At 34.0% G+C, this 60948-nt stretch overlaps 2 protein-coding genes and 1 pseudogene across 4 annotated transcripts; 2 read left to right on the top strand and 1 right to left on the bottom strand.

The window, feature by feature from the left end:
* The first annotated feature begins 13568 nt into the window (after positions 1-13568).
* On the top strand, positions 13569-17665 carry LOC114190452 (putative pectate lyase 12; annotated as a pseudogene). The gene is made up of 5 exons (XR_014983932.1): positions 13569-13689; positions 13780-14165; positions 14505-14965; positions 16154-16802; positions 17411-17665. The product of XR_014983932.1 is annotated as a putative pectate lyase 12 (transcript).
* Positions 17666-21500: 3835 nt separating this feature from the next.
* LOC146884610 (uncharacterized) lies at positions 21501-25017 on the top strand. Its single transcript, XM_085675941.1, has 4 exons — positions 21501-22449; positions 23574-23942; positions 24020-24297; positions 24436-25017. Exons 1-4 carry the CDS (start codon positions 21501-21503, stop codon positions 25015-25017), a joined length of 2178 nt encoding a protein of 725 aa, XP_085532067.1.
* A 6110-nt stretch (positions 25018-31127) lies between these two features.
* On the bottom strand, positions 31128-37206 carry LOC114190646 (serine/threonine protein phosphatase 2A 57 kDa regulatory subunit B' beta isoform-like). 2 transcript variants are annotated; one of them, XM_028079606.2, is made up of 2 exons: positions 35531-37174; positions 31128-31720 (listed from the first exon to the last, which is right to left on the bottom strand). In XM_028079606.2, the coding sequence occupies exons 1-2, from the start codon at positions 36695-36697 to the stop codon at positions 31397-31399; spliced, it is 1491 nt and encodes a 496-aa protein (XP_027935407.1). In that variant the 5' UTR covers positions 36698-37174; the 3' UTR covers positions 31128-31396. The 2 variants fall into 2 exon arrangements, with proteins under 2 accessions (XP_027935407.1, XP_027935408.1); XM_028079607.2 differs by having other exon boundaries at positions 31329-31725; positions 35531-37206.
* Positions 37207-60948: the final 23742 nt, after the last annotated feature.

The raw sequence follows: 60948 nt of genomic DNA, 5'->3' as shown, positions 1-60948 counted from the left end.
CAAGTGGTGTGATGAAGAAATTATATGATGAAAGGGATGGTATTATAGCCCAACAAAGGATGAAGATTTATGAACTGGAGGCTTTAGTCAGGGTTATGAAGAAAACAATCCAATTTTTCTTAGGATTAGTTATTGTTATTGTTGTAATCTTTATAGTAATGGTGCCAGTAATGTTAAAAAATCATTGTGTTTAGGTGAGGATGTCGTTTTTTGGATGTTGATCAAGTTATGGATGTTAAAAGACCAATCATTGGTTCTGATTTGTAATTTATGAATGAAGTTATGGATTTTATTTGTGCTCTAGATGAAGCACGGTTGAGCAATCTTTATTTTTTTTTGAATGCATGAATATGAATCTTTATCTTCGTTTAAGTTGTTCAATTCGGTCCCAACTCTAGTTTAAATATGTTTAATTAAGTCACTAATTTCGTTTAAATTGTTCAATTTGGTCCCTACTTTAAGTTAAATATATTCAATGAAGTCCCTATTTTTGTGAAAATTTATGTCATGGAGTTTGTAATTTTATAAGACAACCTGCCAATCAGAAGTGCATAATATAATCCAATCCATATTTTGGTAAGACAACTTGCCAAGCACAAAAGCACAAATGTCAATCACAACTCCAATATTGGAGACCAATATTCCTTTAAGTACAATCAGAACCTGTTTACTCAAGCAATTCAGATGTTAAAAAAATAATCAAGTGTTATACAAAAGAACTAAACAAAATAGAGTACCAATTACTACAAAATTACACCAAAAGAGGCCTAAATACATTTCACACAAAATATGGTCTCCTAAGTAGGCCTAATTAAAACACACAAAAGGATCTTCAAGTTGGTCTTCGAATCTGCAATATTTGCCTTGTGCTTGGTTGCCCAGTCTGTATTGAGACTTCTTGTGGTTGTTGTGTAGGCTGTGTTGGTTGTGTGGACTGTTGATGAGGGGTGGTGGTTCTGTTGGTTGACTTGATTGTGGATTAGGTTGTTGAGGGACTTGTGGACAATTACTTTTGTTATGTCCCACTTCACGGTAAACCTTACATCTCTTATGTTGGCCACCTTTCCTCAATTTTGTATCATTTTTCTTTAACTCTCACTGTTCCAATCTCTTATTTTTCTTTGGCCTCCCAGGTAATCTCCTTTTTAGGGGGGTTGCACATCATTATAGGAAATGTGTCTGACTTCAAAAATCTTTTCTCCTCACCAACTATCAAAGTGTAAAAAGTTAGCAATAAGGCTGAAAATGATTATGTGTGTGAAAGACACTATTTACATACCTTGGAATCCAGTTCTTTGTTAAGGCTGATTCTTCTCGCAGTCTACTTTTAATCTTTGGGCAAATTGAACCTCTAAAAGCTTTCACCTTCTTTCATTTTTTTGCCCACCTCTTCATTAAATAAATTATGATGTCCTCTAGCATTGATATAAGTGGTTTAGTACTTGCATCAATAATGACACTATTGAAAGCTTCGCTCATGTTGTTTACCAGAGTGTCACAAATGGCTTGATTTGTAAACCTAGATTTGGACCAAAATCTAAAAATGAATGTGTCACACAAAGGTTAGCATCATCATAATGTATAACAGTATTGTCAATATGAAGGATAAAAAACAAACCTTGGTGGAATGACTATGAGGTATTTGTAAGCCTCAACATTGACTTCTTTAATATTTCTCATCTCTCTTTCTCAAGCTTGGGGATATGTACTCGCATTAGCCTGCCACATTAAATTCTTTAATTTCTTCCCACCAAATTTTTTTCCTAAAATTGGAGTACAAATACCGCATGTAGAATCTTTGTTCTGCTCCAGGTAACAGTTCTTGTATAGCAGGCATAAGTCCCTGTCATAAGCCAAAAATCAAATATATAAGTCCATCACCATAGTGCAAACACTTTAAAATATTTATTAAATCATTACTGATATTTACCTTTTGTTGGTCTGACATGAAGGTGATGGACTTACATACTTCTGGTCCACCTAGGTCTTCAATCAATAGCTCCATAAATCAAGTCCATGTCTCTTTGTTATCCACTTCAACAAGTGCATAACATAGTGGTAGCATTTGATCATTACCATCTCGACCAATAGTAGTTAATAACTCACCCCCATACCTTCCTTTCAAAAAGCATCCACCCAACCCAATTATTGGTCTACATGACACAAAACTATCTTTACATGCTTTTAAACAAGTGTAGAACCTTTTGAATGTTACTTGACCTTGCACGTCTTCCACTTTCAATTTTATTGTAGATCCAGGATTAGATTTCAGCAATTCATTTGCATAATCATAAATTCTCCTAAACTGCTCAATGAACCTTGAACTTGGTCTGCTGCCATTGCTCTTGCCCTACGAGCCATAGACAATGAAACTCTAGTATTCCATTTCCTAACAACCTTGTTAAGTATTTCATTTATTTTTAAACTTAGATTTTCTCTTAAGTTTGTCTCCAAAGTCCCACTCAACCACTTTGAATTGATTATATCAATGGTAAATTCCCTACTATAAGTATAAACATCAACAACTTTCCTTAATTTCTAATTATTATGGGAAGTCAACAATGCACAATAAGCTAACCAAGGACAGTTTCCTTAGGCCCCCATGCATCTCACCCTAATTCTACATTTATCATTTTTGACAAATCTTATATTTCTTCCACCATGAACTGCATACGTTTTAACAACATCTCTAAAGTGTTCCTTATCAAAGAAATATGTTCCCACATCCCACTTATAGTCTGTCATGGATTTCGGCATCACAAACATCCCAAATACATCTCGACTGTTATCACCATCCTCTGATTCACAATCTATTTCTCCACCACTCAACAATTCATCTGATTGTCACTGATCATCAGAAAGCCCCATATCAATGTGTTTTCACACACCCTCCCCTCTTTTCCTCACACTAACTTTGATTCTCTTCTTCAGTTGTACCCACTTCAACTACCACAAAACCCACATCATTATCACAATTATTAATGCCCCCCATTACACTGACAGGAATATCAAATAAATCCTCACCCTTAGTCTTCGAATCAACCCAATTGTGCACCTCAGCCTCAATATCCACCTCAGTTTCAAACACTCCCTCCTTAGCTCCTCCACCACCTAAGTCAGGCTCACCTCCACCTCCAAACTCATCCTCACCTCCACGTCCCAAGTCAGGCTCACCTCCATCTCCAAACTCACCATCAATCTGGCATCCACCTCCCAAATCAGCCTCATCCTCACCTCCACCTCCTAAGTCAGCCTCCTCCTCACCTCCATCTCCCAAGTCAACTTCATCCTCACCTCCACCTCCCAAGTCAGCCTCATCTTCACCTCCACCTCCCAAGTCAGCCTCATTCTCACCTTCACCCCTAAGTCAACCTCATTCTCACCTTCACCCCCCAACTCACCATCGATGTCACCACCAACCCCCAAGACAACATCAGTCAAACCTTCACCCCCAAGACGACCTCATTCAAACCTCCACCTCCTAACTCAGCATTAACTTCAAATATTGCATATTCCAAATTACTTTCTATAACATCCCAATCGGATATTACAAATTTAAAAATAAAATAAAATAAGAAAAATAAAAATTCATTAATTATAAACTCATTTCCCAAAACGCAAGAAATTTCAAACTTTATTCAATCATAAAATAATTGAATCTAAACTTTATAAAACTTAAATACAATATCCAAGTTTAACGATATAAAGTGTTACAACTGATTACAAAACATATTAAATAAAACTCTGTGAAATCTTTAACCCAGACTAGCCCTGCTCTGGCTCTATGCCTCACCAGATCCACCTGCAACATCATCTACTCACGTATACCACGTATACGATCACAACCATGTCAACCGTGTTCTGCATCTTCTAGTGAGTACCTTAAGATGTCTTGTTGTCACACCTATCGGCAATAACTGATAGAGCACATGTAGGAAACCATGCTACGGATCACACACCGTAACGCCAGGTGAAGTTCCCAATACGAATAACATTCGTAATGTCCCAAGACTACCAAACTCGTCAACTTATTATTGAGGAGGACAATCTACTAGACCCGACGTACGAGCCACAACCCCCACACTCACACCGGCCACATTCGCCAACCCGAGCCACAACTCAAGAGTTCCTCGTGTTCATTCGTCATCCTGATCCACAACTCGAGGGATGTCATTCTGAGCCACAACTCAAGGAATACCACGTGCTTTACCCCTATCCCGAGCCACAACTCAAGGGATATGTCCCAAGCCACAACTCAAGGAACATCAGCAAGCCAACCTTTGAGATATCATAGAAGCATTGTAGACCACGCACATCAACGTAAGCACAACCCAAATCTGTTGTAACAACATCACTTGGCACTACTCACAAGGCGCCAAGTGCTGCTCACTTCCAGACCGCCCGACGGGGAATGCGTACCTCCAAGCGCCAAGCGCCTCAGATCCTCAAAAGCTGCAGACACTGCCTGGTGGGACCCCCCTCACCGCCAGGCGCAACCGTTCCAGATCCTCTCTGATTTAGCAACTATCGCCTGGCGGTCTAAAACCACTGCCAAGCATTATATCAGTGCCTGCACAATACTGGCTCTTTTGGTAATCCCGCACAGATTTGGATCCTCAATCCAGGCATCAAGACTCACGATGTCTTTCACCAATTTAGTTGAATCGCTTTTCTAGTGGCTAACTTATTTTCAAAGTTCCTACTTCCATTTAAGTTCAACCACCCAAGTCTACAAAATTGGCTTTCTTAAAGTTAACCTTATTCATCCCTACCATACCACAATGCACTCATATTGCTTATTCCTTAACCTTGGTACTAGTCATTACAACCATTCCTAACTCATTCCAAGTCAACTCCTCCTAGATAAATCACAACTCACTCACATTCCAAATATTAGCTTTGAGTTTAATTTCCATTCACTACTATCTAAATTTTTACCAACACTTCACTCATAAATCTAAACTCAATCACGAAATAGGTCAAGTTTCTGGACCCCCTTCACATAGCTTGTCCAAATCCATAATTTATACTATGTCACAATTTATATAAGCAAGTCTTAGAATAAATAATATCATCACATTCTAAGTTAAGTCGACATCTTTAATTTATGCCTTAGGACTCTATCATCAATTACTCAAAGATATCACCAAATCCACACTTCCAGTTCCAATTAAGACTGCAATAGAGCCCAACCCAGTGCCTGCCATCACAGCCACACAGTATCACTGCCCTGCGCTGGAGCTTGGCGGTACTTACAATTCTAGCCAATTTTCCAGAATTTTAGCACCTGCAAAGACTCCCTAACAATTCCCCATTGCTCTCTTCTACTTATCTCAACTATTTCTCACATGACCATGGTAACAACGCCATAATTATTCAATTTTTTTAACAATCTCCAGTAACAGATTTTAGTGCAATCACGACTAGTACACTCAACTCACCAAAACCCCCAATTTTGTAAACCCTAATATTCTAATATAGCTATTCTCACTTAATCCTCACGTGCCACCACGAATTGTCACAACTTATCATCTCTCTTTTTATCAATTCACGATTACAACTCCATTTCCACTAATCTAAACAACACAAAACTCAGAAAAACATCGAAGTTGAGCCAATATGGCTCGCGTCGCCTAGCGGGTCAATTACCACTGCCAGGTTGTTCATAGAAAACCCAAAAACTGAGTGGCGTGGCTTGTGTCGCCTAGCGGCCAAGGATATGCCGCCAAGCGGTTCCTCTACAGGAACCCAAAATTGCATAGAAATAGGATGAGTTGCCTGGCGATGGTTCACCATCCGCCCGGCGGTTTCTGAAAAATTCCAGAAACACGAAGAATACATGAAATAAGCAGTGTATATGCATCCAAAACAATATACAATTCATGCAATTAACAACACGAAGTAAAACACAGGGTCCAGCTCCCCTAACCTGGATTCCTTAACTTAACTTTCAAATGTGTGATAGTTCTTCTTGGCCCAAAAATGGCTTCCCTTAATACTACCACAATTCAGCTCCAAACAAGCTCTCAATTATCTCAGCACACTCTCAATTTCGCTCTCCTCTCACTATGTAACAATGACAATACTACAAAACCTTTCTTCTAACCTAAAATTGGCCTTTTAATGGTGCCTTAATGCTAGGTTAATAACCAAAAACGAAAATTTGGTTTAATGATGCTTGTAATTACCATTCAAGGACCATTACGGTTGTTTTTCCAACCTCCCTTGGTTGTCCATTCAGCCAGGATTTTCTCTAATCGTTCACATTCATGCCCAATGTAAAATTTGCAAAAAGAAAGCTTAATTTAGTTCTACCAAGATTTGAACCCATAACCATGCTAATGTCATTTCAATGCACAACCAATCAACCAATTCATGTTTCATGACAATTCGTATAATTCTATAATTATGTTATCACTCAACATGATCAAGCATTTTGTTCAAAATAATAATAAATTAAATCACATAGAAATAACATACATAGGACTTGAACCCAAGTCCTCTCACACAATCAAAATACTCTCAACCACTTGACCTAATATTTTTACACATCATACAAGTTAGAATTAAATGTCATAAAGGTTTTTACTACCCGCATTTATTAATTAATTAATTATTTAATTAATTAATTTTCACGGGTTTTACACTTTCTATATCATTATCTACAACTACTACTTCTAACACAATGTGGACCACAAACAAGTGGACTTCTCCAATACGCTTAACAACGTTCACCATATTAATTAACCAATTATCATCATACAACAATTGCAATTGTCTATCTACAGCATACCACAACTCTTTAACAGCTAAATAACCCATAGACTTAAGTGTGTTTAACACCTCAAAATACCCCCATGTGTCTGGGTCACATGACCAATCATTAGTAAATCCCCACATATAAAAGCCCACCATTCTAAATAAAATGTCCACCATGGTGGACCACAATCTTGAATCTCTCGTCACACATCTAAATACAAAAATAAAATAACATGCTATCAATTAAACGGGGGACCACAACTGAAAAACGCATAAACAAAGGGGAACATAAGGGGACCACCGAACACATATCAAAAGCGACAACAAAACAACAAATCAACCAAAAAAGTGTTATTTTATAAATAATAAACAACAAAACTATAAAACCCACCGCAAACCCACCATAAACGAAAACACACTGCACAAATATTTCTGAAGCTTACTAACCTGGTTGAAGCTCTAATCGATCACACTACTTCAAGACGAACTTCACCCATGAACAAAGCACAATCTCCAATCGTTCTTGATTTCCTCCTTTCTCACGAACCCTAATTTGATGCTCATGAACCCTAATTTTCCCCTTTCTCTCGAAGTCAAATGTCCAAGTTTAACTTATTCGGTTCCACTTTCTCTCGTTGCATTTAATCTTCACTCCCAACTTTTTAATTTTTTCACTTACACATTCTTTTACGCAGTTAATTTTTTTTCCTAAATTAAACCTAAATAAATATGTGCCAACGTCAGTGCAAAAATCTGCCACGTCCCGTAAACAATTCCACGTTGTCACTGTACCGTTAATAATTTTAACACCGTTTACTAAAAGGACTTGATTGAATGCAATTTTACAAAATGAGGACCAAATTGACCACAAACAAAAATAGAGAACAAATTGAATAATTTTGATAAAAATAGGGCCCAAATATATATTTAATCCTATAAATTAATATGTGAATAGGTTTATTTAATTTTAATACATTCTCCCTCCATATATAGATATATATTTGTACGTTTATAAAAGTAAATTGAATATTTTCTTAAATGTTTTGTTTCAAAAATCTATATTTTATGTGTGTTTGTGTGTATGAAAATTAGGGTTGTTGAGTTAAAACATCTGCAACTTGAAATGTGGCAAGAAGGTGAACATGCTATGAAGTCGTTGCTGTTAAATGTTTTACTTCATGCATCCCATTTCTTCATTTTTGCACAATTTTGTGTTATGTTGCTTGATAGGCTAAACCATTTGGTTCAACTCCTACACCACTATTTTCACATTTACGTTATTTTGGGGGATTTCTCATGCACCTCCATAATTTCTTAAATTCCAAAATTATCCATTGACTACTTAATCACAGTAACGCAAATTGCATTCCCTAATTACATCCGAATGTAAACTTCAGGTAAAAATCTTCCGGATGTCTACATTTGACGAAGAATTTAAATTACCGGATGTCAAAAGAAATATATATCGAAAATCGACTTCAAATATATATATATATATATATATATATATATATATATATATATATATATAAAATAATTAAAATTAAAATTTTAAATTTTAAAAGAATTAAAAAATTCAAATAAAATAGAAAATAAAATATATTAATTATATATATAAAATAATTATAAAAATAATTACAAAATAAATAAAATTAAAAAATAATTCAAATTAAAATATTAAAACTTTAAAGTAAAAAAAATATATATATATATATATACACAGATGTATACCGACTTCGGTATATATATAAACACATCTCGACTTACTTTCGGTATATATATTTAATTTTTATTAAATTTTAATCAAATTGTATTAAAGAAAATTCAAAATAAAAAAATAAGGAAAAAATAATTTAAATTTAAATTTAAATTTTAAACAGAATTAAAAATTTAGAAAACATTAACTTTAAATAAAATTTAAAAAATTTAAAACAAAATTAATATTTTTTATGTTTTTAATTTAATTTATTTCTTAAGTATTTTAAATAAATATTTTAAAAAATGAAATTAAAAATTTATATATATATATATATATATATATATATTATTTTGTTTTAATATAATGTATTAAAAAATAAATTAAACGACAAAATATATATATATATATATATATATAAATTTGGAGGTTTAAAAATATTTGGAGGTTGAGAAGAAATTTTGGCGGTGGAGGAAGAAAGCCCCGTCATTTTGATTTGTGGGTTTGGTTGGGCCGTTCCGTTCCTTCTTTTCGTACTCCTATTTTATATTTCCACTATGATTATAGTTGTGTGGTGTGTTGTGAGCTGAACAATGATTTTTCTGACCTGTATTTGTTTGATTTTATTATTTGGGCTGAGCCATTATTATCTCGTTATTTTGGTTCTTTTTTGCACACCTCATGATTGCCTCCATTCATTGTTTTTGGTTTGCCCTTCTCCATTTTCTCAACGCTGCTTGGCACCTCCATGATTGAGAGTGGAAGAGTTCATTCAGGGATCTGTAGAAGCATAGGCGTTGGGTATGTAACGTTGTAACGTGTTGGGGGAGAAGAGGCATAGTGGTAGAAGAAGTTGGGTGTGAGTTTTTGTGTACCCTGTTGTTTCTTTTACTTATTTGGTGCAGTTTTAGACAGAAAATACCAGAATGTAGAGATTTTTAATTTATTACAATTTTTGGGGTAAGTAGTGAACCAGGCAAACAACTTCAATCTGTTCATATTCCAAAAGCATACCTTTCATATAAAATGTACTGGCTTCTAATGTTGATGTCGTCTGTACCCATAATTTGGAAGCCTAATTTATCGGCCATTATGAATTTAGTACATTGTAAGGCTATTAATTTTAATTAATTTAAAAATTATAAAGTTGCTTAAGTTTAAATCAATGAAAGATGCTCTTGTAGGGACTTTCAGACATAAAGCGTTGTTATAAGTGGCATTAATTGTTCCATGACAGAGGTCAAGTGGCGGGTCATAATCGAATCGTGGCCTTGGGAATGTTACACTTATAAATAAAAAGAGTTGCGTCCTAACTATTAGCTATAGCTTTTGATCCAGTGGTAAGTGTTTGATCGTAACAATTGGTATCAGAGTCAAGGTCACTGGTTCGATTTGCGGGTATTGATCAAAGCATTAGTTTAAAATTTATGATATTGATGTATTTTATTTTATTTTATTTGAATTTATGATTAAATATTTGTTTTTTAAATAATTTTGTAAATATCCGCAGGTACCTGTGGATATGAGAAAAATAGACGGATACCCGCATAACAAATACCCGACGGATATAAATACGGGTACGGAACGAATATTTATCCCGTGGGTACGGTACGAGGAAGCTACTACCCATACTTTACCTGTCCCGTTGACATCCCTACTTGATACAAGAGAAATAAGCTAGAAAATTGAAAGCATAGAAAATGCAAAACAAAGCTCGTTTGGTTGCTAACTAACGCAATTTTGTGATTTCATTTTTTAAAATCATTTTCATTAATTAAGAAGTTAAAATCATAAGATAAGAGTGGATTTTTTTTAATATTTATTGTGTCAATTAAAATTCGTAATTAATTAATTACATAATTGATATTACTTTGATTAGAGCTGTCAAAACGAGTAATCCGGTGCGGCCCAGCTCGACCCACCATGGGTTGATAACTTAGTGAGCCAACCCAACCCGACTCACTTATTAGCAAGCCAAACAATTTCGAACCCGACCTGGCTCATCACGAGTTTGTGGGTTAAACAGGTTGACTCACAGGCTCACTTAATTAAAAAAAATACATATTTTTTATTTTTTCAATAAAAAATAAATTCTAATTCTAATTAAAATTTAAATAAACTTTAATAGTCCAAATACAAACAAAAAAAAAATCTATGTGTTGGCTAAAAAAAACAACCTAACCTTACCCAAATACAAAACTCAACTTAACAAAAAAATACTTGTGTAACCCTTTATTTGTAAGTTGGTGAGTCAATCTTTCTCACCATGGGTTCAATCCGGGTGAGCTGGGTTCTAAGTGTGCCGGATCAAAAATCAACCTGTATCAAAAAATTTGTAAAAGAATTTCAATACAACGGATCCAAATTCGTGATGAGTCAGATTGGCTTGCAAGTTTCAATCAATTTTGACAGCTCTATCTTTGTTATTTATTATGGTGTCATAACTTTTAATTGTTAATATGTTCAAAAAAGTTAACCATATAAATTTAAACTTAAAAACAAAATTGACAAAAGTTTAGAAATAACGAGTTACAATTCTTGTCTATATATATATAACAATATATAAAAAAGATATTTTCTTGTGTTCACATTTTTAATTTAAGTTTTATCTTTAATTATTATTTTAAAAAAAAATTAATTAGTATTTTAAAATTTAATTATTTTATAAATAGTTCTAAAAATCTTTTTTATTTTTTAATATTTATTTTAAAAATATCTTTTATATATATATATTATTTTTCTAATTTTATATTTGATAATTATTTTACAAATATATTTTTTTATTAATCTTAATTAAAATTTTTGTAAAAGTTAAAAAATGTAAATACATGGAAGGGTCATACCGAACACTTTTCAAAATAATACATGTGTCACATTCTAAACACTTTTCAAAATAATTAAGAAAAATTGTGTGAACTTTGCTAAAAATAGAAAAAATATTTATGACACGTGGTTGACCCTCTATATGATGTGTGACATCCTTCTCTCACAAAAAAATAAATCTGATGTGTCCTCCCTCTCCATTTTATTTTCAACCTCGTTGACAAGGCTCTCTATTCCTTTCTAAACCGTAAATGCTATCTACGATGCACCATGCCTTCAGGGTTTTCTAAAATTGTGCTACAGTCACCATTACAATGCTTTTTCTCTCTTTAAAATCCTAATATACTTTCCACTCTCGCAAACCCTACTTTCAAATCTCTCTACACATCTTCACTATTTTGCCTTCTAATTTCGAATCTTCCTCAAAAATCATAAGTGGTAAGATTTGAACCTTTTCAGATCAAATTGATAAAAGGTCTTGTGTTTTCTTATTTCAAATTTTAGATTCAGATTATGACGTGAAACTTATTTACATTGTTTTCAATCACCAAAAGAACCATTTTTTTTGTAAGAAATATAGATTGGAGTCTTATTAATTATTACTTCAAGTAAATAGTTTTTTACTAGTAAGGGTTTGTAAATTGTTTTCATCCATGATTCATTTATTGTGGACCATCTTCTTTGTCAAGGGTTGCCAAAGTAATGCTATAATGACCTATAAAATGGCAACCTCTCTTTGAATCCTAATATTTTTTTTTCCATTTGCTTAAACCATTCTTTAAAGTGTCAGTGCACTATGCATTGTGTTGTTTTCTACAAATCCTACTTTGTCAACTGCACTTTATAACCACACATTTACGTGCAATGTGATCTTTAAACCAATGAGTAACACAAATCCTACTTTGTTGCTTTATTTATATACTCATGTTTGAACTCATTTTGCTCTTTTCTTTGCATTATATTATATTCTTCACATTTGTGTACTCTAGTGTTCGGTCAATATATTTATATTGCAAGTGCACAAGCAAATCCTCTCTAAAAATGAAGTCACTTTAGAAAAAAAAAAAAAAACTGGAATATCATTCTTAGGGTAATGCCATTGTGGTTCATCTCAGATATGACAAAACAAAAATCCTCTCTCAATGAAATTGGTTTTACAAGACAAACAAGTAATAAATTTAGTTAACCTGTCTTAAATTTCAAATTATTTTACTAAAATTTATAATGTTATCAATACAATTTTTAGGGGTTAGGATCCATGCTTTAGTTAAAAGGATCCTAATCTATAAATTTCATAATGAAGTCGTTGTTGATGGCATGTATTGTATACAATCATTCAATGTTGCTTGAAATAATGGATATTATGGAACAACTCAACATCCTTATAAAATTAATTTTTAATTTGGCACAAAAGTAGTTTCTCTAGATACAAACTTGGTACTAAGAATAAACTTACTATATACCTCTTTTTATAATTTTGTGTCCAAATTTTGACATAAATTATTTAGTTCAAATTTAAAATTCTACTTCATCTAAAGTTGGTTTCATTTTCTTACTTTAGCTTTAATAAAGTTATTGTTTGATGCTTATATGATGGAAATACTCAATAGTGTGGCAACATAAAGAGAGTTAGACAAACAATAAAAAAAATACAAAATTGAACGTTATCTACATCGAAGTTAATGAGTAATATAATTGGTCAACTTATAATTTTTTAATTAAATATATTTTTAATTTCTTAACTTTTTTACTTTTCAGTGAAGATTGAAATTAATTTTTTTTCAAAATTTTGAATCAGTCTAATTTCTTATTTTTAGAGTTGTGTGACTCGGTGTTCCCTTCATATATTTAATAGATTTTAAAATTATTATTGATCAAATATTTAAAGTTAATTGATATTATTAAAGTCAAATTTATCACAATATCATATTATTCAGTTTTATAATTCTTTTTATTGTTATTCAAATTTCAATAAATCACATAAATTCTTTATTTTTATATATAATAATAACAATAAATTTCAATTAAAATAAAAACCCGTGCATGGTAAGGTTGAAAATACTAGCATATATAAAAGAAAAACCTTAAAAATTTAAGTTAATGAAACAAAAACAGAACTAGAGAAAGCAGTGATGGTAAAGTGAAAAAGCAGTTTGAAGTTCTGCAAGAATGTTCTTGCTCCTAATTAACCACCCTTTTCTTTGTCCTTCTCTATGTCACGTTATTATTTACTCAACTTTTCAGAAATGGCAGTACTATTGGTTGAAACACACCAAGGGTCAGGTCCTCGATATCAGGGACAACTTCATTTCATTGTAACATTGCTCAATGCGCCCCTCACACCCTCCAATCCCTCTTCACTTCTTTTTATTCACACAATAATAATCAAAACACTACACAAATGCTAAAAGGTTAAACACTATGAACATTTTATATCAATCTCTTTCTGCTTTTATTATAGGTTTCTAATGATTTTTTTTTTCTTTTTCTGTTAGGAACAGATATCGAAATTCAGTTGCCTTGACTATGAAACTGGGAGATGTTATGAAAAGGCCATTCACTGTGTTCAATGTCACTGTTCACTATCCCTTTAATCACGGAATTGTTTATTAAAATCTAACACCAACAAGTACCAATCTTTCTGGGCAACCAATATTGGGAGAGTGAGTGAGTGAGTTAGTGAGTGAAGTCTTCACACTCTGTATAGTAGAGGCTACAAAACCTCCACAGAGAAGAACTTTTCTTCTTCATCAACAATGGTTCAAACCTACATTTTGCTCTTCTTCTCCGTTTTGCCCTCGTTTTTACCTCATGGAACAGCAGCACTCAACCTCACTCTCCCAGGCCAACATCCAGACCCGGAAGCTGTTGCAACAGAAGTTCATAGGTACGTCATTCCAAAACCTATGTTTTTGTCTGTCTTCTTAGTTCCTTTTTTCAGGGTTTTAACACAAAAAGCACAACAAACCCACTCACTTAACTTAACCCTTTTGTTTCACCTTATCTCCAAGACCCTACATTGCAAATTATCATCCCATCCTCATAACATAAAAGCTAAAACATAAAGATACAATCTTTACATCTGGGTCATTGCCAAATACCAGCATCTCGCATTTCAATTTTGTTGGCTCTTTTTAGTGATAAAAAAATGTTTTTTTTTTCTAGGTTTTATGCAAGGGACAATTTTTGTGAAACTACATATACTAATTTAGTTTTTTTGTTTTAGGAGGGTGAATGTTTCCATGGGAAGAAGGGAAATGCTGAGGTTGTCTGAGAAAGATGAAGCACCATGTCTCACAGGGAACCCCATTGATGATTGTTGGAAGTGTGACTCAGATTGGGCCAGCAACAGACAGAGGCTAGCTGATTGTGCAATTGGGTTTGGGCAGAACGCAAAGGGTGGAAAAGGTGGACAATTTTACATAGTCACTGATTCATCTGATGAGGATCCTGTGAACCCAAAACCAGGAACACTTAGACATGCAGTGATACAGAATGAACCACTGTGGATCGTGTTCCCCAGTAACATGATGATTAAGCTCTCTCAGGAACTCATTTTCAACAGCTTCAAAACCATTGATGGGCGTGGCGCTGATGTGCACATCGTGGGTGGAGGCTGCATCACTCTTCAGTATATTAACAATGTCATTATTCACAACATTCACATCCACCATTGCCATCCCTCTGGTAACACTTTCTTCTTTTACTTGGTTTTTTTAACAGAAACTAACAGTTTTATTCTATGAATTTTTAACATAATTTCAGCCAACTAAAAGAAAATATGTTAGTGTGAAAACTCAAAAGAGTGTTTTCACTCTGACCATACATTTATTGGACCTCTTTGCTTTTTTTGTACATGCAATAAAGTGAGATTCAAAGTTGGATTCAATGGAGAAACAGTGATGTTTTTTCCCGCTTTGCTTGCTTTTGCTTCCCTCCAATGTTGATTTTTTCACTTTCTACATTTTTTCCACATAAGTAAAGTATTACCCTCATAGAGACATTCTTTCTCATTTTAAACTTTAAAAAAATCTACCATTTTCTTAAACATTATAAAAGGTACCATTTTGTTTCCCTTTAACCATTATTATAATCTCTTCTATTGAAATTATGTAAATACGATGTCTATATTTATAAAATGCAAAACTTTATCAACACATCTTAGTTAAAAAAAAAAAGGTGCACTCTAAAGTGTAATAAGATAAAATAGGATACAAACATTAACCATATTTAATGTACACTATGATAAGGTTTAAGGTTTTAATTAGTATAAGTTGTGATGCCACTTATAATATAAAGACATAGGGATCTTTTATGAATAGACTAGTTAGATTCATTATTAACGCAGAATGTTATATATATATATATATATATATATATATATATATATATATATATATATATATATATTAAATATAAAGGCATAACATTATTTTCATCTCAAATGTTTAGGATTTATAATTTTTTTCTTATATATCATTCAATTTTTTTTAATATATTATCATTCATAATTTTCTTTATTTTAAATTATTATTATTATTATGATATATGTTATTAGAAATACTAAAATAATGTCTTTGCAAGAATGATGGAGATGCCCATTTAGAAAACAAGGTCCTCCAAGGATGTAAAGATAAATTGGTCAGTCATCCGTCGTTGCAAGACATCATTGTCCACTTCGTGGAAACGTATTAGTCTGAATTAAAATATTTAAATAAATTATATATAATTAAAAAAAAATATATATATATATATATATATATATAATATGTTTTAAATTTTAGTAAAATATTGTTATGACAATTTTAGTAAAACTTCCATAATATATATAAGAAGGAAGAAATAAGTAATGATTATTACTACCACGATTTTCAGGTAATGCTGACGTGCGGTCGAGTCCAGAGCACTACGGGTACCGAACAGAATCAGACGGCGATGGAATCTCGATCTTCTCGTCGCGCGACATCTGGATCGATCACTGCACGCTATCGCGGTGCAAGGACGGCCTGATCGACGCGGTGATGGGTTCGACGGCAATAACGATCTCGAACAACCACTTTTCGCACCACAACGACGTGATGCTCTTAGGCCACAACGACGACTACCTGCCAGACTCGGCGATGCAGGTGACGATCGCGTTCAACCACTTCGGGGAGAATCTGGTGCAGCGCATGCCGCGTTGCAGACTAGGTTACTTTCACGTGGTGAACAACGACTTCACGCGATGGGAGATGTACGCGATCGGAGGAAGTGCGAGGCCTACGATTAACAGCCAGGGAAACCGCTACACTGCGCCGGAAGATCCGGACGCGAAGCAGATTACGAAGAGGCTGGACGCCGGAGAAGGTGAGTGGAGCGGCTGGAATTGGAGGTCGGAAGGGGATGTGATGCTGAACGGCGCCTTTTTCGTGGCTTCAGGAGGTGAGGCCGGAACTGCCTACCAAAATGCGTACAGCGTTCAGCCTAAGAACGTGGAACGCATCTCGCTCCTCACAAATTCCGCTGGTGTTCTCGGCATTGCCAGGTATCTTAATTATCTTTACATCTTCATTAATTATTTTAATTATAATTAACGCAACTTTGTCCTCATTTTTCTTTAATTATAAAAATTAGTTAATAGAAGTAAATTAGTATGAAATCATTATCATAATCAGAGATAATTATCAAATCCTATAAAACAATTCTACATATACATAATAATTATCAAAGTATACAAAATATAATAAATAAAAATGTGTAAAGTTAATTGCTTCGGTATTTTAGAGGTGATGTTGATATTAATACTCAAGGAATTAAGTTTTATGTAGAACTACAATTAATTCAAATTGTGCTGAAATTTTAGAAAGAAAGAAAGAAAATTTAAAGTTGAATTGTTCTCTATTTTTATTTATTTTTTCTGACTTCCTACTGTATCAATGTTTAAAAATGAAAAATTAACTTATAAATATAAAAACAAAGTAATATGAATACTGTTAAATGTAAATTGTAACAACTCATGATATGACACCACTAAGCATCGATGGGAGAGCACATTAGTTAACGGAAAAAATAAAGTTAATTGCTTCGGTATATTTTATTTTACTATGAATAGATAAAATTGTCTTTTACATTAAAATTCAATTTGATGAACAGGGACAATAATGTGGGAAAGTGGACGGATGATAAGTCCCAGAGTACAATGGCGGTGACACCTTCACGTACTTTCACTCTTCTCTCTGCATTTCTTGCTTTCTTCTTCTGCCTCTTATTTCATACAATTACCTTAACAAAACTTCTATAGCAAATGAGTTGTAACCAATCAATCGAATACGATGATGTTTCTTGTCACTGTTGGAATGAAATCAAACCAGACACCCATTAATTGAGTTTAGACTAAATTTTTTCTTCCATCGTCATTTTATATCTTCCTTCCAACCTCATCTCCCCATTCTCTTTAATTTTTCCCTCAACAACTTTTTCTATGATAGGCATTATGTGTTCCAAACATGAACGGTTTACGGAATCTCTAAAACAAATTTAAAAATTGAATTTAAGATTTTGTTTTAAACTTGAAATAATTTTTAAGATATTTTTTTAGAAATCTAAAATAAGGATTTTACCCTTTTGGATTTTGAGTCGACTTCTTCCATAATGTCAAATAGAGAAAATTGTAAGTTTGTCAGTCCTGTAGTGAAGGAGAAGTTGGTTAATATCCAGGACAGATATAAAAAAAGAGCTTAGGGTTTAGAACATTTGTTTCTTCATTTTAATGATATGAAAAACTAAAATGCAATTTGTTTTCTTTAAGGTTTAATCACCTGAAAGATTTTCGTATTTTTTTCAAAAATTTCAATTGGGATTCAGGTATTAAGATGTTTCAATTGGATTCTATTTTTAAAATTTGTTTCAATTTAATATTTTTGTTAGAGTATGATTGATGATATTAATTGTGTGTTATATGTTAGCTTATGATTTTTTTAATTTTTTAAAATTTTTAATATTTTTTTTAAAAAATAATTGACATGTGTCAAATTAAAATTTTTGTCACATTCAACTTTTAATTTCTTTAATTTTTAATTTTTAAATTAAAAAAAAAAAGACTTTTACATGTCGAATTATGATTTTTATGTCTCGAAAAATCTTAATTTGATTCTTGAATTTATTATTTTGTCTCAATTTAGTCTTAAATTTTACATTTAGATTTTGTAATTACTATAAAATTATTTAAAAATTTTACATTTAAATTTTTGAAGTTGTCGAGCAATTATTAAAACAAATTTCAAATAAATTTCAATGTAAAATTTAAAATTTATATAAATTTGGTTTAAAATATCTATTATAATAAAAATGCTATTATAATATTCATATAAAAATTAAATTTGATCTTAATTTGGAAGGGATGAAATTATTTAGTTTATAAAAAAATTAAAGTTAGCGTGACAGAAAATAACAAACACAAAAATCAACACATCGAGATTTTTCGCATAAACAATTGACACGTGATAGAATCATAATTTGACATTTCACAAAATTTTTTAAATAAAAATTATATATATATATTTAAAAGAATAAAAAAATAAGCCGATACGTGTCAGTTAATTTTTTTTAAAGAAAGCAAATAAAAAAATTAAAAATTAAAAAAAAAATAAAAAAGACCGTAAGCTGATATAACATATCATTAACGTAATCAATAATAGTTTAACAAAAAGGAGCAAATTAAAATAAATTTTAGAAAATAAAACACAATTTGAAGGGAAACGGAAGTTGCGTATGAGTAAAGTTTTCTTTATCTTTGCCGCATAGAATATTTGATGATTTGCATTATAATATTTGTGTAGCTCTCCGCGAGGAGGATGTTTATGCGTCACACACAACCCTTATACTCTTTAACTTTCAGAAGGATATTAACCAATGGCTACCAACTACTGTGTCTAAAAGAGTGTTTATTACACAAAAATGAAACAAAGTAACAGATAATCCTGATGCGTGTATATAGGTTTTAATTGATGTTTCATTTTGACGAACAGATATTGTTTTCTTTTCCTTTTGACCAGAATTGTCCCCGTGATTTTCGTGTTTTTTATGGACCATATACGCTTTCCCATATCTATGTCATGATTCTTTAATTTAAAAGAAAAAAAAAAGGCCCAACGAATGCGGAAATAACAATGGTGGTGTTTCTTTAATTTTAAATTTAAAAGTTATTGAGAGGGTGGTTTATCCTTTAAAAGTGAAAACGCTACGACATGCAAAACCAAACATAAGTTCATAATATTCTTAGTATAGTAGGATTAATTGTCATAACAAACTTTCATTCTGCATTAGAATCTGAATCTCACACCTTCAATTGAATTTTAATTTTAAAATTTTAAATATCAACATTAGTTTTAATTTTTTCTCTCTTAACTTTACAATTTTATTGTTAATTTTATAATTTTCCCTCAAAGGTTACCAAACAAACGTGAGATTATTTGCGAAAGTATTCAAAGTGAAAGCAGAACACAAGATAAAATATTGGTGCAGTTCCCTTGATCTTTTATTTTATTTTAACTTTTTAATAATTTTTTATGTGATAGCAAAGATTAATAAAGTTTAGAGTGTCAATATAATTGAGATGTGTTAAAATTCATAGTAAATAACTTTATTTGAAAATGTAATTATTTGTAATTATTATAGTGCCAATATAATTAATTCATATATTTTGTAAAAGACTAAATTAACTCCTTTTTATTAAAAGTGGTTTCTTTGTTAAGAATGGTTTTAACAATGATCGTGTTGTGTATCCAGTTGTAAAATAATTGTAGAAAATGTGATACTGTCACATTTTATTGAACTATTGTCTAACACGGTAAAGAAGGAGATATTTTTTCATGGTTTATGATTTTTGTTTATAAGAGTAAGCCTAATCAATCATAAAACTTAAAATCTCTTTTTGACCATATCAGACATTATTCTTGCTAAATATTGCAAAAATAGAAAATAAAAATTAATGCAGAGTTTAAGTGTGTCTAGAGGAAAATCTCGACATGGTAGGGGCAGCAGAACCACAAACTTTGAATGCAGATGAAATACAACAATAGAAATGCTAGCAAGAAGATAACATTTTACAATTTTAACCTAAAAAATAACATGATAATCAACTATGTTATATAATATAATCGATTACGTAAACATAATTCATTATCTTTACGTGTTATGAATGTAACCGTAGTCGATTATATTATATAATATAATCTATTATTTAACATAATCAATTATTATATAATATAATTTAACGATTTCTTACAAAATTTATTGTTCACGTTTTTTTAACAGCAAATGATTCCAAATCAAGATCTTCCTGAATCAAAGAAGGAAAAAAAAAGTTTCAATGAAAATATTTCGAAGATTTGAAGATCAATTAAAAAAATTATCAAGTCATTCTTTGTGAAGAATTATAAGAGAAGATACAATTGAAAGCTCAAATCCTTAACATTTAGCAATTGTAAGGAACACATGCCCAATTTCCCTCACTCTTGTTGTTAGTACTGAGAGCACAGAAAGGTTGGTTCCTAACACACAATGACCCACAGGAGAGCCCAAATCTTCCCAATAGTGCATTTGAGAAAAGACCTAGAAGGGAGACACATCAACCCCAACATCTGAATGATTACGTTGTGACAATTCCAAAGAACCACAAGAAATAGAATTCTGTTATGCCTAAATGATGAGGGAGGAATCTTATTGTTATATATATTCTTCTCCCTGACAGGTACCCTTTCAATTGGTGCTTTTCATTGTCCTTACTCCCCTCCATGGCCACGTCCTCATCACACTCAGAAGAATTTGCCAAATTACACAAACAACTTGAACAAATCATTTTGTCCCAAGCCAACTTTGCCAATACCCTTCATGACATCTCCGAATGTACCTCTCTCCTTGAAACCAAATCATCACCACCTCCATCTCAACCCATTTCTTCACGTCCCCTGAAATCTGACCTTCCCACCTTTGATGGCAATGATGCCCTAGGTTGGATCTTCAAAGTCACTCAATTCTTTGACTACCACCAAACCCCACCTTAGCAACGCATCTAGATCTCATCCTTCTACCTTGAAGGCTCAGCACTATCATGGTTCTAGTGGATGTCTAACAATGGGCTCCTTACGTCTTGGGAAGCCTTCCTCCGCGCCTTGGAACTCTGTTTTGCCCCATCCAAGTTTGAAGACCCCATTACCTCTATAAGCGATTAACTGAGGCTGAGATGCAAGCTTGTCGGGACAAGAATCTTTGCTTCAATTGTGACGAGAGATACACTCGCGGTCACCGTTGTAAGCCTCAATTTCTGCTGCTTTCCACTTTTGACACTGATGATTCCTTAGATGAATCCCTTTCTGTCGACACCACGCCCGCAATGCCATCGGAACCAGAGGCTAGCATGATCAGCCTTCACGCCTTCTTTGGGCAGTGGACACCACAGACTTTTCGGGTCATTAGAGCTATCAATGGGTTCAATGTTCAAATTCTGGTGGATAGTGGGGCAACCCACAACTTTATCCAAACACGTGTGGCCCAATTCTTGCAGCTACCTCTCCAGTCCACTCCAAGCCCATTAAGAGTCATGGTTGGTAATGGAGAATTTTTACCATGTTCTAATTTTTTCCTTAATGTTACATTGCATCTGGCCCAAAATCAATTCCCGATTGACTTATATCCTTTGGAACATTCGGGTACCGATGTGGTTCTTGGAGTGCATTGGCTGACACTTATAAGTCCTTATGTGATGGACTATAATGATCCTTTTATGAGGTTTATGTGGAATAATACTTTGGTGGAGTTACAAGGTGACCAAGGTCCACTTAAATCACTCATTTCCGCCCACCAGCTAAAGAGGCTTCAATCCACTAATCTGGTCGAGGCCCTCTTTCAAGTCACAATGGAACCTTCACCCCCCGGGCCTCATTTAACTTCTCCCTCACATGATATTAACCAACCCCCTCTTTCCCCATCCACTTTACCTGCAACCCAATTTCTCCACTACAACAACTCATTTCCAAATACTCATCCCTTTTCTCCGCCCCCACATCACTACCTCCTTCATGTTCCACCAACCATTTCATTAACCTTCTCCCAAACTCCACTGTTGTTTCAGTTCGCCCCTACCACTATCTGCACTTCCAAAAACAGGAAATTGAAAGCTAAGTTCAGAAAATGTTAGCTTCGGGATTTATTGTGCCAAGAACACAGTCCTTTCTATTCTCCGGTCCTCCTTGTTAAAAAGAAGAACGCAACATGGCGTTTCTGTGTCGATTACCGAGCACATAACGCTATTACAATCAAGGACAAATTCCCTATCCCAACGGTGGACGAACTTCTTGATGAATTGGGCAATGCATCCTGGTTTTCTAAATTGGATCTACTTTTTGGATTCCACCAAATTCTGATGGTACCAACAAATGCTTGTAAGACTACCTTCAGAACTCATAATGGTCACTTTGAATTTACGGTCATGCCTTTTGGACTGTGTAATGCGCCCTCAACATTTCAAGCAACGATGAATGATCTATTCAGACCACATCTGCGGAAGTTCATCATTGTTTTCTTTGATGACATTCTTGTCTATAGTCCCTCTCTGGACTCTCATGCCATGCACCTTGAGACTGTTTTTAAATTGCTACATTCCAATCACTTCAAGTTAAAGGGCAGTAAATGTCTTATAGACAGACATTCTATTCAATACTTGGATCATATTGTCTCTTTTCAACTAGTGCAACCCGATCCTGAGAAGTTAGTGGCTATACGCAACTGGCCTTCACCATCATCAGTGAGTCTTTCTAGAGTTTCTTAGGACTTACAGGCTTCTATCACAAATTTGTCCCTCGGTATGCCTCAATCGCTCACCCTTTCACTGCCCTTCTCAAGAAGGACTCCTTCCTTTGGAATGATGATGCTCAACAGGCCTTTGACCACCTTAAACATATCCTTCTTCAAGAACAAGTGTTGGTCATTCTGAATTTTAGTTCCACCTTTGTTATTCAAACTAATGCTTCAGGTCTGGGTATGGGTGTTGTTCTATCTCAGAATCGTCATCTGGTTGCTTATTTTAGCAAACAATTTTGCCCCAAGCTTAGAAACTCTTCCACTTACATCCGAAAGTTATGTGCCATAACCTCCGCAGTTTAAAAGTGGCGTCAGTATCTCCTTGGTTGACACTTTATTATTCAGACTAATTAAAGTTCAATCAAGGAACTCATACACCAAACAGTTCTAACCCCCGAACAACAAAAGTATCTCTTCAAGCTATTGGGTTATGACTTTGAAATCCAATATTGCCCAGGCAAGTCTAACACTGTAGCTGACACTCTTTCACGTGTAGAGCCCTTGGAGGAATCTCTGTTGGTCTTATCAATTCTACACTTGGATTTTCTGGATGCTCTCAAGTTATCACTTAGCACCAACTCTGAATTCCAAGACTTGAAAACTAAGATTAATGCTACATTTGCGGATTTCCCTGGTTTTGCCGTTCACCATGAATTCATTACCTACAAGGACAAAATTAGGTTTCCTTCATCTTGCCCATTCATCCCCCTCCTCCTTCATGAATTCCACTCCACCCCGTTAGCAGTGGCTAGAACCCTCAGCAGACTTCTGGCCAGTTTTTATTGGAATAATATCCGCAAAGATGTCCAGGATTATGTGGCCGCTTGTACCATTTGTCAGCAAACTAAAATTCCTACACAGCGTCACGTTGTTGGTAGGATCTTTCCCTGGACTTCATTATAGGTCTCCCTCCATTTAAGGGATTTACTACCATTCTCGTCGTGGTGGATAGCTTCTCAAAAGGAGCTCATTTTGGGTTGCTACCCCATTTCTTCACTGCTATTAGCGTGGTTGAGTTATTTGTCAACATGGTCTGCAAACTCCATGGTCTCCCTCACAACCTCATTTCTAATTGCGACCCAATTTTCCTTAGTCAATTTTGGTGTGAATTGTTCCGCTTGAGTTGTACTAAGCACCGTATGTCGACCGCTTACCACCCTCAAACGGATGGGCAGGCTGAGGTAGTTAATAAAGTGTTACAACAATATTTACATTGTTTTGTTCACCACAAACCTTCACTTTGGGACAAATTACTTCCATGGGTTGAATGGAGTTTCAATACAACAGTGAATTCCTCCACTAGTTACACCCCTTTTTAGGTTATGTATGGGTTCCCACCTCCCATTATTCCTTCCTTTCCATCTACAGATACCTCTAATGCTGCTGTTCAATACGAGCTTTCAACTCGCGAGATGATTCTTCGCAAACTACGCTCTAACCTTGCAAAGGCACAAGAGTCTATGAAATATTGGGCAGATGTTTCTCGCTGCGAGCTCCAATTTACCATTGGTGATTGGGTCTACGTTCGCTTACGACCACACAAACAGACTTCTGTTACTAGTCAAACCTTTGGCAAGCTTCAGAAGTGGTTCTTTGGTCCCTTCCAGATCACCAATAAAATAGGGGCAGTAGCTTATGAATTGGCGTTACCTCTAGAGGCAAAGATCCATAACATTTTTCATGTCTGCTTACTTCGACCACATAAGGGTCCTCTTCCTTCCTCACCTCTCACATTGCCTCATGACATCTTCGACAACCAACCTGTGTTAGTCCCATTAGCTATCATTGATCGGAAATGGGATAACTCCACTCCCACCTCCTGCCTTCAAGTTTTGGTTCAGTGGAAGGACATATCCCTCAAAGAGGCCAGCTGGGAACCGTGGGATATTTTTAGAGACTAGTTTCACCTTGAGGACAAGGTGCTATTTGAACCGGGAGGAGATGTAAGGAACACAAGCCCAATTCCCCTCACTCTTATTGCTAGCACTGAGAGCATAGAAAGTTTGGTTCCTAACACACACAATGACCCACAGGAGAGCCCAAATCTTCCCAACAGTGCACTTGAGGAAAGACCTAGAAGGGAGACACGTCAACCCCAACGTCTGAATGATTACGTTGTGACAATTCCAAACAACTACAAGAAAGGGAATTCTGTTATGCCTAAATGATGAGGGAGGAATCTTATTGTTATATGTATTTTGTTTTTTCCTACATGTCATGTGTATTGCAAGGCAAGGAATTCTATATATTAAGGGTTGTTAATAAAAGAAGGGACAACAAATTATTCAGTGAAAATTCTTTCTTTCTACTTTATTCCCCTTTTCTCTACAATCTTTTTCTTCTCCCTGACAGGTACCCTTTCAGCAATACACCAACAATTATATTCTCAATAACTATAAAGTGGATGCCATGTTGAACATGAAACACAACAACAACAATATTCACAAGAAAGAAAATAGCAAATCATTCTCAGTTTTACTTTGTGAGAAGTTAAGTTCGAAAAAAAAAGAGTGCTAAACCATTACAATATTTTTTACCATTGTGAAGTTTACCTTATGGGCTTAGATTTCACCGTGGTAAAATTGTTGCCTAAATTTAAGACCACGATTTTTTTTACTTTAGGAAACATTTTTAAGTTATTTTTTAAACTACAAAATAGTGTAGTGATGGTTGCATAAATCACATGAGTTATGATTGAGAACTCGTTAAAGAACTTGACAAAATTGCACTTTCTAAAGTCAGAGTTGGTAATGGAGCATATATTGCAGTAAAAGGCAAAGGAACAATGACAATTGAAGGTCAAACAGGTTTGAAAATGATTTCAGATGTTTTATATGTTTCTGAAGTTAACCAAAACATATTGAGTGTTCCTCAGTTTCTTGAAAAGGGTTATAATGTACTATTTGAAGAAAAAAAATTGCATGAGTATAGATTCAGAAGGTAGAGAAGTGTTTAAAGTTAGAACGAATGGAAAAAGATTTGCCTTGGACTTCATGAGCGATGAACATGCTATAGTGTACAAAGAGGTCAACAATACAATACTTTGGTATAAAATATTTGGCCATTTTCATCATAGTGCTTTAATATTCATGATGAAGAATAATATGGTGAAAGGCTTGCCTAATATAGAAGAAGAACTTCCTACATGCATTGCTTCTCAGAATGGGAAGGAAACGAGACTCCCATTTACACAAAACAAGACTTGGAAGGCCATACAAAAGCTACAATTGATACACAAATGTTCAAGGTCCTATGAGCACATGATCATTGAATGACATTAAGTACTATATTCTTTTCATTGATGACAAGACAAAAATGTGTTAGATTTATTTTATGAAGCTTAAGTCTAAAGTTGTTGACATTTTTTTGGAATTTTAAAACTTGGGTGGAAAATCAAAACAAGTGCAAATTGCATGTCATTAGATTTGACAATGGAACTAAATATATTTCTAAGAAATTTAACAAGTTTTTATGAAGATACAGGTGTAGAACACCAACTTACAACCCCTTATTCACCTCAACAAAATGGCACTACAGAAAGGAAAAAGTGAACGATCATGGAGATCACTAAGTGCTTACTCCATGGGCAAAAGCTAGAAATACATAAGTATTTTTACTTAATAGGTTACGACAAAAGCTCTACAACAAAGAACACTTTTTGAAGCATGGTACAGTTACAAACCTAAGCTCTTTAATTTAAAGACGTTTGGTTGCTAGTGTTTCTCTTACATTCCTCATATTAAGAGAGACAAATTGGACAAGAAAGAAGAACCTGTAATTTTTGTAGGCTATAGCTTAATTTCAAAGGCCTACAAGATCGATCTCCTACATAACAACAAAGTAACTTTTAGTAGGGATGCAAAATTCTTGGAGTTTGATTGTTGGAGTTGGAAAGGCAACAACGAGCTGGAACTTCAGAAGGAGAATGAAGATGTGGATGACAAACCGGTTCGAGGAACGAGATTACTTTCAGACATTTATCAAAGGTGTAATGTTGTTGTCATGGAACCTATAGGATATGAAGAGGCTATAAATGACAAGAAGTGGATAAATGCTATGAAAGAGAAGCTTAAAATGATTGAAAAAGATCATACGGGGGAGTTGGTGGACAAACCTAATCATAAAAAATCCATTAGAGTAAAGTGGATTTATAGAACCAAGTTCAATCTTGATTGCTCTGTGAACAAGTACAAGGCAAGACTCGTTGTCAAGGCATATACCCATATTTTAGGGTAGATTTCTTTTAATCATTTTCCCGAGTTGCAAGGCTAGACACCATAAGGTTGGGTTATACATCAATTGAATGTCAAATCAACCTTTTTGAATGGATATTTGGAGGGAGAAAATTTTGTGGAACAGTCAAAAGGATTTGCTCTTCAAGGACAAGAAGACAAGGTTTATCTACTAAAAAAGGCATTATATGATTTAAAACAAGCACCAAGGTCTTGGTATAGTAGAATTGATGCACATTTCATGAGCTTAGGCTTTGTGAAAAGTCTAAGTGAGTCTACCTTATACATTAAAAAGGTGGATGAAGATATACTTGTAATATCTTTATATGTTGATGACGTATTTGTTAGAGGAAGTTGTAAAGAGATGATTGACAATAGACATGTCAACGTGAGCCAACCCGACTCACACAGGTTGGCTCACCACGAGTTGGGTTGAAAATGAGTGAATCCAACCCAACTCACTTTATAGTGAGATAGAAATTTTGTAACCAGACTCAACCCACCACGGGTTGGTGAGTTAAGTGGGTTTGCTCACCAACCCACATAAAAAAAATATTTATTTATTTATTTTTAAATATTGAAATATTCAAATAATTTTTAAAGCAACTCATGAGATGACAATCACAATAAAATCAATAATCAATGTCTTCATCGTGCTCACTACCAATATATGATGAATTGTTTTTAAGAAAGTGTCTATATAGTCCAAGAAAACGTTGCTAATATTACACATTTTCTATCATACTATTCAACAAAATATAAATAAAAAAACTACACCTTCTTGTCATGCTAATTCAGAAAAATTTGTTTATAAGACGGTTGCTTGAGTAATTTACTATAAAGATTATAGTTGAAGATTAAAGTATCAACATATGTAACTTGACAATCAAATTAATTAAACATTCAAACTATTCAAATATTATTAAACAACATTCTAGCATTTAAAAATATGAAATTATAAACCTATATAATTAGGAGTAGTAAATAATTATTAAAAAAATAAAAAAAATTGTAAAAAAATGTTGGTGGGTTAGGTGGGTCAACCCACCTTCAATCCGGCTCGAACCCATTTAACCCGTGGGCTAAGTGAGCCAGGTTGAATTCAACCCACTTTTGAAAAAACTAAATTTTTCTCAACCCAATCCGGCTCGAACCCGTGGTGGGGGTTGGCTTACGGGTTGAAAGTCATTTTGACATCTCTAATTGACAAGTTTAAAGAAGAAATGGAACATGTCTTTGAAATGACATACCTTAGAAAGATGACACTTTATCTAGGTATGCAAGTGCAACAAAAGCAAAATGAAATATTTATGTGCCAAGAAAAGTATGCAAAGCAAGTTCTTTCAAAGTTAAAGATGCAACTCCATTGAACCAAAAAGAATAGTTTTGCAAAAAAGATGGAGGTTTAAAGGTTGTGAAAAGTTTTTTAGAAGCCTAATAGGATGTTTGATGTATTTAACAACCACCCGACCAAATATCATGCATTTAGTGAGTTTCTTATCAAGATACATGCACTGTGTTAGTAAAGTTCATTTTCAAGTAACAAAAATAATTCTCTGTTATGTTAAAGGCTTAATTGATTATGGTATAAGTTCAATAAAGTTGAAAGTTTAAGTTTTCATGGTTATTCATATAATGATTGTGCAAGACGTGTTGATGATATGAGAAGCACTTCTGGTTACTATTTCTCTCTTGGATATGGAAATTTTCCATGGTGTTCCAAAAGGCAAGAAATTGTAGCCCAATCAATAGTTGAAGTAGAGTATGTTGTTGTTGTTGTAAATCAAACTCTCTAGATAAGGAAAATCATGACTGATTTGCACATAGAACAAGAAGGTAACACAAAGATTTGTGTGGACAATCAAAATGAAATTTCAATTGCTAATAATACAGTTTTTCAATTGCCAATAATCCAGTTTTTCATGGTAAAACAAAACATTTTAAGATAAAACTTTTCCTTTTAAGAGAAGTTTAAAAAGAAGGACAAGTGAAGCTAGTTTATTGCAAAATAGAAAATCAAGTGGTTGATATTCTAACCAAGGCACTTCCAAAATCCATATTTGAATTCTTGAAGCAAAGGCTTGGAGTTTGTAGGTCCAAGATCAAGGAGGAGTGTTGATTAATAACTATTGAAAATTAATAAACTAAAACTAAGATTGGCTTAATACCTTATTTGATCCTCTAATTTTATTTGAATTTTCAAATAGATCCTAGTTTTTTATTTGTCCAATTTAGTTCTCTAGTTTTCTAATTAAAGTCAACTTAATACTTTTGACTGACGACGTTAAAACAATTAAAAAATCAGTAAATAGAACTACATATAGGACTAAATTTTTGGACAACTTGGAAAATGAATATTTAATATTAATTATTACTTTTTATTTTTACATGAACAATATTAAGTTATTATGAGACTCAAACCTTATCCTATTACAATATTAGGATTCCTTGGATTAATATTTCACGATCTTATCCATTAAGTCTTCGTTCTCATTTAAATATAAATTCGTATAAAGTATAACTTTAAAGCGTAATTGCTCTTCAAAAGAAAATAGAAAAGTTAAGTATAAATTTAAACAAAATTATCTCTTTATTCGATCATTATTTTTCTCTTACCATTGTGAAAACGCAGATAAAAATGATTAGTCATAGTAAATGAGACTCACAAGTTCAAAGTTATGATAGTTTTTGTCCCATATTTTACCCACACACACATTTACATATATGGCTTTTTTTCTTCTTATCTATCAAATATGATGATACTTATAATTCGGCAAAAGAAAAGAATCGAGGTTGTATGGGTCATGTTTTATGACTAAATTGATATAACATATCCACATTCATTTCTCAAACATGTTTTCGTTAAGGGTAGCTATTTAGTACCAAATACAGACTTTAACTAGACGTATTTACACAAATTTTTTTTTTCTATGGCATATGATGATAGTTATAATTTGCCAGAAAAATCCGAGTTTGTGTGTATATTTTGAATGGACTACTAGACATATTTTCCTTTTTTTCAAAAAATATATCCTCCGGAAGATATCTATATAACATTTTTCTTAAATTCCACTAAATCTCTCATTATTTGGTATAATTTATCACCATACTTTTTTTTATGTAGACATCGTATCTGGAAAAGTCGTAAAAGTTATATTATGTTTATAAATGATTACAATAAAAAATCATTTAAAAGAATTTTAAGATAATAACATAGTTTGAATAAAAAAAATAGCTTTTACATAATAACTTATAAAAAGAATATGTATGAAATAAAAAAAAAATTGTTGAATATAAGAAATTGATTTAAAAAAAATATAAGTTATAAACTTCAAGTTATATAAAAACAACTCAAGTTAAAAAATAAAAATATTTCAATTGATGTTCCTACAAACTTCTTATTTAAACAAAATGGCTAAAATAAGATAAATTCAGTTCTCCCAAAAACACATTGTAATCCTCTAATTTATATATATATATACATAGACACATTCTTTGATAGTTTGAAACTCCTACAAAAAAAATATTAATTTAAACGATAAAAAAGAAAGCAAGAAAAAACATATATAATATAAAAAAGAAATTGTCCAGTAGTTTTGGAAGAAGCAAGGTTCTCTGGTTTTCAAAAAATAATGTCCAAATTCTACCCAAAAAAAAAAAAGTATTGCTCAATATTGATGGTATCCAACAACCTGAATTGAGCTGAGCAGTGCTGAAAAACAATGTCGCAATGTAACAACCCATTCAATTTGGAATTCAAGAAGCAAGAGAAGTTGAGATTTTGTGTTGAGAAATGAAAAGAAAAAATCTTCCGTATTTCTCTTTATAAAAAGGAGAAAAATACAAGAAAGTATTTCACAAAAACGTTGTTCTTAATCTGCAGACATTGCTAACAACTTCGAATAAGTTACATTAATGACTGATTTCTTAAATTGCTAATTATCCAAGTGATATATAATAAGATAGAAGAGGAGAAAAAATTAGGCGGAAAAGAAAGAAACCAATAAATAATGGATAAGAGCAGTTGTGGTAGTATATACTAACAAGGCTAAGTTAAGAGCATGTCCTCAAATCCATTCTGTGCAGCCGCATCTTCCAGTCTCTTCCAATTAAGTTCCCGCTGCTCTTCTACATCTTTCGCTTTAGCCTCTTTCTCTGCGTGCTGCCGCTGGCACTCTTCAAACAATTCTGCATCCATTTCCAGGAACATTTTCCGAACATTCACTGTCAGTCCATGTACTGCTTGATTCCAATGACTCGAGATGTTTCTCTCAAATGCTTCAAATATTATTGGTAGTACCACCGTCCTGTTTTGGGCAATTAAGCTCACGATATGCTCATTGTTCCACAAAAACAGGGCTCGTTCTGCAACCTGCACTATAAGTGTGGCTAAGCGCAAACACTTCTCAAAACAACATCTAAACCATGAAAAAAATTAACACTAAAAAAATCTCTATGCTGATTTAAAAAAACTTCATAATAACATTTTAAATAAAATTCTTTAAGAAAAAAATTAATAAAATGAGGACATAAATAAAGATTGTTATTTGCCAACTGTTGGCAATTTCAAAGGGATTTTATCATGTAGAGGCTAAGTAAGAAACCAAGAGACAGCAGCTTCATCATCATGATACTAGAAGGAACAAGATACAACTAAGATAAGCTTACAAACAACAAATTAATGAAGTATCAGAAAAGATGAACGAAGGCTCGATTGCAATTTGCTCCCTGATAAATCATATCAATTGCAACACCCTCATCATCTAATAAACTAAACTCATTCACACTTGATTTGTGAAGAATTGATCATTTGCAATGTGCCACAGGCCAAAAGTAGAGCCAGTAATACTATTTAAGGGTTGCAAAAAAGTATAAATATACAATTGTTTATAGGTGGATTTAATTAAAAACCAGCAATTACTTTCCTTATGTGGGTGCCACTCCCGTTCCCATCAAAATAGATCCGCCTATGAATCCAAATGAAGGTTATGTTAGCCAGTTACATATAAGTAACAGCTAATAGGTAGGGTTTTAACTAGCACCACTAAAAGTACTGAAGAGGAGCAGAGCTAAAAGGATGTCCTCTCCAGCCACTATTCTGGGCACTATTTTGTGTGCTATGGCAGCTAAAGTGGCAACCAAAATGGCTTGAGCTATTTTTGAATTTTCAGTGTTGGAGATCTCACATCAACTATAATATATAAGTGGGTGCAAATCTCACCTTACAACCAATATTTGATGTTGAATTAGGCTTAAATTCTCCTTTCTAAGATGGTGTCAAAGCTATTATGAGTCTATCTTAATTAAGTTTGTTGAACCTATCATGTCAATTTCTATCGGATTCCCACTAGTCTCATGCTTGAGATGTTTAATCCTCATAGTAAGAGAATGTGTTGGAGATCTCATACTGACAAAAGATACAACCAAATTATAGTATATAAATACAAACTTCAACTCACAATCCAATTTTGCAAGATTAAGTTAGGCTTAAAGTCTACTTTCTAATATTCAATTCTAAAAGTAAAATCTACAAATGGAATAGTAGTGAAAATGATAATGAAGACTTGGATTTCAAAGATGAGATAATTCCTACCTAAGGAACTTATATGACTTTTTTAGGTATTTTATTGTATGTTTTGTCTAGGATGCCTATAACTTTTTTATTGTTAATGAGTGTCATGAATTTTTAGCACTTTTTTTTATCATACTTGAGAAATACATAATATGGCAGCTATCTTGTTATACCCTCTATTTGTGTTTTTGACCCCAGCCAAGCACCAGTTTCCAGGATTTAAAACACTGCCATCAGCTAAAATAAAAACAATTAACAAATTATATGTGATATGACAACTGAATTTCGCCCATGGACTTTTCTGGGCATCAGATATGCTGTCCCTCAGCAAATTAAACCCACCAAACCAAATAACTTCTACAGGAAACAGATTTTCACTTTCATCTCTTCCGGTCCTTAAAGTTCTAGTAAATAAAAAAAATTGGCATACCCCGGTGTCACAAGACTCCTCATATGATGGTGCAGAAGTGTTTATTTGTACTAAACCTTATATTTAAATATACACAGAGACTGTTTCTGAATTTGAATCCATGACCAACTGGTCACCAAGGCCAGCCTACTGGTGCACTAAGACTTGTCCTTTATTACATCACAGACTATGTAACTTCCTCACAGGTTAACTCCCACAAAATACATCATTACTTCCCCCCAATATTTTTAAGGCTTCCCGTGCAGCTATATTTCTTTCCTTGGTGTTGATTTTCTTTTCACTGGAATAAATAACAATAGTTTCTGCCTTTAGTGACATACAAGCATCAGGAAGATATTTTATTGATTAAGTGACCAATAGCAAAAACTTCCAGAAATGTTCAGATTGGATCTACTAAAAAGGACTCGTATCGCCAGCCCTAGAAATAGTTATTTAATTGCTAAATTGGATTCAAAAGAGCACGCTCAAACCCGGTTCAGAAATATGCAATGGACTGGCTTTCATCTTTTAGATAGATGCTCGTGCACCACAATCAAGATTAAACAAAATTATCAACTCCAGAAAAAGAAACAAAAGGGAGTAATAAAATCCTGTAAAGATTTGGTACTGAGACAGCCATAAAATTTCATCATGACTTTGACACTAACCAATTAGAATAAAATAGGTGACTACCTTATTATTTGGAAGTAAATGATAACGAGACAAACATCATTATTGATATGAAGGAATTTCTTCAAAATAAGTCATCAAGGGCTCTTCTTCAGCTCTATATAATAGGAATAAAAATTATGCCATATCCATAATCATTAGATTGTAATATATTTAACGAAAGATCACAACACATGGCATTTCTGAAAATTGGAAGGTACACTAGTTTGTATAATTATCCAAATAAAAGAGCAATTTCCTTTCCAGGTGTTCACAGGAGGGTTTGTTGAAAGGAAGCTGTTAGATGATGCAAGCAGATTATGACTTATGAGAACATGTCATGTCCCTTTGAAATATTCCCCATTTCTATTCAGTTGAGAAAAAAAGGTCATCCACAATAAAGCCGCATTAAGGAAGCTAAGCACGGCTTCTCAAAGCGTTCATAAGGAATTCTTATGTCCTTTCAAGCTGTTTCTATTTCTAGAATGTAGTGACTGATTCCATCTATAACTTGACTGAATTTTGTTGTTAGGGGGCACAGTGTAATTCATGGTGTTAAATCAAGAAGAGTATTGCATTTGTCCAAACAAATCAGGGGACTAGAGAACACTTGAACCTATAACCATTTTCCCAACAGCTGCGATCTCAAGATTTGTTTTCAATTATGTCACCATTCTTAATGTACAATTACATGCATGTCACTGACATAATAAATAAAGATAACAACAAGAAAGAAATAAAATATAACCCACAGATTTCTTAACTAATTCTATAGACAAAATAGTAACTTAATGCATTTAACAAACAGAAAATTAACATTACAGTCCCCAACATATATCCTCAGCCATATAATCTTTATTTTGAGCCAGGTACTTTACCATTTAAAAGAGATATAAATCTCACAATCTCATAACTACTAATGGTTAACTTCCACTTAAGTCCTCAGCTCTGAACTAGATAATGAACAATAATGAAGTCAAAATCCTTGTACATGCAAAAGCATGTGCATGTGTCTGTCTATTTTAGTTTTAATGTGTGAAAGACAAGAATACAATTAATTCAGCCAGAACAAAAATCCTCTTCTCACGTTAATGGTAATGACTGGCACAGTATAATTTTTTTTTCCTTTTTTTCCTATCCATTGGAGCATCAGCAATACATGCATAACATAAAAAGTAACTAAACAATAGACCTTAAAACTGTCCTTATAGAAAAAAAGAAAACAGATTCAATCCCACTACACTATGGAGCTAGAAATGGAAAAACATAAAAATTGAGACAATTAAAGTTCATTAATTACGCAGCTGAAACTTACACTCCCCAACCCCCGCGTTCTATAAATAAGAAACCCACAAGTTAAAAGTAAGAGCTAGATTTGATGTATAACGTACAACGTATCATAGCATACAAGGTAGCAGTTCAATAAGTAATATTGCAAACTCAAAACCGGAAATAAGAACAATGGAAGACAGCTACCCATAATCTCAACTTCAAACTAACACCATTATAAAAGATGGAAATCATCTACAAACCTGAAAGTGAGAGCTATTGAGGCAGCGTGAAATCTGTCTAAAAAGCGGAACCATACATTTTTGAAACTCCGCAGCCTGCGTGACCTCCAGCACTTCCTCCAGTTCTCCGAGGTAGAGAACCTCCTTCTGGCAATTGGTAAGAGGCCAATACTTCAACAACCCCCTAATCACCGTATCTGCCAGCTTGAAATCCTTCTCCACAAACTGAGTAATGCAGTAAGACAACTGCTGGTGGTACATGGACACACATTTCGGTTTATGCAGAGGCAGAAGGGCCCTCACCAGAAACAACTTGTGCTCCTCCTTCATGGGCAGCGCAAACCCATTAATAATGCTCCCGAGAATCTCCAGAAGCTCTCCAATACCGGCGTGCCGCTCAGTCTCATATATGAACCGATAAAAAATGTTGTTAATAGCCTTTCTAATAAACGGTCTATGCACCATGAATTTCCCGTATATACGATGCAGTATGGTTTTCAAATACTCCCTCTCCCGCGGGTCCTCAGTGTCAAACAAATCAAGCAATTTGAGAACAAAGGAGTGATCAATATACCGTTTTGCGATTTTCGTATCGGTATCAGAGGAAACCACGTATCTGAGGAGAAGCTCGTAGACGAGCTGAAGGTGAGGCCAGGTCGGATCCATGCTTGGTTCTTCCTCTTCAGGATCGGTGGGTTCCTGGCCGGTGTTCTCGTGAGACGCCGGAGGAAGGCTCCGGAAAATGTTGACTGAGATCATTCTGATCATCTCCTCCTGGCAATGCTCCGACATCTTGCCTGAGCCGGATTGGATGAAGTCGACGAGGTCCATCAGCGCTTGGCGCTTGATTTCCTTCTCTCTAACGTTCTTCAGCGTGTCGGAGAAGTCCAGGACGTAGCAGCAGATGTGGAGCTTCCGGAGGAAGAGGTTCTGCCGGTCAGCGACCGGCGTGTCGCGGAACGGCGGCAAAGGCTCCATGGCCCCGGGGGTAGGCACAAGCGGCATCGCGGTGCCGGAGCTAGGAGGCGCGGCACCTCCAGTTCCGCGCGAGGCATGGTTCACGACGACATTGGGCGAGGGCACCGCTGGCATGTTGCGGTTGGCGGCAGCGTACGCCGCAGCCGCGGGATCGCTTGCGTCGGACTTGGAGGGCTTCTTGTGCCCGCCTTTCATGATTTTCTTGAACATTTTGCTGTCGCTCGACTGAAACCCTAACCCTAGGAATGAATGATGACGATGAGGAGGAAGTGGTGCGTAGTGCTGAAGGCGAGGTTGTGCACGAGGAAAACGTGTGGTTGCGTGAGACGCGTGAGGGAAAGGTTTTCATCGAGGTGATGCTAATCCATGTATCAACGGTTCGTTGTTTATCCCCCGATTTCAGCGTCGGGATTCGGATCTGATAGCGAGAAACGAGAATGGCGAAGGAAAACGATTCGTAGATTGTGAAAGCTACGGATCCGAGTGAGGAATCATTGAAGTAAAATCACCGGTGTGAATGTCGTAAAATTGATGGTTAGATCGATCGGAGAAGTGTTCCGGCGAGGGAGAAGGAATGGCACACACAGAAACAGCATAGAGAGAGAAAGAGAGAGAGAACGATAATTAAGGGGTGGGATTAGAGAGAGGTGCTTGTGGAAAGTGAGTGATTATAATGGATTACAATAATCGCTTCTGAAACAGTCATTTTTTTGAATTATGACTGATTTTTTAATTATTTATTTTTATATTTCAACGATTGAAGATGGTTTTGTTTTTGTTTTCTACTTTTTGGAGTGGTTTACACTTCATGATTTGGTTTGCCAAATAAAAAAAAAATATATATATATATATATTATTTATTTATTTATCTGTTTTTGTGGTGTATTGGTGTTGGATAAAGGAAGAAAATGGATTAAGTGAGTGAGATGATTGAAAGCCACAAGAGTGTATTGGGCGTAGTTGGAGTTGGTCTGGGGTATAATATACGTGGCTCGCAAGTGAATAATAAGGGATTGTGAGTTCGCCACGTGGCACCTTGATGTCGTATACAGTACTCTTTGTGGTTAACTGCCACATGTTTTTGCTACGTGGGAGAGGTAAAAGCCCACCCAAATCCTATAATGTGGTAAGATTCTTCATGGTATCTCTATAAATATGAATCTTTGTTTGAAAACTTGGTAGTGGTTCATTTTTAAAATTTGTTCTCAAAATATTTTCGTATAAAAATTATTTTTTAATTGATTTTATTTTATGAATCATTGAAGAAGATGATAGGGAGATATTATGAATGATGTGGGTCAGGATTGATGAATATAATAATATTATCTATCTTAGATTCGAACGTGATGTGCTAAGAAGCTTTGATCCATTCAACATTTCTACTACCTATCTTTGGCATATCATCAATTTCGCACGGCTAATGTCGCTCATCACAACTACACCAATCCTTGGAAGCAATGCAATCCCTTTGTTTTAATTTCCAAATTTGAGATTTTTTTTCTTTATTTATATAAGTTTTTAATGGAATTATTTTATTTTATTCATTGTCAGAATAAATTTTTTATTTTCATGATGAGTGAGTAGCATAAACAAACCCTGATTAAATTGTGTATAGATTTTGTCTTGGAGAAAATACATGCACCGAAATTGCTAAATCTTTTGGCCTAGTTGAGCATTAAGGATATTTTATAAAATTGTATAAGGTTTGTTTAATTATAACAGTTATATAAAAAATTTACTTAATATTGTATATTTATTTTTTATGCATTCTTTCTTTTTTTTATCACAATTAACATTGGAATTTTTAATAAATAATAGTTAAAATAATGAAATTATAATTTTTAATTTAAGAGTATATTTATTTTGTTGATCCAAATTAGTTTTAGACATTTCTAATCAATTACATCCTACTCTCTAAGAACCTTTAGACAAAACTCTAAATACGAATCTTGATGATAGTAAGTATTGAATGAATAATATTTTACATAGATATGAACTTACATATAAGTCTTTAATATGAAATGTTTAATTATGTAAGTTGTGAGTAATGCCAACATTTTTAAATATTATACAAAATGTTTATATGCTACATATCCAAACATAACTTTACATAGCTGTGAACTTACATATAAGTCTTTAAAAAACTTCAAATTTTAAGTTGCGAATAATGCCAACATTTTCAAATATTATACAAGATGTTTACATGCTGCAAAAATTTAAAACAAAGTGTCCAAACGTTAATGTGTGAAAAACACAAAATAATGTCACTCAGTATATTTTATGCTTTTATAAGGTCGAAGTATATATCGTAAAATCTCTTCAATAAGCTTCAAAGGTCCATAGCCTTGACTTCGAAGAAAACTCTTCTTCTGATCTCAGTCAAAAAAGGGGGAGGTGCCTGCAAAAGACACTTCAATGCCAAAGTCAATCTAAGGTGTCAGAGAATAAATTTCAGAGAAAACTTAATCATGTACTTCATAAAGTGTGCCTTTTATACCAGGGTTCATGGGTCTTACCTAGTTAGACTTTGGTTTAGTTCACCTAATTACCGTTAATTATAATGAGTTAATTAATATTTAATTTACCTCCTTTGGTGTTTATACTACCTTAGCATACTGGCACGATTTGAGTACATGTCATCCTAAAGGGACAATAAGTACTCAAATAGGTCGTGTACGCCAAGGGAGCACCCTAGTTGTGTTATTTCACTAGCCCCCCAAGCTGTGTGCTCTAGGGGTATCTTGTTCGTGTAATCCCACTAGCTCCCTAGGCCTTGTACCCTAGGGGGTACTCTAGTTGTGTGCATCATAACAACCCCTAAATCTTAATAGGTTTATATGTTGAAGACTGTGAGGTAGCGATCATGTGTGTTTGGATGCTGACTTCTCGACTAATGATACCTGGTTGTGGTGATTTTTGTAAAGAAATTTTATATTTCTTTGGTCATATGGCCCTATGGGTATATCCTATATCAAAGATTTATATTATGTTGTGTTTAAAGTTCAAACTTTCATATTTTTTTAGTTTGTATATTGTTTTTTTTTTATAATTAAAGCAAGATAGCATATAAAGTAAAAAGTCAATTAATTAGATTTTACCCTTAAAACTAGTTGCAACACTTTTTCTACACAAATGTTTATCAAACCAAGTGAGTTTAGTATGTAGTTATCACATGAGTTATAAATATATAAGTCACACTCCAAAATTTGAGATGGGCAATGTGAAACTTCCCAAAAATATTATCACGAGAACAATAATTACAAAAGTTTCAAATATAACTTATAATAGAAAAAAAAAATTATGAAAGAGAAAACAAGTAGATTGTGCAAAGTATGAGGTTAATCATTTGAAAAGGTTTTAAAAATTACTTTAAAATTTTCATACTTTCATTAATGAACTCATTAGTAAAAAATATAATTTTTATATAGATTATTTGTAACATCTCATTTTAATAGAGTAATACTACTAAAATAAGCATCACAAAATCAATAATTAAAAATAGATAATCTAAAATATATGAAAGCAAACACCCTTTGATATTTCAAAATACCCTAACTTCATTCGTTTACACTTGTCCACTTTACATGTTTTTTCATAAGTTTACCGTATTTTAAACATGACCCGTGATCTGAACTAAAACACTTGACTATTTTACTGATGTAACCATCTTCTCCAGTCTCCGTTTCATTTGATTGTTTGGGGATAAAAGTAATTTGTGCTTTCCCACTTGTTTGAGTGTTGGATGGAGGGAGTACTATGCATGACTTGATTGATGTTGCATGCATTTATAATCTGAGGTCAGTTGCTTTGAGATGAATTTTTAATTTTAAGGGTAGTGTTGTGTGGTTCCTTTGTTTGCATTTGGTTCTTACTTCTTCTTCCTTTCCCTAGTTTCCTCATGTATGGCATTTCTTTTATTCATTTTCGTGTTTGAGTTTTTATTTTATTTCTCTATCTCAGTTGTTTTGAGATCATTTTAGATTTCGTGTTTGTGTTTTCTCAATTTCGTACATTGGTGTTTGGTGCTTGTTTTCTTTACGTTTAACCTGGTATGTATTTTAGTGTTATGTTTTCAATATTTGTTTGTGTTCTTGAGTTCATTGTGTTGACAAAAAGAAGAAGATGAACATCTTCCTCTAATAAGGAATTTTGATGATGATGATGACTATGAAGAAGTATGGAAGACTTGATGATGATGCATGGAAAATGTTGAAGACTTAAAAGAATGTTTCGATTCAAGAGATTAATTGAAGACTTAATAGTTTAGTTGTTTAAAGTCTTGTAATATGTGTACATTATTTAAGATAGTTAAAATAATAGGTCAAGAGTCAAAAGGCAGAACCCAAACAACAAAGCACTGAGAGAAAATTCTTATTTTTACAAAACACACTGTGATAATCGATTATCACTTATGATAATCGATTATCATAAGTTTTCTTTTAAATTTTTCAGAAACTGCTCTGAAATAATCGATTATTTCAGAGGATAATCGATTACAGTACGAAACAATGTTTTTTAGAAACTGCTCTGGAATAATCGATTATCACTTATGATAATCGATTATCTATGGCAGTTGTGACTTAACCTTTCATATTCTTAACCTAATTTCTAAATAGGCTTCTATAAATAGAGTGGTAGGCTTTCATTATCAAATACAGAAGTTAGAGAAGTTTGAGTACTTGAGAACTCTCTGTGGGAAGGCTTTGAAAAACCTAGTGTGGGTAGAGCGATAACTTTCATCAAGTGGGATCTTGAGTGATTGAGTGCTGCTGCTGTTGCTAGGAGAAGCCGATCATCCTTTGTGGGATTCAAAGGAGGTGTTCATTCCTTGTGTGATTCAAGGAAGGTGTTTTCATCCCTTGTGGATTTCAAGGGAGGTGTCTTCATCTCTTGTGTGATTCAAGAGAGGTGTTTTCTAAACCCTAATCTTTCTTATCATTGATTGTAAGTTTGGTTTATTTTAGTGATTTAGTTAATCTCGTTTTTGAAAGATTAACAACTGGACGTAGGGTCTTTTGATCCGAACCAGTATAAATACTTTGTGCAATTTTCTCTTCTCTACTCTCTTTATTTTATTGTGTTTATTAAAATAAAGGAAAGATTTTTAATTGATCTTTGATACAAAAAGGGAAAATATTAAAAGCACAATTTTTATTAAGAACCCAATTCACCCTCCTCTTAGTTTTTTTTTCTGCACGCTCAAACATTTCGCTGCGCGATACCAACACATTGTTTGTGGTTTACTTTTATTGTGTATGTTTTACATTTTCGCTTTTACTTCGTCTAGGTTGTGTTTTTTATCTTCAAATGGTGGGGAAATTCGATATGATAAAAAATATTGATGAGAAGAAAGAAACGTTGAAGCTTGTCGTTAAGTAAAAGACTTGTGGTTTGTTCATAACCGGGAGACGAGTCATATGGAGTTGATTCTTTTGGATCAGAAGGTAAACAAAGTGTGTTGTTGGTTGATGATCATAAGTGTGTAATGCATAATTTTAAAATCGTGAAGAACTAAGGAAAATTTCAGGTATGTGGGCATCCTTACAAGTTATTGTTCATAGGAGCAACAACTATAAAATAACAACCAATTTCAAGTATTTCACTAAACATTTACAACTTCAAAAGTATCGAGGATATAGTTGATGAAAATTTCTCTACTAATTTGGTATATGGTAGGTACATATGTAACGTCCTAGCCGAAAATTACTTATTAAAATAAATAAGAAAATAAATAAAATAACAACCTCATTTATTAATCATCAATTTCCCAAAAAACACGGGAAAATTTTAAAACTTAACCTTCAATGTGCCAACATAAATTAAATAAGTCGTATCAATACGTCTTACAAATAAAACTGTCCATAAAATTATTACAATAAAACCATAGTTCAACATAATATGTAATGATAAAATCCCTAAGAGGTCCCCACTATGTCTCTATGTACCTGTCTGCTCACCTGCATCAATATCTGCTCCCATGTAACAAGTTACATGATCATCGCCACACACACACAGATAGAGTGAGCTCATTTAAATAAAACCAACAATATAATATTAAAGACCACATCAACAAATTTAAACTCGAGTTAGTACACTTCCCCCTTTTCTTTTACTCCTTCATTTCCAACACTTGTCTTTAGACGTCTATTATCTATATACCCTTTAGGTAAGAACAATGATTGATCTTCGTTGTACGAGTGTCTACTCGCCCCTCCGACTACAGGCTACCACCTGATAGTCTACACGTGGGAATAACCTTGCCACAACATCTCATCGTGACACCAAGTGGAGTTCCCCAAAACAAACCTAAGTTTGTAGTTGTTTCCAGACTACCAAATCTCTATCAGAATCCACTGAAGAGGGCAATCATCTGAAACCTCGCCGTACGAGCCACAACCCGCACACTCCACTGGACTTCCTAAACCACCAAGCTAAAACCTAGAGTGGTCACGTGTTATCCCAATACAAGATACACTCGTAATTGGGCCCCCAGCCAAAGCATCACATCATGAACATCCCCTAAAGCTGTGTAGAAAAATTTCCTCGCGCACCATCACTGGACCAAACCCGCCTGGCGCGCATCTTACGCCGCTAGGCGGAATTCACTCCAGACCGTCCGGCGGGTATCACACACCGCCAGGTGCCACGCGTCTACAGTATCCTCACTACACCACCACCGCCTGGCGGGCACCACCTCGCCACTAGGCGCCCTGCTTCGTCGTCACCGTCTGGCACAGCCATCACACGCCGCCAGGCGCCCTGCTCGCACTGTGACCACTGTCACTGATTTATTTCCTGTCCGCCTAGCAGCGTGACAATGCTAACCAGCACAGAGATTGTTCCACAAAACAAGGTTAGAAACAACAATGCTAATATCAACAAACAAAACATAACAAAAGAAAACAGTGCTGTAGAGGTTCACTCGTTAGGCGAGCAACTTGCTGGGCGAGCAGCGACAACAGAAGCTGCTGTAACAGACTCGCTAGGCGAGCAAATCGTTGGACGAGTGACGAAACCTGCAGCAGATGAACAGTGTCGCAGAACGAACGCGAGCAAGCTCGCTAGGCGAACACGACTCAATCAAAATTGCAAACACACTACTCACACACAATACTCTATATGCAATAATCGAACAACACTAAGTTACACAAACTTCCATAGATTCAAAATCAACAATGAGAAATCCTAAGTAAAACCCTAAATTATTGAAAGGAAAAAGGAGAAAGAAGATGAGAAATAATTACCTTGATGAAGATGAGTGCAAGAAGAATATGGAATGGCAAGGAGTAAGCACACAAGAGCAGCGCGACTTACACCCAAGGGGAGAAGAGAAAACGGCTAGGGTTTTTCGAAAGAGAAAGAGAAAGAAAAAGAGGGGAAATATGAGATTTTAGGGCCAGCGAGACGCACTCGCTGGGCGAGCAGCCTCGTTTTTAGAAAAGTCAAATTTGACCCAACGACCACCTGACAGCATTAAAGCATGTCCTAGTCGATGGGCGATTAAGCTTGCTCGTTGGGCGAGCGTCCTAGTTCCCTCCAATTTCAAATTCGATTTTTATTTTATTTTATTTTTTTCTGAAGCTTGGTCGCTGGGCGATTAGTGGTCGCCCAGCTACTGTTCCAGAGTGAATTTTCTTCAATTATTCGCTGGGCGACTACTGCTAGCTGGGCGAGCCTGGATAATTTTTGGATTCAAGAATAACCACACTTGCTGGGCGAGAGTGGCTCGCCCAGCTACTGCTCCAGATGAAAATTAACGCAAATATTTGCTGGGCGAGTGGTGGTCGCTGGGCGAGTCTGCATAATTTTTGAAAAACAGATTCTGCATAAATGGACTCGTTGGGCGACTGCCACTCGTTGGGTGAACAAAACAGAACAGAAGCACATATAAACATATGCAAACCTACTCTAAAATAATAACAAACAACAATCCTGGGTTGCCTCCCAGTTAGCGCTTCTTTAACGTCACTAGCTTGACGGGTAACAGTTCATGGATCAGAAAAATGAATGACAGTGGTGAGGCGTTCAACCTCACCCCCCACATAATGCTTCAAGCGCTGACCATTTACTATCCAACTTCTATTTGGATCACTAGAAGAAGGATCCATTAGTTCAACTACGCCATATGGTTTGACATCCTTGATGGTGAATGGCCCTGACCACTTTGATTTCAACTTGCCAGAAAAGAGCTTGAATCTTGAATTGAAAAGTAGCACTTGCTGGCCTGGGTGAAATTCTCTCTTCAAAAGTTTCCTATCATGATAGAGCTTTACCTTTTCCTTGTATCTCTTGAGTTATCATATGCTGTCAATCTCATTTCTTCAAGTTCCTACAACTGCAACTTTCTTTTCTCTACAGACAAAGATGAATCAAAGTTAAGAAATTTCAAGGCCCAATAAGCCTTATGCTCCATCTCCACTGGCAGATGAAAAGATTTGCCATATACTAATTGGAACGGTGACAACCCCACAGGTGTTTTCATGGCTGTCCTATATGCCCAAAGAGCATCGTCAAGCTTCATCGACCAATCCTTTTTGGATGATGTCACAGTCTTCTCAAGAATCCTCTTTATCTCCTGGTTGGACACTTCAGCTTGGCCATTGGTTTGAGGATGATAAGGAGAGGCTATTTTGTGCCTAACCTCATGATGTTTCAAAACCTTGGCTAACTGAGCATTACAAAAATGGGATCCACCATCACTTATGAGGACCCTAGGAACTCTAAACTGTGAGAAAATTTGTCTCTTCAAGAACTTGATAACTGTCTTGGCATCATTCTTTTGGCAAGCAGTTGCTTCCACCCATTTGCTGACATAATCCACTGCAACCAATATATACTCATTATTGTACGATGAAGGTAGGGGACCAACAAAATCAATGCCCCAACAGTCAAACACCTCCACTTCTAAAATTGCTTGCAGTGGCATCTCATTTCTTCTTGAAATGCTTCCAATCCTCTGGCACTTGTCACAACTCCTAGCATGAGCATGAGCATCCTTGAATAAAGTGGGCCAGTAGAAACAGATTGGAGCACCCTTGTGGTTGTCCTTTCTCCATTAAAGTGTCCACCATATGGCGAATTATGACAATGCCATAGGATACCTGCAGCTTCCTCTGTAGTGACACACCGCCTCAAAAGATTGTCAGCACCAAGCTTGAACAAGAAAAGGGTCATCCCAAAGGTACTATTTTGCATCATGTAAAAACTTTTTCTTCTGCTGCCATGAAAGATCTTCAGGGAGAACACCTGCAGCTTTGAAATTAGCCATATCTGCAAACCACGACCTTTGTTGAATGAGCATCAAGCTTTCATCACAAAAAGTCTCACAAATCTCCCTCTCTTATTACAGGAGTTTTATTTGGAGATTAGGGACAAGAGAGGTACCCCTAGTCATTTAATCATACATTTTGATATTTATATAAATCATGACACCACACTTTGATCAATATTGCATATGTACCATAACAACAATTCACAACCACAAATATGTCTAAGGAAAGATTACACCAACCATGCCAATTCATATACATCCATATCACTCTTACTATCAAATTAACATACTTCCTGAATCTGACTTACCACATACACCCAAACGTTCAAAAATCAATACTATCTATATCATACCTCACACTTTCGTTTATTTCAATCTCCCTTAGTCTCGTTTAAGTCAAATTTTCCTTATCTATTACATTTTCTTTGAATCATACACGTATAGCTTGCCTATTAAACACCCAATGACATGAAGCCCAAATAGAACTGCACAACACCCACTACACTGTCAGACCGCCTGGCGGCAATTCATGCACCGCCAGGCGGTGCATACATATATGGAAATCTCCAGATTTTTCCTGCACCGAAACACACCCAAACCTTCCTATCCAGTTTCCCCCTTCATACTAACACAATTTGCTATCAAAGTATCATTCAAAATTCATACATCACACACAGTAACATCAGTTCTGCAAAACCAACCCACCAATCATTGACAAAATTAAAGTTTATCTATCACTGATTCCATCATAAACCCTAACTCCCGATTCCAATTACGAGTTCATACAATTTTTGTCAAATTAATAACTTTCAATCATAATTCAATTTACCAATAATATACGTGCAATAAAATTCAATCCATACATCATCACAACAATGAAACACCAAAAACCAAAAAAAAAATCTGAGCATGCAGTTCGTGCCACCTGGCGGATCATCCCAGCCGCCAGGCGGTTCATAGAGAAAACCCAGTATTTGGGTTCTGGTGTATGTGTCGCCTGGCGGGCTTCCCCAATGCTGCCAGGCGGTTTCTGGAATTTCCAGAACGCGATGAATTTTAAGGAAACGCGGAGACAGTTGTATTCCATTCATCATATTTCTCACAAGACATGTAATTTATCATACAAAACATAAAGAAGAACTCCCCTAACTTGGATTTCCTTGCTCAATTTGCTAAATGTGCTACTTCCTTCTTGTTTGTCAATCTCCTTCTTGCTCTTCTACCAATTCAGACCCAGAACCTCACCCAACACTCACAACACTCTCCTTTCGTGCTCTATTTCTGGTATAATCTCAGCCTTGCCAAAACCCTTCCTTATACTCAACTTTTACCTTTTAAACAGTGCTTAAATTTGGTCAATAATGCAAAAACGGGATTCCCACTTAATTAATGGTTAATGACCATTCATGGTCCCTTTATGGTTGTTTTTCAGCCTCCCTTGGCTGCTAGATAGGTTTCCTTTAACCCTTCCCATTCCACCTAAATCTAGCATTAGCAAAAAAAATATAAGGTTTAATTTAGGTCTGCCCCAAAGTTAGAACTCATCACCATGCAATTGCTAAGTCAATACCAAACCATCATGCCAATCCCTGTTTCATGCCAATTAGTATAACCCAATTTTTATCTTCTTACTTACACACACATACATATTAGTAAAACAATAAAAAAAATTAAATCCTACACAAATGGCATATATAGGACTAGAACCCAAGTCCTCTCACACAATACTCTCAACCACTTGAGCTAGTACTTTTTTCACATCATGAAGTTAGCATTTAATGCCTTAAAGGCTTCTCTCCCTCACGTTAATTAAATATTTAATCATTTAATTATTTAAATTTAGTGGGTCTTACAACATATAATGTTGGTTTTTTATATCAAACATATGTTTTTCAATATTTATGACCCTATAAATATTTAATGATTTTGTGGTCATGTTATTATTGGTTTTAGATATTATTAGAGTGGTGGATAACATAAGGTGTAATCCCTAGTCCAATAATGTTTTATTTCATATAAGGGATTTGAGGTTAGTAATAATTTACTATAGTGTTTTTTTTATTATTGTGGTTTCATTTATTAGTTGATATTGATAAACTATTGTGGTTTCTTTTTACAGCTTTGCTTTGATTGGGTGTACGTTGTGAGATTTCTATTACTTCATATTTGTGAGTAATTGGAGAGGAGACCCATATTTGTATATTATTGTTGTTATGTTGACTCAGGCTAAGATCAAACTATGTTCAGGTTTGTGAATTTAATTTTAGTGTTTTGTAGTTTTGTATAATGATTTTGCTATTGCTTTTAGGATGGTGGCCAGTGTCAATATCAAAATCCTGGAATGGTTTAAAGTTGTTAATGGGCGTCAATGTGCTAAATTGGTTCGATTCAAGGAGCAATGGATAAAGTATGTGTTTCTTGAATTGTTTAGTTTCTATAACATTGTTTACCATTTATTGTATGACAATGAATTAGATATTAAAATTATAGACCTTTCGGTAATGAAATTAGTCCGAGTGAAGAATGTAGCCAATTGAGTTCACCGTCCAGTAGTGAACATGACAAATTTATATATAAAATTGTTACTAGTACGATATCTGAAATCACAACTATGAAAGAGGCAATGAAGCACTAATTATTGGTTTGTAAGATGCTTATTGAATCTTGAATTTTGGTATTGTAATAACTTTGTTTTTGTTCGATATAGGAACTACATTGTGACATTATTGTGAATACTATGAAGTTTAATTTAGGGAATGTTGGATGGTGTTATCCAGTATGCAATAGCTGCAGGAAGAAGATTGTGGCTACCCACACATTACTTCCAAGTGAATCACAAACCGCAGTGTAGTGATGCAAAGCCTTATAGAAGAACTCTACAGGGGACATAAGTTTTAGCCTAGAAAAATTAAATAGTTCTTCTTCCACCAAAACCACAAGCCTCGGCCACAACTTGCTCACACTATCCAAAAAAGTTTTCACCAGTGAGAAGCTCCTATTAAGCATCCACTGATGTATCATACAATTCACTACCAATGTCTCACCAACTTCCATTCCTTGAATATCTTCTTCTCTTTCCATCATGATTTGATCAAACATGAAATGAAAGTTGATAGAAGCTGCAAATTCTCTGAGCCTTCTTCATGTTTGTTGAGCAGAAGCAACACCTCTCTGGTCCACTGTGATGGCTGGTACTCTAAGCGAAGTACCACTTTTCCTCATTACAAGATCCACCATCAAGGGCGGCCACTAGATTCCCTCCACAATGTCAAAATCAACGATGTGAACACTTTCAGCACCTTCTGTGTTGTCATGTGCACTTTCCCCCCTTCTTTTGCAATCATAATTTTCTTTCCTCGCTGGGGAATGACGGAAGGAGATTCACTTCACCATTGCCTGAAAAGTTTTCCATCAAGGAGGAGGCTGGCTATTCACCTTTTGTGCTCATGTGCCTAAAAACCCTAATCCTAATTTAATTTTACTATTATTATTTTTTTTTTAAAAATTCCCCTTCCATGTCATTGTGCTCTGTTGCTTGTCACAGTTCCACCACTGGTCAACCTTGCCATGTCACTATTCAGTTAACGTCGTCTAGCCCAACTTAACAAAAAGGACATATTTGAGACATTTTAACAAAAAAAGGGACCAAATTGAGACTTTTATAAATAAGGGTACCAAATTGAGACTTTGCCTCCAAAATGGGGACCAAGGACCAAATACAATCCTTCCAAATGTTGATCTTGATATCTATCTATAAAACCATCCAAAACAGAAAAAAATAACATTGTTCATAACAAACATACGTTCCTTCCAAAAAAAACCACATACATATTAAAAAAACTACTTATAAAATCTAAACATTAAGCACATGGATGACATTTTTGTGACCATTGTCTATGATAAATTTGATTGCATCACCAGTTGCTAAGATATTGTCCTTGTAGAATCTTTTTCACCCACACATCATATAGCATTCAACAAAAAGTTCTACAAGTCCATTGAATGTCGCAAGGCCAATACATGGAAGTTGCATTCGTAAGCAAATACCTCTTACGACCCTTAACCCAAAACTGTGTAGCAAAATTCGAGTGTAGATACTGCAAACACAAAGGAATTCCTTTAGACAACAAATGGAAAATGAAATACCAAGGAAAAACATAAAACTATAAACAAAAAATATACCAAAGAGGAAGTTTGAACATCATATTCAGTTAACTTCTTCACCAGCCCATCTTGACACTTATGAAAGTCATCACTAATCACAACATCATCAATGATAGCATCAACATCATCAATGACATCATCAACATCATCAATAACAACATAAAAATCATTGTTCAACCCAGCAACTAAATCCCTCTCATACATCATTTATATTCCTTCAGGCGAGAAAATCTTATGAAGAAATATATTGTTTCTTGTATAATTTAAATGTAGGTGATTGCTGATGTTCAAACCATAGTACTTCATAAACTCTGTCAAACTAAACAAACAATATTCCCATCTACATTTGTGTCCAGAAATACCTCAAACTTTTTGGATAAAAGATCATACATTTCAACCTTGTCATCAAGTTTAAGTTCATGTTCACAAAATATTTGAATCTTTTCAGACAAAAGTATATATGGTTGTTGACAAACATGAAAAGCAAACCAACATTACTAACTATAGATAACTATATACAAAACCACTAATAGTAAATAAGGAATAAAAACTTATACCTTCGATGCCACGAACTTGACTCTGAAGGATTGGAAAAATCTAGGTAAACATAGAGGATTAGAACGTAAACCAGACCTCGACTATCCTACCACGGGATACTAGACTTCATTCCAATCTAAGTCAAATACTCTTAACCTAAAGTATCTATGATCATAATATAGAGTATGTAAGACCCGAGAAATTTAAATAATTATTTAATAAATGTGAGTAGTGGGAGCCTTTATGGCAATTAATATTGATTGATATGACATGGAAAAGTACTAGCTCAAATGGTTAAGAGTACTTGATTATGTGAGAGGACTTGGGTTCAAGTCTTATGTATGTCAATTGTGTGTTATTTGATCTATTATTATTTTTAATAATATGCTTGATCATGTTGAGTGATAATATAATCATAAAATTATATTAATCATCACAAAACATGAATTGGTTAAATGATTGTGTATTGAGTTGGCATTGGCATGGTCATGGGTTCAAACCTTGATAGAACCATATTAAGCTTCCTTTTTGCCAAAATTCCTTGTGGCATGAAGGTGAAGGGGCATAGGAAGCCAAGGCTGAAAAACAGCTCATAAACTAATTTGAATGGCAATTACATTCATTTTATTGCCATTTTCTTTTTTGGCCATTAACCACGATTAAGGACCATAATAAAAAGGCAAACTAAGACAATTGGAAGGGTTTTTGAGACCGGAAAATTATAGTGTTGTAAGGTACACGAATTCAGAGGAAACAAAGTGATTAGAGAGTAAGCAAAGGAGCTGAATTGGGTTGGAGCCAAGGGAGGAAATTGGTGATCAAGGAAGAACTCTAGAATCATCCATTTTAAAGTGAGGAATCTAGGTTAGGGGAGCTAGAAACGCTACTTATGTGTAGAAAATTTAATTGCATGATGAATATATTGTATACTTATCAATTCGTGTCTGTTATGTTGAATTTCTATGTTTTGGAAAATTCCAAGAACCGCTTGGCAGGCATTCAAAGCCGCCAGGCGGCCTATGCCATTTTCATGTTATTTTTGGGTTCTAGAGGTGGAATCGCCTGGCGGTGTGAGCCTAACCGCTAGGCGACGCTTGGTTGTTCACCCAATTTACTAGGTTTTGGTTGAAGGGCCTGGCGGTGATGAACACCCGCCAAGCGATGCGAACCAAATTTGGTTTGATTTTGATGTTTTGGATGTTTTAGGATGACTCTAATAGGAGGGAAAGAAAATTTTAATGGTTAAGGGGTGATTGGATGTCAAACATCATTGAAATTCATTTAATTGATGGCTAAATTGGATGAAACAATAAGAATATTATCTTAAGGTTGATGAATTGGGAATTTCTATAGTGGCAGCAATCTAAGGGGAAAATGTGAATGAATTCGGGAATGGGAAGTGTTAGGGATGAACTGTAATTCCAATAACTGGGATTGTATCCTATGGAGTCAGAAATTGATGGAAATCAGAGTTGTTGTGAAGGGGGTAAGGTTCGTAGGTGCAAGAACCGTCTAACGGCACCCATTTGGCCGCCAGGCGCCATACTAGAGAGGCATGGTGTTCTGATTCATGAAAAACAGTGTTTTTCGTATTTTCGCTGAACAGGAATCGCTCGACGCAGGGTCTGTACCGCCAGGTGCCAGGCTCCTAATTTTGGGCGCTAGGCGCCACCAATTTTTCTGGTTCGCACAGTTTTCGTAAAACTGCATTTCCCGGTTCTTAACCGTCCGATTTAGGTAAACTTTTGACAGGTGGTCCATAGCATGTGGTTCTTCACTTTGAACGGTGAAGAATGGATTTGGAGGTCAGTAGCTAGAGATATACGTTACTCAATATTGCTGATTTTGAAGTCTTTAAAATGCATGAGTAACCTCTTGATAATTCCTAGTAACTTCTTATGAAGCATGATTGGGTTATGTGGTAAGTCTTTATCAATTTGTTAGTCACATGTGGAGAATGGGTTTGGTGAAGGCATGGGTGTCAATATTAAATTGTATTGGTGCATAAGATCATGTGCTTAAAATTGTTAGAGTGTTGTTGCTTATATTTTGCTTGAGCATGCTTGGGATGGTCTATATGACTAGGGGATGAATGCACATGTGAGGTGATATAAGGCCTGGAACATTATAGATGGCAATATTTTTCATTAGGGGTACTCTAGAATGAGAGCAAATGAGATCAATTGGTGTGAAGTGTGCTTGAACCTGAACTAAAACCAGTACTACACAAGTACTGGTGTAGTGTCTGGCGGTGGTGATCGACTCGCCAAACGACAACGTAGAAATAGGGGGGTTTTGGATCACGATTACGCTTGGCGATAAGGTGGGGTGCGCCAAGCGAAGTCTGCAGTTCAGTAAATACTAAGGCACGTGGCGCCTGGCGGTAGAGGAAGTCCCGCCAGGCGATAGTTGCAGTGGCAGTGAAGACTAAGGCGCTTGGCGGTACGTGTCCCCCGCCAGGTGATTTTGCTGCAACAGATTGGTGTTATGCTTGCTATGATGTGGGTGATCTACAAGGCTTCTAGGATATCTTAAAGGTCGGCTTGCTAGTGTTCCTTGAGTTGAGCTCGGAACGTATCCCTTGAGTTGAGCTCGGGATAGGGGCTAAGCACGTGGCATTCCTCGAGTTAAGCTCAGAATGGCATCCCTCGAGTTGAGCTCGGGATGGCGGATGAACACGAGAAACCTTGAGTTGGCAAGTGTTGCCGGTGTGAGTGTGCTGGTTGTGGCCAGTACGGATAGGTCCAGATAGATTGCCCTCCTCAGTAGTTGACTAATGAGTTTGGTAGTCTTGGGACGTTACGAATTATGTTCGTATATGGGAACTCCACCTGGTGTTACGGTGTATGATTCGTAGCATGGTTTTCCGCACGTTCTCTATCAGTTGTGGCCGAAAGGTATGGCAGCAAGACACCTAGATGTAGTCATTAGAAGATGTAGAACACGAATAACATGGTGGTGGGCATGTGATGTGATATCAAAGGATGGAATTCCTTTGGTGTGATTATGTGATTTGTATATTTGTGCCATATATATATATATATATATATATATATATATATATATATATATATATATATATATATATATGTTTATTTTGTTAGCTCACCCTATTTGCTTGTGTTTGGTGATGATCGTGTACGCGGTACACGAGAGCAGATAATGTTGCAAGTGGATCTGGTGAGGCTTAGCAACGGAGCGAGGAAAACTCATGGGAACAGTTTTATAGAGTTTTATCATTTATGGTTTTGGAATAAAGATATAATCTATTATGAGACTGTTTTGGTATTTTATTGAATTTTAAGAAGATTTGAACTTAGAGGTATTTTTATTATAAAATAAATTATTTGAAATTTCCCATGTTTTTAGGAAATGGATTTGAAATAAATGTGATTTTATTTTCTTATTTTATTTTATTATTTAAACCCGTAATATCTAGTCGGGATGTTACATAGTACATACGTATCCAACATCATCTAGATCATAAAACACTAATACCTCATTGGTTAATGCGGAACTTCCTCTCAACCATAAGACTTTACTCGAACTCAATGTTCAGAATGTTTCCCCTCAGATTTGAGAAATAGTTTGTCCCCATCAACAACAATTTACCTTGTTCCAAAAAGAAACCTTCATAAAAAACTAGAAACTCCTGGGAAAAACAAAATGCCTAAGGATTAACGTTGAATGAAAACAATTTTTTTTTTAGAAGGAAAATTATTTTAGTAACCCAAATTATTATTCTAATAAGAAAACTATGTCCAAACAAATCACATTTGAAAAAAGAAACACAGACAATTAAAGCTACGAAACCATATACACTAACCTCGGAAGGAACCATGAACATGATTGAGTTCTGGGAAAAATTGTTAAAACTAAAGCGCTTCGAACTTGACATTTTCTCCTCCCTGGAACCAGGCTAGATGACATTCACATTTTTTAAGGTTTCTTTTTTTCCTATTTCATCAACGTATATAGGAAACACAAACACCTCTTTAATGACAACTATAGAAAACCCAAACACCAAATCTAAAACATAGACTACAAAACCAACGTGCAGAGATATCGAAAAAGACACCTAATAACTATACCTTGCCGCCAAAACTAGACCCTCCACATTCATTCTCCAATATAATCATTTCAAAATAAATTAAGTATAACCACTATAAAATGTAGATTATATCAATACTTAATGAACCAAATTATTACTTAAACATTGTGAAAATAATTAGATAATATCCAAAATATAGAAAATATATCTTTTTTCTACAATAAACAGATTGTCGTTAATTAACCAAAATCTAGATATAAATAATATATTTATCCGCATAACTACACTAATAATAACAATAGTTGGATTTAATTTTTTTAATATAATATTTAAACACAAAATCAATAATAACAATAATACACAAAAACAAAAAAAAAACGTGCATAGGCACGAGTCTCATACTAGTTTGACATATAAAGAAAAGGTTATTACAATTATCCTAAGTATAACCATAATACCAAAACCATATACAATAGTTCTATACAACATAAGGAACTATAACTAGAAATGAAGAAAACATCCAAATTTTTCAAAAAGATTATATACAACTAGATCAAACCTAAAAACTAAACTATTGCATCTCCTTCATCTTAGGGGGGGTTTAATTTGTATCTCCTCATTTGCTCACACCATTAAGGTGATCATTGCAAAATAAGAAAATAAAACAAGACTGAATAACACAAAAGAAGGGTAAGCTAATGTGAAAAAGAGTTTTCACATAATGAAAATAAAATTAACATCACATACTTAGTCAATCATACAAATCATTTATAAAGACAAGCATGTCACATACAAAGACTCAAACAAGACTCAACTATCCATATACATGCATTGCATCAGACTTTGACAAGTTTTGCACTTGTGGTGGCCTTTATTGCTCTGTAGAGTCATTGCCAATGAGTTTCACCTTATCATACACAAGGTTAGTCCCTTAACATCTTGGCCAGGGTAAAGCCCCTAAAATAGGACCTTCAGCTCCCTCACCACATACCTAATCCTTCTCTACTTGAGACTAGATGATTCTTAGAGCGTTAAGATAACTTCCAATATTAAATATTCATATCAATGCATACACTAATGAAATCAAATCCTAATCCTCCTCGGATTAGTACCATTCATCTTGTCAACACCCAATTTCGTCCGGGTGAATAAATTTATTTTCGAAAAAAATAAAAAAAATAATAAAAAAGGGTTTTTTAGTTAATGGAAAATAAAAAAAAAATGTGAAACCAAATTTTCTTCAAAAAGATTTTCAAACATCAACTTTAGAAAAAAAAAGAAAAAAAAAAGAGAAAAAAAAAGAAGAAAAAAAGGAGGAAGAGCCCAATTTGTTATTAATTTTCATGAGCCCAATTAGGGATGGCAACGGGGCGGGGCGGGTACGGGTATCATGATCCCATCCCCATCCCCATAATAAAAATTCATCCCCATCCCCATCCCCAAACCCAACGGGTATACAACTTTTAACCCATCCCCATCCCCACCGGGTAACGGGTATTTTCTTATACCCATACCCATACCCATTTTTTTATTGTTCCATATATCAATTAAATATTTTTTATAAAAAAAATTTAAAAATCACACCAACGGAATCATGATACTATCAAAATATTCAATATTAAAATAACATACTCTTTTTGATTTTCATGATGTCAAATATTAAGAAAAATATTATAATAGTATAAATCTCAAATTAAAGTATCAAATAACAACTAAATAAAATTCAAATAATTATATAAAAGCTAAAAAATTACACATTACTAAAATTTTATAATAACCAAAATATTTATTAATTTTACAAATGATCAGTGGTTTCATTTGCATTCGATCCACCTACACATAGAAAAAAAATGAAAAATTAGATATGATATAATAATTGAAATTGAAAATTTTAATTACTAGAATATAATGTACCTTCTTCATCAGATTCATTTTCACTCATGAGAACATCTTTTCCTTTTAATTTTTTAACACCTACAAACACCAAATGTAGAATATTAGATGAGAATTCACAAAAAATACTAACAAAAAATATTAATAAATTTGAGTAACTTACCTAGATGGTTTGAGTTCCATATCCAACTTCTTGTACACATCAAAGCCTCTATAGTAATATGATGAAGTCGACTACGGTGAGAAGTTAATATCTGACCACCAGTACTAAAAGCAGATTCAGAAGCTACAGTTGTTATTGGAATAGCTAAAACATCCCTTGCAATTGCTTGAAGGGTTGGAAACTTTAACCCATTTGTTTTCCACCATGATAGGATATCAAATTCTTGTGTAACCGGCAAATTATCTTCTTCCAAGTAATAATCCAACTCTGTTTTCATAACTGTAGTTCTAGATTTTTTCTTTTTTGCCATAAACTCTAAAAATTCATTCGCATCATTATCAACATCCTTTCCCAACTCCAATGATGTAGCTCTATAAGAAGAAGTTTCATTCTTTTTTGATTGATATTCCAAAACCAAATCATAGCACATTTGACGAATCCTACTAAGTTTCAGATCAAAATCATTACCATACAATTTATAAAAATAATATTCTAACATGTCCATCTTGTACCTTGGATCTAAAACTGAAGCAATTGCCAATATATCATGAATAACACTCCAGTAACTTTCAAATTTCTTTAACATTTGTATTGCCATATTTTGAATGGTTATCTCAGGAGATTTAACCCAATCATTTATTGCAATCTTGATCTCACAAATCTTTGGGAAAAAGATGTTGGCAGTTGGGTATTTGGAGCCAGAAATGATTTCTGTGATGTCATTAAATAATTTTAGCCTTCGACAAACATCCTTTGCAAATTCCCACTGCATATCAGTTGGCAAAGAAGTGTATTGAGCTTCACGTTGCTTTAACCTAAAAAACACATCCTTATAACATATGGCAATATCAAGCATCTTGTAAGTAGAATTCCATCTAGTTGGGCAATCCAAACTTAACTTTTTAGTGAAAGAAATTCGCAATTGTCTAGCTGTTTCCTCAAATTTTTCCATTCTTTTAGGAGTTGCTGTCCAATATGCTACACTTTCTCGAATTTTTTCCACCCCTTCTTTTAGGACGGCTAACCCTTCTTTCACAATCAAATTAAGGATATGTGCTGAACAACGCATATGAAGCAAAGACCCTTTCTTAATGAGTGTGTCCAACTTCAACTTATCCTTAATTTTTTCAATCATGCTATCATTTATGTTGCAGTTGTCTAAAGTGATAGTAGACAATTTTGTATCAATATTCCAATCGAACAAACAATCAACTAATACATTGCAAAGTCGATCAGCTGTGTGAGGTGCGGGAACATAAATGAACCTATAAATTAAGCAATATTTTGTAAGACATATAATCTTTCTAGAGGTGCATAAAAAAAATTACTGGAAAATTTATAAATTAAAAAAGGTGTACCTCAAAATTGTATTTTGCAATGTCCAATTGTCATCAATATAGTGAGCTGTGATAGACATATACCCTTTCTTTTGATTGCTTGCAGTCCACATATCCGATGTAATTGCTATTCTTCCTTTATTTGTATCTATCAACTTCATAACAACTTGTTTTTCATGTTCATAGATGCCGAGTATCTCTTTCTTTATCGTATTTCGTGAAGGAAGTTGAAATAATGGTTGAATTGTTGTCACGAATCTAATAAAACCAATATGGTCCACTATTGACAATGGATATTCATGCAATATAATCATTGTTGCAAGTTCCCTCTTGGCATTTTCTTCATTATAAGCTCCACAAGCCAATTCCTTTTTGCCACTTGAAATCTTAGAAAAAAGTGTTTTTTGTCCCCCTTTTCCTTCAACTTTTATCTTTTCAAAGTGTTCCCACACAACACTTTTCAATTTCCCTTTCTCAGGCTCTACTTGTGTTGTTGAATGTATTTCATCATGAACTTCTGAAGGTGTTTGCGTAGATGGATTCAATGGAGATTGACTGTCATTATTGGAACTTTGAAAGGGAGTTGGTTGTTGTGAACACTGTGGTGGACTTGGTACCTGCAAATCTTGATCTCCTGTGCTCATTTTCTCTAGAAACTAACATACGTAACAAAAAAAAATCAAACAAAGTAAAAAGGTTAATTTCTTTTTTAACAAAATATAAAAGGAAAACCAATAATCAAGTTTAAAAATATTTCAAATATTTTTTATACTATTAAAAATTTATACTATACCACTTAAACGAAATAGCACAAATAACAAAATTAAATTAATAATAATTCAAATTTAAACATAGATTCTTCATCTTTTGATCTTGAATTAAATTAAGGATTTATGCAATTGAGCACTTAAAATTGAGAATTAAACATTATCATGAAACAAAAAATAAATAATAAATAAAATTATCATAAAGGAGTAAAGATAATTAAATGTGTGACCCAAATTTGAGAATATCCATTTGAACATAACATAACAGAAAAAAAAAATGTATAATTAAGATTATGATAAAAGGAAAAGTACCTTGAAGATCTGCTTAAACCTTAAAGAACAAGCCAAACAATTAAAAGAGAGTAAAAAAGTGTATAACCAAAGTAACAAAAAGAAGAGCTACAAAATAAGAGTCAAACATTTTCATGAAAATAAATAAATAAATAAAGATAATCAAATGTGTAACCTAAAAATTATTTCATAGAATGAAATTGAGGAACACCTATTTGAACATAACCATGTACAGAGAGTAAAAATTATGTAATAAGAAGAAGAAAAATTACCTTCAAAATTAAATCTTGAAAAACAAACCAGACAATTGAGAGAGTAAACAAAGTGTATAACAAAAAACAAAGAGAATGAGAAATATGTTATATATATATATATATATATATATATATATATATATATATATATATATATATATATATATATATATTATATTATATTATATTATATATTATATTACTATGTATATATATATTATATGTGTGGATATCTTATGTTTATATATATATATATATAATTATTTATATATATTATATTATATTATATATTATATTATTATTACTATGTATATATATTATATGTGTGGATATCTCATGTTTATATATATATATATATATATATATATATATATATATATATATATATATATATATATATATATATATATTTATAGATATATATTTATTTTAAGTATATATTATATTATATTATATAATAATATAAATATAATAATATATATTATATTATTATGTATATATATTATATGTATATGCGTAGATATTTTATCCTTTTATATATATATATATATATATATATATATATATATATTTCTTTTAAATTTTTATAAATTTGTAATGTTATAAATTTGTTTATAAAAGATCTCACTAGTTAAATGATTAATTTGTTTTATACGTATATATTATATATATTATATTATATTATTATGTATATATATTATATGTATATTATATTATATTATATTATATTATATTATATTATATTATATTATATTATATTACATGTATATGTGTAAATATATATATATATATATATATATATATATATATATATATATATATATATATATATATATATATATATATAAAAGTATATTTTATTTATATGTATATATACTATATTATATTATATTATATTATATTATATTTTATGTGTAAATATATTATTTATTTATATATATTTTTTAGATTATTTAATAAATTATAAATAGTTTAGTAATTTAAGCGGGGACGGGTATTTGGGCGGGTATATATATATCCCCATCCCCATCCCCATCCCCAGTTGAAAATTTCGGGTATTACCCATACCCATACCCATACCCAGTCAAAGCGGGGATTCCCCGTCAAAACGGGGACGAGTTCGGGTGATACCCACGGGCACGGGTTTATTTGCCATCTCTAAGCCCGATAACTCAAATATTTTCTACCTTTGTTCCTGATAGAGAAATTAATTATATAATAATAATTAGAAGCAATATCTCTTCAAATGGTAAGAATCAATATTATTAATTGGGATTAATTTTGTGCACTGATTTGTTATTGATGATGATTGATTTTGTACTCTGATTTGCTGCGATTTGATACTCATAATTTGCTACTATAATGACCAATTCCTTCCTTATATTGTTCGTTACAATTAAGACTGAGATTGCAAGTTGTGAATATAAATACGCACTCTGTCATAACGAAGAAAAGATTCTTGACACTTCTCTAATTCTTTCCCATCACCACTCCCATATACACACATCCTTTCTGATCTCAATTAAAAAAAACATATTGAAGGAGGTAGAAAAAAAAAAACATTCTCTACACTCTCTCTTCCTCTCATTACCACCCACATAGACACCTCTCATCTTTATCTCTATAGGAAAGACAAACACAAATTAGAAAAGGAAGCAAAAATAAAAAAGAAAAGAGAAAAGGTGAGGAGATATTGAATTTTTTTTAAGGTACGTCACTCTCAATACTTTCAG

This window comes from Vigna unguiculata, chromosome 7 (assembly GCF_037176805.1).
Source record: "Vigna unguiculata cultivar grain cowpea cultivar isolate G323 ecotype 2 chromosome 7, ASM3717680v1, whole genome shotgun sequence".
NCBI classification, from domain to species: domain Eukaryota; kingdom Viridiplantae; phylum Streptophyta; class Magnoliopsida; order Fabales; family Fabaceae; genus Vigna; species Vigna unguiculata.
The sequence above is the reverse complement of the archived record's forward strand: the minus strand, read 5'-3'. Positions and strand labels throughout refer to the sequence as shown.

Coding starts and splice junctions, on each gene's coding strand:
- LOC146884610 (XM_085675941.1), top strand. CDS start 21,501: ATGCAAGCTTGTCGGGACAAGAATCTTTGCTTCAATTGTGACGAGAGA. Junction 22,450..23,573: donor GAAAGCTAAGTTCAGAAAAT/GTTAGCTTCGGG, acceptor AATATTGCCCAG/GCAAGTCTAACACTGTAGCT. Junction 23,943..24,019: donor CCAGGATTATGTGGCCGCTT/GTACCATTTGTC, acceptor ACTTCATTATAG/GTCTCCCTCCATTTAAGGGA.
- LOC114190646 (XM_028079606.2), bottom strand. CDS start 36,697: ATGTTCAAGAAAATCATGAAAGGCGGGCACAAGAAGCCCTCCAAGTCC. Junction 31,721..35,530: donor TCAATAGCTCTCACTTTCAG/GTTTGTAGATGA, acceptor CTTATAGTGCAG/GTTGCAGAACGAGCCCTGTT.